Here is a 72,089-nt window from a genome sequence, read left to right as displayed (position 1 = left end):
TGGCGTCCCACTGGCTCCTGCGCTCCTCCGCAGCTTCGAGCCGCTAGCGGAGCGGCGCCGCGGGGAGCGCGCCATGGCCTCGCCGGTGACCGCCCTGCTCCTGCCGCTGGCCCTGCTGCTCCGTGAGTTGGCGACCCCTGGGGAAGACGGGGCCGGGGCTGGCGGGGGGCGCGGGGCTCCCGGCTCAGCCTCACTGCCTGTGCCCCGCAGATGCCGCCACGGCCCTCGAGTCATTCTCGTTCCGGATGTCGCCGGTGCAGGTGCAGGCTCGCCTGGGCGAGACGGTGAAGCTGCACTGCGAGGTGCTGCAGTCCAGCGTGACGTCGAGCTGCTCCTGGCTCTACCAGAAGCCCGGGGCCGCCTCCAGACCCATCTTCCTAATGTACCTCTCCAGCACGCGGTCCAAGCCGGCCGAGGGGCTGGACACCAATTACATCTCCGGCGCCAAGGCCCAGGGCGCCAACTTCCACCTCACTCTGCACCACTTCCGCGAGGAGAGCCAAGGCTACTATTTTTGCTCGTTCATGAGCAACTCGGTTATGTACTTCAGCAACTTCGTGCCTGTCTTCTTGCCAGGTCCGGGCGCCCGGGGCGTGGCACCCCTCGGTGTGGGGTTTGGGGCGCAGTCTCAGTCCATTTTTCACACGCTTCGAGCCTCTTAGCGCCCCTCGGGGCTACTTAGATACTGTTCCCATTTCACAGATGAGGAAACTGAGGCTAGGGGCTAGAGTGCGACTGGATAGGAACTGGCGACTGGATAGGAACTGAAGATGGCTTTTTAGGTCCGGTTGATCTGGGCTCGAGTTCCGGGCTTGTGTGATCCTGGGCAAGTTGTACTTAAATTCTCTGAGCCCCCCTTTGCTGGTCAGTAAAATGCGGGTATCACCTCCAAGCCCACGAGGTTTCCGGTGGGGCCCTGGAGTGAGGCCGGGCGGAGGGGAGCGGGCCCTGCATTCACGTCCGAGGCGCCGGGTGTGGTTCGCGGACCAGGAGGTCCCACCGCATCTCCCCTGCCCTGAGCGCAGAGCTCCGCGCGGGCGGCGGTCTACGGCGCCTCCAGCGGAAAATCGGGAGGAGGCGCCCACTTGGCCAAGGCGCGCGGAGCGGTGGGGAGGGTTCGCGTGCACAGCTCCAGCCCGGCCCCTAACCACTCTCTGTTGCTCCCGCAGCGAAGCCCACCACGACGCCGGCGACGCCACCATCCACGCGGGCGCCCAGCAAATCGTTGCTGACTGTGTCTCCGCGCCCAGAAGTGTGCCGGCCCTCGGCGGGCAGCGCAGGTGAGGCGGGCGCGGGGAGAGCCCTCGCCAGGGGCAGCCCTGATCCTGCAGGTGGAGCCGAGGGCAGCCCGAGTGGTGGGGAAACCGAGAGACGGAGCCGGGAGAAGGAAGCGCCCCGGCTGGCTGGGTGGGGTGAGGGATCCCGGGCCCGCTCCTAAATGTCGGCGTCTTCTGTGTCGTCAGTAGACACAAGGGGGCTGGATTTCTCCTGCGATATCTACATCTGGGCACCCCTGGCCGGGACCTGCGCCATCCTTCTCCTGTTATTGGTCATCACGGTCATCTGCCACCGTCGTAAGTCCTAGGGAATCGCGGCGGGGAGAGTCAGCCCGACTCCCGCCCTTTGCGCGGCTTCGCTCTAGGCAGCCCTTGCCGGGAGTCGGAGTTGCAATTCCTGGAACTCCGAGCTGCTCCGCAGGGCCAGGCGCAGCCTTTGTCTTTCTTGGAGAGAGAACGCGGGAAGACCCCTTCGCGCTGCTCCTTCCACTCTCCGGGAGGTTTTTAGGAAGACAGTGCCCCGGAGCGGCGGCAGCAGGGGTGGGATGTTCCATGGGCAAAGCCTGTAGCAAGCGCACAGGTCTGGGCTGATTACAAACGCCTGGGACAGGGGGCGGGGGGCGCGGGGGGGGTGCTCTGTGGCCCTGGGACCTGTGCCCGGGAGGGCTGGGTCACAACCACGACAGGCAGTGGTTTATCCTTTGTCCCCCTGCTTGCGAGCCCCCCACCCCGTCTTGGATCCCACGCAGGTGATTGTACTAACCCACGTTCACCCACATCTGTATTTGCAATGTTTTTTATTTAACATCTTTATTGGAGTATACTTGCTTTACAATGGTGTGTTACATATTCACTGCTGTATAACAAAGTGAATCAGCTATACATATACGTATATCCCCATATCTCCTTCCTCTCGCGTCTCCCTCCCACCCTCCCTATCCCACCCCTCCAGGTGGTCACAAAGCACCGAGCTGATCTCCCTGGGCTATGCGGCTGCTTCCCACTAGCTATCTATCTTACATTTGGTAGTGTATATATGTAATGTTTTTTAAATTGATACAAAGAGGGATAGGAAAGAAGCCCTCACCTGGACTCTCAAGAGTTATAATCTTACTTACTGTATAGCACAGGGAACTATGTTCAATATTTTGTAATAACCTATAATGGAAAATAATCTGAAAAAATATATACGTATTATTTGTATAACTGAATCACTTTGCCGTACAGCTGAAACTAACACAATATTGTAAACCGACTATACAATTTTTTAAAATTTTAATAATAACTATTAAAACCATAAAATATAAATATTATATCATGCTTTCTTTACAGCTTATTTCTTTATAATATAAATTAATCTTCACAATGTCAATCATCATTATGCACTAATGTCATTTTTACAAGTTTGTCTTTTTTATAATGTCAATGTATTTATTGTTTGCTTTAAATAAAATAGTCATAGCCGCACTAGAAAAAAAAAGTTATAATCCTAAATAAATAGGAAAAGTGAATGAGAAACCATATTTGGGAACTATTCGTCGTGATGGGATAGTCACTTTATCCCTTCTTTTTCCTTATCCAGGGAACCGAAGACGCGTCTGCAAATGTCCCAGGTGAGTCTCTTATAACCTCTGGGCCTGCTAACCCCAGGCAGCCCTGGACACAGGTCCTGGCTTCCCAAGCAGCAGATGGTGGGAACCTTTCCCAGAGAGAGGCCATGGCAGTGGAGTCCTGGGGGCCAGGGAGTCAGCATAGCGCCTGAACAAAGAGAGGCAGAAGAAGGCTGACACTGGGGAGAAAATGGAGGCCCAGGTTGGGCTTAGGGGGAGAGAAGTATGACTTCAGGAAATGTCTGTCTTATCTGGCCTAGTATCAAAAAGCCCATCTGAAGAATTCCTCCAATTAATCCTAGCTCCTCCAAGGACCTGAGGTCAATTTATCTGGATGATTCCAGCTGGGTCTTGTGTTTTTCTTAAGAAAACTTTTTTTTTTTTTTTTTTTTTTTTGCGGTATGCGGGCCTCTCACTGCTGTGGCCTCTCCCGTTGTGGAGCACAGGTTCCGGACGCGCAGGCTCAATGGCCATGGCTCACGGGCCCAGCCGCTCCGTGGCATGTGGGATCCTCCCGGACCGGGGCACAAGCCCGTGTCCCCTGCATCGGCAGGTGGACCCCCAACCACTGCGCCACCAAGGAAGCCCCATAACAACCTTTAAAATAGTTCCTGTGACTACCATTTTACAGACGAGGAGACTGAGGCTTAGGACATTTAGTGACTTGTCCAAGGCCATACTGCTAGCAAGTAGCAGAGCTGCAACTGCTCTTCAAAGCCCAGGCTCCTCTCTGTGGCTGGAGGCCGAGGCAGAGGGCGTTAACGATAACCAACTATATTCTTCACCAGTTCCTTTCGGTAGGTGAAAATGTTTTATACCTGGGGTTTGCATTTCACACTCCTTGCTATTTCTCTGCAGGAACCCAAGTTCACTATCTTATACATCATTATTTTTAACAGTGGAAATGTAATGAATTTCCAATGCATATACTAGAGGTGATATACCAAGGCGATAAAGACTCTTTAAAAGCAGAGAAGGATTTTTAGCAATTTCAATATTCAGGGTACAGTTGGGAGCTTTTGGAGGAGAATCGTCCCTTATCTCTATCTTTTCTGAAAATTCTCATTTTGAAATGAGCAACTGAGAATAAAACTCTGCCCTGGGCTTCCCTGGTGGCGCAGTGGTTGAGAGTCTGCCTGCCGATGCAGGGGACATGGGTTTGTGCCCTGGTCCGGGAAGATCCCACATGCCGCGGAGCGGCTGGGCCCGTGGGCCGTGGCCGCTGAGCCTACACGTCCAGAGTCTGTGCTCCGCAACGTGAGAGGCCACAACAGTGAGAGGCCCGCGTACCGCAAAAAAAAAAAAAAAAAGAAAAGAAAAAAAAAACCTCTGCCCTGAAATACAAAGCTATGCAGATTAAAAATCTGCATAAAAATGTGAGGAACTCACACATGAGTTAATAAACTCAGTGATGACCAAGGGCAGCTCAGCTTCAACGCAGAGGTTTTGGAGGATGGTGTGTGTAGACATGACACTCACGATGAATCAGCCCATTTAGAAGGTGCCAGCCCAGTACTGAATTAACACATTTTTAGTGCAGCGTCAAATTTGGGTTGTCAAAGGGACTTTCAGGTAAAGTAGCTCTGCTTGGTTGACGATGGTGGTTCTTTCACATCCTCCCCTGTCACTGTGATCCTCCTGAGGGCTGAGAATCAAGTCAGATGATGGCTTGGTTATCAGCCTGCTTCTCTCACCTCCATGGGGACCTTGACAAAGTCTCTAAGAAGCTAGGCTAACTGGCTTCAGGTCCTGGCTCCACCACCTCCTAGTTATGTGACCTTGGGCACGTTCTCTAACTTCTCATCCCCGGTGGCTACCCCTCAGGTTGCCATGAGGATTAACCAAGATGGCACAAGGAAAGCTCTTGGCAGGGTTGCTGAGGTCATTCACCCAGTGTCATGCTGGTGCCGCAGGGACAAGTCCTCAGACCCCCATGAAGGCTGGGAGGTTGGTGAGGGGTGGGTAGACACAGGTGGATGCTGCATCGCATTGCAGGGGCTCTTGCTGCAGTGATGGTCACCTGCCTCTCTTCCAGGCCTGTGGTCAGACAGGGAGGCAAGCCCAGCCCTTCAGAGAGATACACCTAACATGGCGATGGGCCCCGCGTGACAGCCACTACAAGACTTCAAACTGAGAACTCTCCGGACAGGGAGAGCAAGAGTCCTTCCCTTTCGGTTTCTCCAGCCTTCCTTCCTTCCATATGTATTCATTCTCATTATTATTGTTTTCCTGGGGGTGGGGTGGGAAGGGTTAACTTTTTCTTTACGTGTTTACTTTAATTGACACAAAACGAGACTCTACCATGTCTACGGTACACCGCAAGGGTTATAATACCGTTGTGCTCCCATATTGGGGTAAAGGGGAGGTAGGCCAGAGCTACCGCAAGCTGTGTTCTCAGAACCAGGCTGTGAGGGCTGGCGGGGGCCTCGGCACCCACTCAGCCCCAACCTCTTCCCCAGCCATTTTAAAAAAGCCCAGAGATGGGGAGCAGCTGCATCAGAGTCCCAGCAGGGCTCAGGTCTCGACCTCCACACAGTTCAGATCTCTCTTCTGGAGGCCTCTGTCTCAGAATGGGGAGCTGTGTCTCAAGCCTCAAGAGAACAAGTGATTTTTTGAGCACCTGTGATAGACCCATTACTGTGCCCAGAGCCCCGAGGAGATAATGAAATAAGACAAGAGAACTTGACAGAGTTCTATGATGTAGCTGAACAGGATCAGACTTTTTAATAATCAAGCATGAAACAATACAGATAACAGGAATTCCTCAAATAAAGTGGAAGGGGTGAACTGAATCCTGGAAAATGAACAGCTAGACCTCTGAAGAAAACCTCTGTGAAATCCCAAAGTGGAGGCAGGATGGTTCTCCCAGCCCTTGCATTGCAGAGGGACCCATGAAAGAGGAGAGGCTGCCCTTTGCAAACAAGATTTGAGCATCAGGAAAGCTGAATGGAAGTCAGCTCTCTCTAAACTTGAGATTTTGTATTTGAACATGCTCCTGGGATCATGGGTGAGTTTTTATAGTTTGTAAAGGCAGAATTCTGACAGCAGCTGGTACAGGCCCTGCCCTCCCCCGGACCAACAGATGTGGGAACGTAGCAGACAGACTCTGGTGAGGAAGCTAAGAGCCCAAACTGCAGCCCTACACACGCATTTCCTCTCTTACCGTGTTATAGAAGAAATGCATGCTCATTGGAAGAAAAGACTTAAATAGATAAGGTAATAAGAATCACCCATAATTCTTTACCTCAGGAATAATCCATTGTTAATATTATGGTGTACATTCTTCCTGATTATTTTCTATGCATATATATATAATATATACTTTTAAAAAATGGGATTGCACTATGCTTTTATAAGTGGCTTTAATAAACAAACATTTATGGCAAACTCTTTTTTTATTACTTGGCTGCGTCGGGTCTTAGTTGCAGCACGTGAGATCTTCGTTGCGGCATGCAGGATCTTTCGTTGCAGCGTGCGGGCTTCTCTCTAGTTGCAGCACGCGGGCTCTAGAGCGTGCGGGTTCAGTAGTTGTGGTGCACAGGCTTAGCTGCCCCATGGCATGCGGGATGTTAGTTCCCCGACCAGAGATAGAACCCACATCCCCTGCATTGGAAGGCGGATTCTTAACCACTGGACCACCAGGGAAGTCCTATGGCATACTTCATTCCATTTTTGGTTGTGCCATCATTTAACCATGACTTGACATTTAATTGTTTTCAATTTTCCACTACTATAATAACAAACACTACTAAAATGCTGCACACATCTTTAGGAGGAATACCTAAAATTATTGGGTCACTGCCCACTTTCACCTTGGACCCCCCCCCCCCCCATTTTCACATCAATTGAAATGGATTCATCTCTTCTTGTATCATCTTCTTTCCTTTTGTTCTTTCTTGGTAGCAGATGAGCTGATACTCCTCTCATAATAAATCACAAAATCTTCATTTCTGTTGTTCAGGTAAAATATACATACTGAAAAGTGCACAAGTCGTAAGCATACAGCTCCAAGTCGTTATTAAATGAACACTCGCATAGCCAGCACCAGGGCAGAAAGAGAACTTTCCCTGCCCCCCAGAAACTGCCTTCCACAGCCTTAATTTTTAAAAACAGTCTACATTTTTAAAATATAGAACTTTATGACAGAATTAAGGGTAATGAAATGTCAGTTTTTTTAAACAGGTTTTTAAATTTATTTATTTATTTATTTATGGCTGTGTTGGGTCTTCGTTTCCGTACGAGGGCTTTCTCTAGTTGCGGCAAGCGGGGGCCACTCCTCGTCGCGGTACGCAGGCCTCTCACTGTTGTGGCCTCTCTCGTTGCGGAGCACAGGCTCCAGATGCGCGGGCTCAGCAGTTGTGGCTCACGGGCCTAACTGCTCCGCGGCATGTGGGATCTTCCCAGACCAGGGCTCGAATCCGTGTCCCCTGCATCGGCAGGCGGACTCTCAACCACTGTGCCCCCAGGGAAGCCCCAGTCTACTTTTAGAGAACAAAATTCTAGGGGAAAAAGTATCTCGGGTGTGGGAAAGAAGAAATGAAAACTGAGAAAGTTCCTTTGAGACAAAATCTGGTGCTTGACCCCTCCTGCTGAACATATCAAGCTAACCAGACCAGGGTTGGCAGGGGGCCACCCCAGGGACTGAGGCCCAGCTTGGAGTGGGTGCCAGGCTCTGGGCTGTCTCTGGGTTCCCTGAAGGAGGTGAGGAGAGAAGCATCCCACAAAGGGCACTCCTCTCCTCATGGCAGAAACTCGTAAGGATGGCTGTCCTCATGGGACTAACTTGAGAGGATGGCCGTGGAGCACGAACGTCAGAGAATATGAGCCAGGGCGAAGGGCCAGGAAAAGAGCATTTCCTCTCCAACCTGCTGTTGGAAGCCATCCTGGAGCCATTGCACCATGACAAGTCATGAAGCAACAGAAGGCGAAACTGCAAGGCAGCGCCGTGCCAGGAAGCTGGACTACAGCTCTGTTGTTATGTTTTATGATAATAAATTTACATATAGGGGCAATTTTGGGGGGATGTTGCTCCACGTGAAAGAAAAATTCCTCTAGGACTGCCCCTCCTGAAACTACCACAGAATGGGAAGTACCCACTAAAGCCCCGGGGAAATGGGTAAAGAATTAAGAGCCTGGAACTAAGAGGATGTTTTTATGAAAAACACCCTCTAGTATGGAGTTATGGCCATGGACCGGAGTTCCTGATGACATAGGAAATTTATGGTTCTATTATAAAGGAAGATTAATTATAGAAAAGCAAATGCCTAGAGCAGAACTGGTTGTTAGGATAGGGAGAAAACACTGTCTCCGTTGAAGGAAACAACGAGAAAGAGCATGCAGGGTATATTGTAAATATTTTCGTGGAACCATTGTAAAAGTTTGCCCATGCAAGAAGAGAAATAGGATCAAGTAGCTCCAACTTTTACAATTAAAATAATCATATAACTGCTTGGCTTGATTACTAGGAGATAACCTGTGATTAATGGGAACTTGGGGAAATATTTTAATAGGATATCTAGAAACTAGGGGATATTTTTTTTTTTTTAATTTATAGAATATTTTGAGATTTGATTGTGCTAAGATTGTTTGGCCACGTACCTGGTAATGTAATCAACTATAATATATAAACCTGTGATTGTAAACAATAAAGGAGAGGATGAGAGAAACATGCAATGCTGATACTTTAAGAAGTGTAATAGATTTATTTCCTTCGCCGACGCTATCCATCCCTCAGGTATCCCTGGACTCGCTGGAGCTGGACTCCGGCAACCTGCAGCTCAGGTGTATGGGAGCCATACTAGGGAGGCTCCAGAGAGGGTTAAATATTATACTTACTGATTTTTTTTCATACCCCCTACAAAAGGGTTTCACTTACCACAAATAATACGGTAAACAACAATTTAGAGATTAAAAACATCAACATAGGAAAAAGCATTCATTAGAGTTGGCCCTCGAGACCAGGAAGAAAACAGAATGCCAGTCTGCAGACCACGAGGCCTAAAGCATGCTAGGGGTGGGCTGCGAATCTAGGCTCAGGGCTCTCCGGAGACCACAGACATGCAGCCTGCTTGTTCTACACCTGCAGTTCAAAGCCGAAGGCCTCAGGTCCAAGTCGTATTTTGTTTGCCAATCTCTAGCCTGAAGCTCTGGGTTTACAAATTCTCCTATGTGAAAGAGGCCCACAGCACATTTTTGGACCCTGAAGAACAGGAACTAGAGAAATGACTTCTGTCCTAGGCAGTACCCTTGTTTATCAGCTGGCCAGAATCCAGCCTCAGTGTGGTTCATTAAACAAACATGCGTGTTCTCTTAACAAAATGTATCCTATTTGTGGAAGAAAAAAACAGAGAAATTGGTCGTTTCTTTCTCCAGCTTTTAAACTGTTTTTAGGAGAGCCCACCATATGCTTGGAAATCCCCCACGACTCTCAACAAGTGGGTCAGGGAGAAGGATCTCTCTCTCTTTTTTTTTTTTTTAAAAACCAGCAAGAAGCTGCCCCTACCTTCTGCCCTGGGCCTGTATACAAATCCTTCCTGCACACGATTTTACAACTGGTAGGGACAGGCACCTCGGCACCTCTTAACCTGCTCCGAAAAGCAGGTTTGAGCAGTGCCCCTCCACCAAAGGGAGCTGCAGGAGGCCACGATAACCTGAGATTAGGTTACATGCAGAGGCTCTTAAAGCAGCTTCCTGGCTCTGCTACTTATTAACTGGGTGTTCTCCAGCAAATGACAACGTCTCAATACCTCAGTTTCCCCACTTGTAAAATGAAGGTAACAATAGTCCCTACCTCAAAAGGTTCTTGGCACGAATACACACGTTTATATGTATTTTCCAAGTGCCTAGAACAGGTCCTGGAACATAGTAACAAATGTATACTGCAAAAAGGAACTTGTGCTGAATTTCTCAAAACTACTGTTGTACCAATTACATTCTGAATGCAGCCACTCGTGTCTGATTCTTCCAATTTCTATTGCAAAAAGGGGTACACAATAGTCATTCCTGATGGATCCAAGGGCTAGTATACCCAGGGATCTCCACCCCTGTGTGAGGAAGACAGCCCTTCATACAAATCTCACAAGAGCTCAGTCCCAGACGGACGTGGCCTCTGCACGGTGTGATGTGAAGCTCCCTTCAGCTGGCATCCTGAGTGCCACCACCCTCCCTGTGCTGGTGGGGGCTGTGCTTGTCCACTGCACAGGAGAGTCTTACCATCCTTAGAACAGTTGGCTGAGGCCCAGCAGAGTGGGAAAAGGATGGGCCCGACCGTTGGTCATCTCAGCATCTACTGAAGGCCCCATCCCTGCAGGCCTATCTCACCTTTGCATGTCAGTTACAAATTCCCCTTTTCTGCTCTCTCTGAGCTGGCTGTGACCCGCGTATGTCATCAGTCTTATGTTTCATGGACTTAACGAAATAATAGCTACTCAGCACTCACCACGGGCCAGGTATCTCCTTTAGGCCTCATCAAAAACATGAGGTAGGAACTTTTATTCCACTTTACAGGTGAGTAAACTAAGGCATAGATAGGAAGTTTCTATCACTTGCCCGAGATTCTACAACTAGAAACTGGTGGGATCGGTATTTGAACTCACGTCTAATCCCATAGCCCAAACTCTTAACTGCTTTGCTATATTGAATATTTTACAGTCTGTTTTTAATTTTAAAATTAGGCAAATACAGGCAAACCTCAGAAATATTGCAGGTTCGGTTCTAGACCACTGCAATAAAGCAAGTATCACAATAAAGCAAATCACTCGAATTTTCTCATTTCCCAGTGCATATAAAAGTTATGTTTGTACTATACTGTAGTCTATTAAGTGTACAATAGCTTTATGTCTGAAAAAATGCACATACCTGGGGCTTCCCTGGTGGCGCAGTGGTTAAGAGTCCGCCTGCCGATGCAGGGGATACGGGTTCGTGCCCCGGTCCGGGAGGATCCCACATGCCGCGGAGCAGCTGGGCCCGTGAGCCATGGCCGCTGTGCCTGCACGTCCGGAGCCCGTGCTCCGCGACGGGAGAGGCCGCAACAGTGAGAGGCCCGCGTACCTACCGCAAAAAAAAAAAAAAAAAAAAAAAAAAAAGCACATACCTTAATTGTAAAAACTTTATTGCTAAAAAGTATTAACCATCATCTGAGCCTTCAGCAAGTCATAGCAGTAACATCAAAGATTACTGATCACAGACCACCGTAACACATAAAATAGTGAAAAAGTTTGAAACATTGCTAGCGTTACGAAAATGTGACAGAGACATGAAGTAAGCAAATGTTGTTGGAAAAATAGCTCCAATAGATTTGCTCAACGCAGAGTTGTCACAACCCTTCCATTTGTAAAAAACACAATCTCCGTGAAGCACAATAAATTGAAGTGCAATAAAACGATGTCTGCCTATAGAGCACTTAAACGTTCTCTAAAAGTCTAAAAGCATCTCAAAACCAAATGTACTTTTTTTTTTTTTTTTTACCTATGCAGCCCAAGGTAGAAAACAAAGGTCACCACCCGCTCTGAAATTCAACAAATGGGAAGAATGTTCTAGAACAAGAGTAGAACAGGGGTTCTGTCGGAAGTTAGGGCGAGGTTGCTGCTTCTGAATACCACCAGGGGCCAAGAAGTGCAGCTCAAGGAGGCGCACTGTCAGTGAATACCACTGACAGCTCACTCCTCATTTGTCCAGCGTCTCAGGGCAGGTGAAAGCATTGACTACTGGTGCTGATGACTTAATTCCATTCTGTGAATCAAATTTCACCTGTTTCCTGGCTGAAATACACGGTTAAGTGCGGCAGAGACTGCAGGTTGCTTTCCTAACAACATTCTCCCCTTCTTCCTCCCCAACAGAACTTTCATTTTAGTACAGGTGGCGATGTGCCAGGCTCAGAGACTACATTTCCCAGACTTCCTTGCAGCCAAACGTGGCTAGTAAGCCGCTGGGTAGAGCTTCCAGGAAAGGCTGCAAAGGGGCTAACTCAGCTGAAAGCTTGTTCTTTCCCCACTCCTTTCCTCCTCCTTCCTGCCTGGAACACAGATATGATCAGAGGTGACACTGAGGCCACACGTCAGGCTGTGGAGCAGAATGACGGGAGCCTGGGTCCCCTGACAGCATGAAGCCACCACACATACCCCAGACTGCCTGCAGTACACACGGTGCCAACTGATACGCACCAGCACAGACACGGACCCTCAGCCCAAATTTCCAGAACCACCTCTCAAAGCTTTCACGACACGGTAATAATTTCCTGTGAAATTCCTCTGTAGGGCTGATTAGCTCACAAGTCTAAAATAACTAAAAGCAACCGTCTCGTGTTAAGAATGAAAGGAAACCTAAAATGCATCTCTAACCTGATCGAAAGGGGAGAGCTCCCGAAACAGTCTCGAACGCTAACAAATAACTTGTTTCCTTTTAAGGTACATCTTTGCTTCAGGGGGGAACGGACACCAAAGACCTTCATCGGAAGGGTAGCACTTGCTCTGTGGCTGAACGCAGTCTTCAAACGGAGTAAAAAGCCCAGTCCCAACGGGAGACTGGCCTATCATTACACAACCCCCATAGTGTAGGGGACCAGTATAAGGAAGCAGAGCGTGGAGAAGTTAGAAACTCACCTAGAAACTGGAGACAATAGAAAGAAATGGGAATATCTTCTAGAACACCAGAGCAAGGAGTCCCATCGCTTTGAGAGACAAGAACGCCTCAATGCCTCTCTATATTACAAAAGACTTTGCAGCACTGTGTGTGACCAAAGCACCACCGAGCTGCATTTTCACTACACTTCTCTCAGGTCACCCTCACTGAGAGGAGAGACCAAGTCTGTCTTGTTCACCACCCCCCTCCCGGAACCCAGAGTGCTCGAGAAAAACTCACTCTCAGCTTCCTTACCTACTGTACTGACCTCCCAGGGTCTAAACTCCAACTCTCCCCAAACACCTTTCAGACCACTGTGGCCAGAGTGGACCTTAAAGACACACAAATCAGGAAATTTCCTGGCGGTCCAGTGGTTAGGACTTCACGCTTTCACTGCCGAGGGTGCGGGTGCGATCCCTGGTTGGGGAACTAAGATTCCTGCAAGCTGCAGGGTGCAGCCAAAAAAAAAAAACCAAAACCACACACACACCACACACACACAAATCATTACACCTCTCCTGTCTCTTCTCTCCCATCGTCCTCCGGTAGTTAGGTCACTGGTGGGAATTAACCTCACTACAGGGTCTTCGTACTTTTCTACTTTTATGCACCTACCAGCAGTCCATAAGCTCCCGGAGGCCCAGGAACTTGATTCCTCCCAGTGCCTGGCGCTTAAAAAAAAAAAAAATTCCAGGGCTTCCCTGGTGGCGCAGTGGTTGAGAGTCCGCCTGCCGATGCAGGGGACACGGGTTCGTGCCCCGGTCCGGGAAGATCCCACATGCCGCGGGGCGGCTGGGCCCGTGAGCCATGGCCGCTGAGCCTGCGCGTGCGGAGCCTGTGCTCCGCAACGGGAGAGGCCACAGCAGTGAGAGGCCCGCGTACCGCCAAAAAAAAAAAAAAAAAAAATTCCGTGTTGAATGACTGAAGGTGTCATTCCATGATAGGTTAAATACTTTCTGCATTTAACAGGCACACAACTGCTTAAGTTACTAATGGATTCTATTGCACAAGCCAGTATTTAGCTTGAAGCACTTTGCACTTTTCTAAGCTGGAAGGAAGCATAGCTAAGGAGATAGAAAATTCCCTGACACACATGAGCCCTTGCTTAGGCAGTGCTTCTAATGTTCAGGAATATTACATTTGCTAGCATGGAAGGCTCGCGGGAGCATAACACCCTGCTGCAAGGAAAAGGTTTTTTGGAAAAAGAAAAAATACTTTCTATCATACATGCTGACAGGTTTCAGTGAAGCTTTGTGAACGGATCATTACACTACTGTCCCTTAATGCAAGGCTGGCTGGCTTGCCTAACCACCCAGCCATCCATCCATCCAGCCATGCATGCGTGCATCCATTCATGCCGGGCCTCGCGGCTTCTTGGCCCTCAGCATTGAAAGCGCAGGATCCTAACCACTGGACCGCCGGGGAATTCCCAGTGCAAGGCTTTTTAAACAGTGGATCCCGACCCATTAGAGTCATGAAATCAATTGTCTTGACGAGCATTAACCAAATAATAAAAAATATCAGAGCGCACCACACATAAGCATTAAATGAGTTCTGTAAAACTTGTTTCAGAGCTATAAACCTTTATGTGTATATGGGGTTACATTAATTTCTTACTGAGTGCCAGAAAAATAGTTAGGAAAGCGTGTCCTCTGGGAAGTGACATTTGTGTTTGCTGGGATATTGTTTATCATCAAGCTTCTCTACTGGGAGTTGAGGGTGAGAAGCATCAAGCTGCTCATCTGAAGGTACATTTTCAGTCTTTACTCTGCCATGACAAAAATCTGTTATTTTACATCTTTGGTGCTCAACCTTCCCCATTTGGAGAGGGGTGGAAAATGCATTTTGCCAGGCTGTGAATACAACAAACACTCCCTCAATTACCTGGATGCCTAAAGAAATACACTGATTTCTAAAATAACCATACTAAAAGAGAGTTCAAAGCACACTCAATTTAACTTTTCTTGATGACTCTGGACTTAGTCATCGGGGTAAATTTTGTTCAGTACATGTGATCCTTACCTGCCACATTTAAGAGGAAGGATACTGCATAAAATAAGGGAGCATCCAAGAAGCTCCTCGTGAGGGAAGCCAGTCTTCTCACGAGCATGCAGATGTGGATTCATCAGGTCTGGGCTGAGGCCTGGGATTCTGCATTTCTCACAAGCTCTCAGGTGATGCCAAGGCTGCTAGAGACCGAGCACACTTTGAGTCTGGAGAGCCCCAAATGCAGGGACAGGTGGTGATGCCAGGCCGCATCTATACCCCCTGGACCACTATCTCCAAATGCGGCTGAGTGGAACCCACCCTGATTCCCCTAGGTAGAAACATTCTGAAATTTCAGATGAGAATGAGTCTTTCTCTCTGAGAAAACATACGGAAGCAGCACAAATAGATCCTCGGTCTCTGCCACCTTAGTGTGTCGCGGTGAATGACGAGACAATTTGTCCTCTGTTCCTGATTGGCAAAGCTGGGTGTTCACGCCCCACTCCAGCAGCAGCCTGGGCAGAGCTGTTTCCAGACCCCTCTTCCCAGTCACACGCTATTCACTTGGTCAGAGGGTCCCAGGCATCCACAGGATGAGTATGAGGGGCAGGAAGCTGTAAACATTAACCCAATTCCCCCCTTAGGAACTGGGGACAGTGCCCAGCCACCTCCTCTTCTCACACTGCTGGTGGCCCAGAAACAGGATGAGATGGTGACAAAGTTATTTGCTTAAATTCTTTACATGCAGACCCTCAGCAAATACAGACAGCGATGTTCTCTTACCTCCATACTCCCTCCCTCCTACCTCTGGCACCTGTCACATTTATACAGACTGGTTCCACAAAACACTTTTCAAATGTGCATTTCTTTTTAATTTTTAAAAATATACACAGGAGAAGCCATGTGTTTTACATAGGAATACACACATTAACAAAGCATTTCTTATAGTTTTCCAAAACTCTATTATATCAGTCTGAGATTTATAAATTAAATATATCAGAACCTTTTAAGTTAAAATGATATCCCTGAAACTACTGGATATGCTAGACTTGTCTCAAGATCAAATGAACAGAGAATGTGAATATGGTTTGTGTTAAATAAGGTTTATTGTTAGCTTTATTGCCTATAGTCTATAAGATGCAACTTTATTGTGCCTTTGCAAACAGGATACATTTCTTAAAAAAACTGATCAAAATTTTCCATACATATAGCTCTATATGATAGATTACAGTGCAACACTATTGTTACATAATTATAGAAATACTATAGAACCCAAGAGCACAGGGTAAGCAAAAGAAATACAATCCTGAGCCATCTGAACAAGATGATTTGATGAATCCTTTTAGTATAAGTCTAGAAAACATGGAGGAGGGCAAAAAAATACATGCACACTGCAGTCAGGAGCAAAATACATTAAATACCTGTTCCTTGCTAGACACAGGTGGGGGTAATGGTGAATTTCAGACACATGCACACTCATTCACGCTCCCATTTTCTTCTCCTAGCTTCCCTCCCGTCCCCGATACATTCACTCCCACCCCTTCCCAAAAGAAAAGATCAGGCACTAAGTCCTCGTGAGCCCCACCTCTGCCTTGCTGGAGAACATTAAAATAAGAGTGTAGGCCATCACCCATAACATGAAACAAAGCATGTGCTGTAAGCCAGTTCCAGCTGCTTCTGCCTCTTTGGAAGTAAATGAAGCATATGCTCACTACAGTTTCAAACTGTAGAGGGAGATGTCTTGAAAACTAAACTGTTTTCTCTCCCTATGTCTTGAAGTAAAATCAACAGCGGAAAAACTCGCCCTAAAACTAACTGCCTCATCTGCTATTAAAATACATGTGTCATTCCATTTTTGGTATCTATTCAATTACCGTTAAGAACAGTTCGTGAAGTTTGTACCTGCTTATGGTAAACACCAATGTACTACATAAAACCTGCCAGAGCTGGACAGGCTTATGAAGCGCCAAACCTTCTGTTGTGTTCCTTGCTAACATTCCCCCAAGACCAGAGCATTCTAGTGTTACCAAAGATAATGTATGAAAAGTAATTAAAGGTATTTGGTTTGTGTCTTCACCCTACACATCCTAGTGATGAAATTAACCAAAACATGCCTCCATGCCTTCCCTGAAAATAACCTGAGTCAGCTGACTAAGCAGACTGGCCAGCCTGACTGTCAATCCACTTAATCAGAGGTTGAGCTGGAAAACCAGAGGGCTAATGTCTACCAGCAGCTTGTCTTGTGCAGACAAACCAAGAGTTCTTGGTTTTTGCAGTATCTACTGTCCCAAAGGCTGAAACCACCGAGGTGGAAAATAACTCACAGCGTAAAATATACTGAACTTAAACTGCATAACCTGTGGGACTACCTGGAGAGAAAGAAGGATCCTCATTCCCCCACAAAATGTGGCGTGGGGTTTAGTGTCTCTGTATACATCAGCTGCTATACAAAAAGCAAAACAAAAGATTTACTTCATAATCTCCTTAGTTTCAATCAAATGCTCATACACCCACAAAATACTCACACACCCTATGAATATGAGGTGGCTCTTTTCTTCGAAATTTTAAAAATCAAGAGGCACCAATACCCGTTCATTTATATATTAGAAGTATCATATAATCACCACTAAAGCAACAGAAATGGCATTTGTGATGATCACACAAAGGAGAAAAAAAGGTCAAAAGACAACCTTAGCCACTGCACTTCAGGTCTGTCCTTGAAAGCACAGATGCTCTAAATCAGAATCTAAGAATCTGATAAGGTTTTACTGGTTTAGCAGAGTCCCATGGCCTTTGTCCATGACTGGTAAATGGAAATGGTTTCCTAAAGAAATTTAAGAAACCACTCTGAAATTCTGTTTTCAATGGACATAATTAGTCTGACTGTAAAAACCTTGGCTCTTTTTCACGACCTTTTGCAAGAGGAAGCAGAGAGCGACGAAGCGCGTCCTCCCGCACAGCTGACCCACGGCCTCGGTAATGACATGGTCCTGACACCAGCGGTGAAGGTGTTACTAGAGCAGAAAGGGCAGCACGTTTTATTTCAGCATCTTTGGTTAAGGCCTGGCCTCTTCAAATCCACCTCTCTCCTTCACATTTAGTCACCGGTGAATTTTAAGTCCATGCATTTAATTAAAGAAGGTTACAAGACATCATTTGCACGTTAAATTGTCAGGTCAATAGAGTTTCAAATTTTTGGCCCAAACCCTGCCCAGGGGGACCCCAAGGACCTTGCACAGGAAGCTGTAAAATCAAACGCTTCCATTAAAGCATATTCTGTCTAAAGTTTCATGAGCTGCACAGAAAACTGTCAACAGGATTTCCAACACGGGGACAGGGACAGAACAGAGCTCTCTCCTGATTTTCTCCTTGAAACTGGCCTGAGCCAGCTGTGTGAAGGGTCTGGCCGCCAACAGACATTGACCACCAGCCTCTGGAGCAATGTCTGTATTGTTCCAACCTTATGTAAAGCCTAAATGTTGTGCAGGTATTTGAGGTGGAAAGGTGAGAGTAAGTTGTAACTAAAACTAAAACTACATCTGGCCTAGTGAGAAAAAGGTAAAAAAAAAAAAAAAAAAAAAAAGACACTCTGGGTTTCATTCAAAGGAAAAAATAACATAATAAAGCAATTTCACATCCTCGGCCAGAGTGTCGCCTGGAGTTCTCTACCTTCTCCTGGAGTCCAAGGAGCTTCTCTCTGCTCCCTTCCCTCACTGTGTTAGCGGACAGAGGGTGCCAACAGGAAAGCCATGAGGCTGAGCCGGAGGCTGGGCACAGCGAGCGGCTCGGCAGGCCAATCGATCCCTGGCTAAGCCCCCCAGCACACAGTGACTCCTGCCATCAGCCTGATCACACACAGCAATCAAGCAGTACCCCTTTCCTTTACAGACAAATCCCCGTTCCCTCAGGTGAACATTTCAGGATAAACCATCCAGGCTAGGATACACTACAGCAAATGTTGCCCGTTTCCAATTAACTTAGCACCAAATCTGGTATCTCCCTCCCCCGCAAACGAAGTCAATCTGCAGTTTAAAATGTGAAGCGTCACATTTCTCTCTGCTTCTGTGTATTCTTCTTTCTTCATTTTCTCATGAAAGTTTTCCTCTATTGATATTCAGTTCCGTGTCAGATGACACAGAGTTGCAAAGTATTTGGTGATTTCCATATGACGTTCTTCTCAAAATGAAGTAACTTCATGGGTTTAAGTCAGAATTATGTCCACAGAAGTCTTTTCCATGTAGTTCAGCATACAGAGAAAGACTCTTACACATGGCTATTTTTGGACAGTGCATTAAATGAAGATACCTCACAAGAGAAAAGATCATAATCTGTATCCATTAGAATAATATACAGATTCACAGTCAATGAGATGATATGCTTTGCAGAAGAGAGGCATTGAACAGTATACTATTCAAATACAAAAACGGCAATAAACATATTCTGCACTACAGAAAATCTGTTAGCTTCTAAGTTTCAGGGTTGAAAGTGATGAGTCTGGTAACTGCATTTTAGGACTGGAACATGCTTCTTCCCCTCCAGATACACAATGTTTGATGCTGGTGCACATAGATATATACACACACATATATATATACATACACGCAACACTGTGCCTGCAATGATATACAAATGCAATATAAACAGCCGAGTCCTGAAAGCAGATTTTAGAGAAGAGGGCTACCAAGACCAAGAGAGCAAATATCAACTTAAGAACACTTCTAACTTCACAATTTTGTTTTATTGAACACTCTTTTAAAACAAGCACCTCTTGGCAATAAAAGCAAAGAAACAATATTACTGCTTCCACTCTGTTCTAGTGGAAGACTGCTCACACCAACCTGCTAATAAATTGGTGATGGAATTTTATAACAGGCAGCCTGCTGGGGCTACAAGCAGACCTCAGATGCAGGTCTGCTGACTTCTTGGTGAGAGCTGCAGCAGAGGACAACATCAAAAAGCAAATTTGGAATCTATCACAGCTCTCTTCCTTAAGCACAAAAACCCCTGCAAATTAGTTTCATAACCACAATTCAGGTTTTCAAACTTTTTCTGAAGAATTTTCATTTAATTATGTACATGTAACAGGAAATAAAACTTTTTCACAAACATTCTCAAGGCTTACAGTTATCAGGAGAATGACAAAAGTAAAAGCAGGAGAGATATTAAACACATGGCAGGAAGGTAAATTTCTGTTTCTGCTCTTAAAAAGTAAAAAAATCACCATATAATTAAGTACAAAAACCTGCATTGAATGACAACTGCTGGTGTATTTACTTGATCAGAAATGAAGACCAAGAATATAATAAAGCCCTATGATAATATTCATCTGGCGCACTCCCCTCAGTGTGTATACACTAAAATGTTGGCAAAGTTTCCGGAGCATTAGCTTATATAAACATGGGAGTCCTTGGTTAGCTGCATTAAATGGAACGTTCTCTCGATTCAGTTTCACTTACAAATTGCAAACTAAAGTTATTTCTTCAGAAAAATATCTGTTTGGCATCCCCTGGACTTTGTTCCATTGGACAATATGGACATTTTAATCTAAAGACAAGAAAGAAAACATTAAATCAAGGAACAGGATCAGTACTGAGCATTCAATTTTTACCTAGTTATAGAGTCTTTAACAATTACACACATACACACGTCTGTTTTTTGCTTTGAGGATTAACTGTGCTTTCCCTTAATGTAACAGCCAAGCTTTGAAGGGTCACAAAGAAACACCATCCAAGCCAGACGCTAAACTTCAAGGCTCTTCTTCAGTGGAAATCAGTGAAAACTATTTTGAAAACAAAGACAACTGTTCTGAAAATTGCTTTTGGGGTTTCAGAAGTAAATCCAATTTTTCTTCTCCAAGGTTTAGCTTATACCGATCTCAAAATGACTTTCAGAGGTACTGGTGTCACAATCCACTCACATGCAGCAAATCTGATGCCAGCTGCTAAGCCTACAAGGCATGCAGCCTACCCAGAGCAGCCTACATGCCCTGTCGTGGCACACAATACCCTGCAGTGGCACATGAAACCAGCATGGTCTGAACCAAGATCAAGCTCTGGCTTCAAGTCACCACCTACCTGCACTCCCAGGGTTTCTGGGAAGAACATGAACAGCTTCAGGGCCTTCTCTTAAAAGAAAGACTTCACCATAATGGGTCTGAAATGAACTCCAATGAGAAATTTTGTAGTTGCCTTAGCTAGAAATAGGGTTTTGAGACTGTACTTTTAAATTTGGGTTCAACATGTATAGAAATTATAAATGTATATACCTGTTGAATTACAATTCTGCAAATTTATAAATCCCATATAGATACGGTAATTCACTTCATAGTAACAAAAGTTAAATGCTCATCATCAGGGAGCTGGTTAAATAAATTATCACATTTCCATATGACAGAATAATCTACAGCTTTAAAAAAGAATGAGGGCTCTTTCTACACCATAAAAAAATCTCCAAGGTGTATCACTAAGTGAAAAAAAGCAAAGTTCAGAACAGTGTATAGTATGCCTACCATTTGTGTAAAAGGGAGGGGAACGGCCTTGATGACAATGTACCACCCACCCAAAAAGTTGAGTTAAAGATCATGCTTATAAATCTAATCAATAAATTCACGAACAAAGACTAATAAAGACTGAGAAAAGATACCACCCACTAAACTAAATAAGTAGTTAAGAAATCTATTTATTTCTAAATTCTAGCTACATTTATTTATCCTTGTTACTTATCTTCCCACTAAGTTCCAAAAGACTATTTGTTTCTTTTTTTTTACTGCCATTGAAAAAGTCAAACACTTACTTGCTACCATTAAACATTTTATTCAGGGCATCTCTTGATATAATATGACCACAGACCAATTTCATGGGTGGATTGTTATCTGTTGTTTGCTGACGAAGAATAGGACAGGCAAATATTGAGTGGTACCAGCACTTTTTACCAAGGTCCACTTCAATCTGTTTTTTAAAAAAGGTAAAAGGCTCAAGTTATATTACAGAAAACCATCCACATGTCAATACGTGCTCTGCAGCAAAGAACATTTATCAAACCTACTCATCTGAAGGTACCTTTTTACAGCACTCTTCTAAACTAACCAAAGATGGACAGTCTTTGGGATTCAAAGTATTACCTCATAATTCTAAATTATTATTATTATTTTTTTTTAATATATTTTTTTTTAAACCCACATTTGTTTATTTATTTTTTATTTTTGGCTATGTTGGTTCTTCACTTCTGTGCGAGGGATTTCTCTAGTTGTGGCAAGCGGGGGGTCACTCTTCATCGCGGTGCGCGGGCCTCTCTTGTTGCTGGAGCACAGGCTCCAGATGCGCAGGCTCAGTAGCTGTGGCTCACGGGCCCAGTTGTTCCGCGGCATGTGGGATCTTCCCAGACCAGGGCTCGAACCCGTGTCCCCTGCATTAGCAGGCAGATTCTCAACCACTGCGCCACCAGGGAAGCCCTCTAAATTATTTTTAACACTACGTATCAACCCAAACTCTGATGCCTGAGAGCAAGAGTCAAAGGCAAGGCAACGCTCTAGAAGTCAAATACTCTCGAAAATTCATCAGGATATATCGAAGAGTAAACCCACCAGCAATCCTGACTGTTTTTACAGGACCCTTAGCTAGGTGATACAATTCAGTGTGATAATCCCTTTAAAGGCAGACTAAACATTGTTTACTGCTGTGTGGGCTTCAGATCCAGATCTTTTTCATGTTTTATGTGTAATTGTCCAGAGAAACAACCTGAAACAAGGGCTTTAAACTAAAGTTCAGCAGGAGAATTCACAACCCATCCATCTGAGTTCACAGAGCTTGTATCGGCTATCTCTCTTTGCAGTGAACAAAACAAAGGCTATGAAATCACCTTAGCACAGTGGTTAGCACAGGACAGACGCTCCACAAACATCAGTTCTTTCTGTTTTCTTTCCTTTTAAATCTAAAATGGCTGTATCAACATAAAAGTCTATTGCTCAGATTCTTTCAAGAAAGGTGGCAAAGTGTAACAATAATCCTGAGAAAAAATGACCAGATCATCCCCCCCCGCCCCCCTGCAACCGTTTATTACCCTGACACACAGGCTTTGGGTGAATTCAGATTTCAGTGTGCTTCGTTCTAGTGTGCAAGTGTCAAAGATACTGACAATACACCTGGGAAACTGCCAGGTTCTTGCAGGCACCTGCCTCAGCCAAGCGAGTGAAGGCTCAAGTTCTTTTCGCTTGCTCAGATGAGCGGTAGCCCTGCAGGGTACTGCTCGTGTCCCGACCACGCTCAGGACTGGCAGTGCACCTGCGCCTTTCATCAGGACAGATCTCTGAGAAGCTGGGGCAACCAACCGACAGTTACCAGCTGGAAGAACAGGGTAATTGCAGATAAACGTGTGCACAGGGGTGGCAGAAAAAAAGCAAAAAGTCAAATGCATATTGTAGCCCTTTAGGATCTGTGACCAAGTCATGACAGGAATGATAATCCCTGTCAAAGTTGCAGTGCCTGTCAGAGGCCTGATGGAAACATACGCACACGATGACCTCTGTTATTGCTCCATGTCGTAACTACTATGGCAACAAAACCTGACTACCTACTACGTGTCCTGTATTATTCTAAGCATTCCTCTGTTACCTTCAGCCTTTAATAGCCCCATAAAGAGAAGGATGGTCCCCTTTCAGAGGTGGACAAACTACTGCTTTGAGAAGTTAGACAGTTGGCAAGTGACTGGAGCAGACGTTTAAAACCATGGCCCAGTCCATGACAACAGTGGACACACAGCACGGGAGGGCCACTGATGACCGCAGGTGTCACTGCGACGACCTTTAACAGCTATGCACTTATTTTAATTGGTATTAGAAAAATATAACCAGCACAAGCCCGTGATCTCATAAATATCAATGTTTCAGACAAAACTAAATCGAGTTGACTCACTGCTTTCATATTTTAAAAAGTTCACAGTACGAGTGGTTTAGCAACTGCACTTAGAACATACCACACGCTGCAGTATATCCACCCTCCCCACTTCTGATGCTTTCCTTCATTAGCTGTCACTGCCACGCTAAGTCAAAATGGTAAGAGAGCTCCTCCAGCGCCTCCAAAATGTACTAGCTCCCCACTTCTACTGTTTAATCATGTCTACATACACATAAAAGGACCCCTGTCAAAAGGCTACAATAATGTTCCCTGATTGAAAGGCAAGACAGGCATTGAAAATCCTTAACATCCACGTTCTTCTAATGACAGGAGAGGTAATAACTAACAGAAAATGGCACTCACAGGTAATTCATCTTTCTGGTTCCAGACTCCAGTGCACTGCCTCTGTTCGATCACAGCTTTGATATTAATTAAAGCTGGCAGCGCCACACAACCTGCTGAGAAACTGGGAAGGCAGAAGAGGAAATGTTAATGCCAGGCCAGGTGTCAGAAAGCTTGGTCCTAGGAAACGCCAACTCCTCCAGACTCCATGCTATGTGCAGAGGACCCCGGCCATTGGATTCAAAGCATTACAAAGCCCTCTATTTTGCGTGCGCGCACGCACACACGCAGTCTTACAGTTTACAAAACCACCAGGTTTAATAAGCTCTGCCTACCGGTCATTAATGGCATTCTTTTTTTTAAAAATTATTTTATTTTATTTTATTTTTGGCTGCATTGGGTCTTTGTTGCTGTGCGTGGACTCTCTCTAGTTGGGGCGAGCAGGGGCTACTCTTCATTGCAGTGGCTGGGTTTCTCACTGCAGTGGCTTCTCTTGTTGCGGAGCAGGGGCTCTAGGCACGCGGGCTTCAGTAGTTGTGGCACGTGGGCTCAGTAGTTGTGGCTCACGAGCTCTAGAGTGCGGGCTCAGTAGTTGTGACGCACGGGCTTAGTTGCTCCGCGGCATGTGGCATCTTCCTGGACCAGGGCTCGAACCCGTGTCTCCTGCATTGGCAGACGGATTCTTAACCACTGCCAGGGAAGTCCATTAATGGCATTCTTAACATTAATGACACTCTGAAACATTTTCTTGCACAGTTCCTTCCAGACCCAGATCACCCCTGTACAGGGCAGAAGCACCTTTCTCATCTAGAAGTGCTGGCAGTCAGCTCTCCACTGAGTCCCCCTTCAGGACTGTCCTCATTTGGAGAAAGCGACCTGACCAGGGACACGTTCGATGACCGCTCCACCTGAGGATACAAAAGTTGCACCAATCTGGGACAACTGCACAGGCCACTGCAGCTCCAGAGCTCCGCAGGGGTGGACCGAGGCCTCTGGTGCGACCGCATCACAGTCCAGCTTCTCCCTCTGACCCTGCTGCCTTCACTCCCCACAGGGGCTGATCCCAGTACACTTCCTGCACGTGGGTCTCCGCTCATTTCAGAGTCTGTCCCAGAGAACCAGACCTGCAGCCCCACCACACCTTACAGTTTAACTGCACGAGTCTGTCTCCTCCGTTCAGGCGCAGCCCCTATGGAACGCAGGCTGAGCCTTATTCATGTCTGTGTCCCACACAATGCCTGGCACGCAGCAGGGATTCAAAACACCGGAGGAGCCAAATAAATAGAAGAGCTAAAAAGGTTCGTTTTTTGGCTGCGCGCCGCAAGGCACATGTAGGATCTTAGCTCCCCGACCAGGGATCGAACCCGCGCCCCCTGCAGTGGAAGCAGAGTCCTAACCACTGGACCGCCAGGGAAGTCCCTCCCCAAACAGTTATTGCTTAAAACTGGTTCTTAAACCTTTTAGATCTCAGGACCCCTTTACCGGCTTAAACATTAAGGATCTCAAAGAACATTTAGTTTTGTGGGTTATTCTATCATTATTTATTGTATTAGAAATTAAAACTGAGAATTAAAATATTGATTAATCACTTAAAAACAAAAAACATGTTATAAATAACAGTCTCACAAAAAATAACTGTATTTTCCAAACCAAAAACCTGAGAAGAGCAGCACTGTTTTACCTTTTTACAAATCTTTCTAATGTCTGGCTTAACAGAAGACAGCTGGATTCTTACAACTTCCTCTGCATTCAGTCTGTTGCAATGAATTCTTCTGGTTGAAGTAAGTGAAAAAAATCTAGCCTCACACAGATATGTAGTACTTAAACCGCCTTTTCAGATAACTGTGGATATTCTTCTTTAATGCCACACCAAAACTCAACAAACAGTAGTTTTGTTTTGTTTTTAATTTAGCTGCCCTGGGTCTTTGGTTGCAGCACGCAGGATCTTCAGTTGTAGCATGTGGAATCTTTAGTTGTGGCATGCGGGATCTAGTTCCCTGACCAGGGATCGAACCCAGCCCTCCCCGCCCCCCCCCCCCCCCCCACCGCATTGGGAGCATGAAGTCTTAACCGGACCACCAGGGAAGTCCCAACAAGTACTAGTTTTTTTTAAAGGTTAGTTGGAAAGTGGAATCTGAATACTTGCCATTGTACTTTTTGTACCCTGCTCCACTAAAATCCAATGGTCTCATACTCTGAATCTTTTACTCATGTATGATTTTGTGAGATCTTACTGATCTTCCAAGTGTTAGCACATTTCATTATGTAATATCAAAAAATTCAAATTCATTATTATTACCACCAATCTCACTGGAAATGTCTTTTAAGCATTGGGGAACTGTCAAGCTTACAGTGGTCGGTTCAAGTTTTCCCAACTTTCTATTTTAGCTTACAATCTTGAATTTTACCACTGTAGCAAAAGATACCACCAGTTACTTTCCCTGATGGGACAAGCTTACTTCATTCATCTGAATAAATATCTGCCAAAAACCTGAGTGTGAGTACCTATAGTCTGTCTTCTAAGACAGTAAAAGTAAAAACTGTGTTCCAGGAAAAAAGCAAGTAGTTTTTAGCTCATAACTCAAACATTATACAGGTGCTTTTTCCTGAGACAATCATCATTCTGTCTCATGATTTGGCATGAGTTGAAGTGCTTTATCTGAGCTTCCTATTTGGGCACACAGAATGTTAAAAAGATGTATACTCAAAGGTCGAAATTTAATAAAGTGAGTGATTTTTAACGTTTCGTCAAGAACATTCTTAAGTAAAACTAAAATATCTGCAAGTGTGTGGTGGATGAGGAATACAGCAAGTCCTTGTGGGGTTTGGGACCACTGCCCCGATCTGTGCTAAGGCTGGAGCAGTTTAACCCACAACGTGAACACAGTGGAAAAGGCTCTCAGAGACCCCCCAAAGGATCACAGACCACACTTAGAACTAGGTCACTGCCAATTGTGATGATCTCTTGAAATACCAACTGTACTCTTCTTCAGAAAGACACATGTTCTCTCAGCTTTAAACGTCAAGAACTAGACAACAAATTAAGCAGAACTAACCAATGCAACGCACATTTCAATAACAGGACAATTTCCATACCTGACACTGAGCGGGGACTCCACGGAGAGCCCCAGGAGGGCACAGGCATCTCGTGTAAAGATGTCACAGATGTCAGCCCACTGGTTTGCGTCAAGCAGGTGAACATATGGTGAGTTCTCGATCCCTTGTCTCAGGTACACGAGGCTTCCCATCAAAACCTGAATGTCTAAACAAAAGCAGCAGCAATTTGGAGGTGCGAATGATCACACTCCAAACAGAGCTTGCAAGTAATACACTGAAAAAGGCAAGAATTCCCCCAGCTGACATGGCATAAAATAACTTACTGACAATGTCCTTTAAAATTCTGGTACTTAAGCTTGGTTTCTATTAAAGAAACAGCACAGAGAAAAAGAAGAAGAAAAGGGAAGCGCTAAATATTGAACTTATAATTTATACACAGCATAGTATAATTACCATTATCTAGAGAAGTAATAATCATGTCATAAACGGGGTCATCACATATCTTTGGCTGTAAAACTAGTCAGTCCCTCTACACTGACACCTGGGAGTAACTGCTGCTACCCTGTTGCACCTTCAGACACTCTGTCGTGGCCATAACAGCAGTATGGTGGGGGGATGCCGGGGGCAAGTGCATACTTTACGTTTTCTCTGTCTCCTCTTAGGTTAATGTAGAATCCCCCAAAATGCAATGTCTCTCTCTGACTTTTCAATTAAGAGGTTTAATGCTTTACTTTTGTTCTAGAGCCAGCCAAGAAGCTTTTTTCACTAAGTGATTTATCATCTACAATTGTATCAGTTTATTAGCAAATGTATATTAGATCTAGTTAAGATAAACTTAAATTCCAATGGCAGCCATGGTCCTGTTCCAACCATTAAAAACAGCTGACTCTAGACTCACCTTTTTGATGATTTAGGGCAAATGGCTGAAAATTTTTCGCATATTGTAATGCCTCTCGTTGATTTGTAGTTCCACCCATTAACAAGCTAATAAAATAGAGTCTGTGTAGCTTAAATTCCAAGGAGCTGTTCTGGGCTATGAGCATTTCTCGGTTTGATACCGCCCATCTAAAGAAAAAGCAAAAAAAGATTTTTTTTTTTTTCAAAAACGATTTTTAACAGTAATTAAGAGCACCAGCATGTGTGTTAAAAATGGTTTCAAACACCTAACACCAAAAAATGGGTTTAGTCTGCCATCCTGTGGAAGTCAGTGGTAACATCAAGCCCTAGGCCCAGAGACTTTGGTAAAGAAAGTAAACAATCTACACCTAAAGATGCTCTGCAGCCAGTGAAAGAAAGAAAAAATGTTCAGTTAGATGACAATTACATATTTAATAAGGTCTAACACCAAGACAAGACTGTCTCTGACATTTTTGGGACTGTACAAGGCCACACTATGAAGTAGGTGTCAGCCATGAGATGCACTACTGACTGCCTAGATCCACCTCTCTTTTCCTGTTAGGCCGGCATGTTTATAAATGAAACACAAGGGGCCGAAGGGGAGCATCTATGTTTAAACTTTCACTGGAGCAAGATCTGCTGCTATACGTGCTTCGAGATTAAAAACAGTCAGCATGAGAATTTACCCTCAAGATGCTTTCAGTCTAATCAGGCACATAAAGCTGTGTAAATAACAGATAGTGTCCACACACAGCACCGAAAAGATGTGTACAAACAGTGGTAATCAGGGAAAGAACAACATGCAGTTTAGAACGATCCAAAGTACAGTGACGCAGGCCTCTAGAGGACAAACAGCTGGAATAACCAATCTTGAGCTGGGACCACCAGTTAAAGGTGAGCGCTAAAGCAGAAAAGCACTATCAGCCAGCTGTTAAAATCAGATTTGCAAGCAAGTGGTAAGAAGCACTGCTTCATTTCTGTAAACATATTAACATGTAGGAGATGTTAGTATCATTCTTCTTCTTCTTTTTTTTTTTTTCTTGCGATACGCGGGCCTCTCACCGCTGCGGCCTCTCCTGTTGCGGAGCACAGGCTCCGGACGCGCAGGCTCAGCGGCCATGGCTCACGGGCCCAGCCGCTCTGCGGCATGTGGGATCTTCCCGGACCGGGGACACGAACCCGTGTCCCCTGCATCGGCAGGCGGACTCTCAACCACTGCGCCACCAGGGAAGCCCTGCTTTGATTTTTACAGAACCAACTCTGTGGGAATCAGTATGTACCAGTTAATCCCCTTCAGAATTTTTTGAAGTTGTCTTCGCTAGAAGTTCACAGTGAATATTGGACTGTTTGATTCACTGAGCAGGAATAAGGGGTAGAACAGCCTTAATTAACCTGATAAGAACAAATCCAAAACCAACAAAGCACACGACACTGCAAAAGCACAAAACTACAATCGGCAGCAAAAACGTAATCCACTTGTCTACAAAGCACTAGAAGACATATGACACAAAGACCAAAAAAAACAGTTAATAAGTGAACGGGGTGCTGTATTCTGGCTAATGGCATTTCTAGCAGAAAACTTTTGATTTTTAATTTTTATAAAAACTAACGATCACTATACTACAACCAGCAAGCTAAATGTAAACATTCAGGTAAATTATTAGCTTTACTGTGGTTTCTAAAATAAATTCTGCTCCCACATCTCCAACGTGTGCCAAGAGCCCTGCCAGCTTTGGAACCATTCCTTGTTTAGAGAAACACGGTAGACCAAAAAAATGACACCCAATAAGGTCACCTATGTCACAATTCTCTCTGTTCATTGCCAGTGCAGTGACTACTAGAGAGACCTTCTGGGCCTCTTCCATTAAAAGACCCCAAAACAATACTACTTACTTAGGTGACTAAGTCAGAAGCAACCCACATCGACGCAATTATCCCACAGAAACAGGAAGCGTTAATTGTCTTCATCGTCAGGCCTCCGAAAAGACTTGGCCCACTGTGAGCTCCATGTTTAGAATTTCCGTATTAATCCAAAAATAATTAAAACAAGATCCTACCTTCAGAGCTAGCCGCTCTTTCCCAGAAACCTAACTGACAGCACTGGTCTGTTTATCTCTCCTCTCACCATTCTGCCAGCCTGGGCTGGGATCTGTTTCTGATAATAGTGAATAAAAATGCCTCTCTCCAGTTCCTACGGCACATTCCACTACAACCTTTCACAGCGTTTTAAAAAGGCTTACAAATACCTTCTTCTTCTAGTCTATCTTGGGGCTATCTTCAGGGAAATGAGTGGCATGCGTTTACTCTCGTGCGTTTTTCTCTTTCTCCCTTACTTCTAAAGTGACTCTCTTAGAGGAGGATATTAGGGAATATCATGTGAAGCTTTCCTCGACTGACCTTTTGACTCCATATCCGTTTTTCCATGGAGCAACTTCCAGGCTCAATTCCTCCTCTGTAAACCCAGTACTTACTTCAGGGGGTTATTATGAGGATTGGATAAACTAATACAAATAAAATGCTTAGAACAATGCTAGGCATATAATAAGCACTCCAGAAGAGACAACTATAATTATGACTACATCCCCATATGCAGATACTTAACATGGCAATATTCCCAGAAAAGTGAAAGGAGAAAATTTCTACTGTACAGTTGACCCTCCGAATCCGCAGTTGCGGAACCTGCGGCTATGGAGGGCCTCCGCAGGTTCCGCAGCCGTGGATACGGAGGGGCAAGGATACCAGGCCGTTTTACATAAGGGACTTGAGCATCCATGAATTTTGGTATCCACGGGGGTCCCTAGAAGCAATCCCCCACGGATACCGAGGGACTACTGTACAGTAGTTTCCACTGTTAGTGCCAAGTGGATGGAATGAGTCCTCCCTTTGCCTGAGAGGCACTGCTTGAGGCTACAAGTAACAGAAAACACTTACAGAAATCATTGATATATATGCCATAGTTACCAGTCAGAAACTGAGATCTTACAGAAAAAGCCCAAAGTTAAAAGGGTCTTATGAATTTTCTTCATTCCAAAAGGAACAAGCCCTTGAGAATTTTGAGGGCTAAGGCAGTCCAAATACTCAGCACAGTCTCTGGTACATAATAAGCACTAATAAAAGTTTGATGACGAACCTGAGAAATTAATGGATAAATGACTATTACCTCAAATAACAACTCATATATTATTTCTAAATCACTATAAGACAACTGGGAAACCCATTACATTTTTATATTTAGGCTCCCTCACTGTCCTTTATAACTGTTTAATCATGTAGGTGGAATATAAAAGTAGACAGAAGAACGGCTGCCATATTTTGTTTAAGAGGTGTTATTAGAGGCACTTGATTAAATTTAATCTCACAGGGATGTCACAACAAAATCTAAAAAAAACCAAACTATAAAGGTAACATGCATAGTACACAGTGGTGCTGCTTAAGTGACGTTTACATCTTTAAAGAATTAAAATAAATGAGGGACTTCCCTGGTGGTGCAGTGGTTAAGAATCCGCCTGACAACACAGGGGACACGGGTTCGATCCCTGGTCCGGGAAGATCCCACATGCCGCATAGCAACTAAGCCCATGCGCCACAACTACGGAGCCTGTGCTCTAGAGCCTGCGAGCCACAACTTCTGAGTCTGCATGCCATAACTACTAAAGCCTGTGTGCCCTAGAGCCCGCGTGCCGCAGCTACTAAAGCCCACGCTCCGCAACAAGCAGCCACCACACCACAACGAAGAGTAGCCCCTGCTCGCCGCAAATAGAGAAAGTCCGCATGCAGCAACAAAAATAAAATAAATGAGTTACCTCATATTTACAATTTATACAGAAATTTGATATTTATAAATTTACACAGGACTCTATCTCTGCCTGTTCACCGAGGCTGGTTTTAGAACTCTGCAAAATTTTCTAAGAACTGAGAAATGATGAGAAACAGAAAACTAACCTATGAAAAATTAAATGGGTTAGTAGAAGGAAAAGGAAGTGTATTTTTTAAAACTCATGAAGGATCTTCCCAACTGTTTTTTTTCCTGATAACAACGATATCAAATACTTCCAGTTTTAAAATCCCAGGATTCTAAGGCTATGACCTCAAAATAATATCACTGCTTCTATCACCCAGTTTCTTCCTTTTATTTTATAACTTTCCTTCCTTCCTCCTTCCCTTTCCTCCTTTCTTTCTTTTTAAAACAAATAACCTGATAATTCTCACATTAAAAAATTCTAGGACAGGGGTCAGCAAACCACGGCCACCGGCCAAACAGGACTTGCTGCCTGTTTTGTATGCCAGATGGTCAAGATGGTTTTCTTACATTGTTAAAGGGTTGTACAATAAAATAAAGAAAAATATGCAACGGAGACCTTATGTGGCCTGCAAAGCCTAAAATATTTACTACCTGGCCCTTTATGAAAAACTCTGCTGACTCTGTACTAGGATAATATTTATCAGAGCTAACCCAGTAATTTCGTGTAATTCACAACAATGACCAGTTCACAGTGAATTATTTTATGACGGCAATTAGAGTAAAACTCCGTAACAATATTTGTTCTCTTTACGTATACCACTTGGTTCCAATAACCAATTAAATTGCTTTTTTTTTTTAGAATGCAAGCAGCGAACCCAGAACATTATGGAAGTTCAAATATCAAACTCAGACCATCTGAACAACAGTCCTTCAGTTATAAAGCTAGTCTAAAGCGGAGGTGTAGCCTAGCTAGAGGAAACCCTCTTCTCTCATGGGAATTCAGACCAACTGATAAGTGAAATAAGCCCTAACCATTTTCTCATATTGCATATCCCCCAAACTCACTTCGCTAAAAGAAATAAAATAATTCTCCCTTGATGCCTCTGAAGTCTACCCCAGGTGAGATATATATAAAATCTCAAAATCTCTAATGTGTTTTCTGACTCCATTTTCTTATAGAGTTCTCTCAAAGTACTCAAAAGAAAACAAACTCAGTAACTCACTCCAGAGCAGGTCTCAGAACTCGGACTTTTAACGCTTCTAATATTCGGTTTAACTCCACAAATGGTTCTTTCTGGCTTGGGTCTACAGAAAGACCAGATTCCTGAAAAAATTGAAAGAACTTTCATTAGCAGTAATCAGAATAAAGAGATATGGTGAAAGCATATTCTACATTATAAAATGTGAGGCAAATCACTAAAGATAATTTCTTTTTACCATGCATTTCTCTGGCAGAGACTGATGACTGAGCCCCAGTATCGTTCTTCCTCCTTTTCTATAATAGTAAACCCCCAAATTTTAGCTGGGCACATAACCATATGGAATAAAGCTGGGCATGGCTTTGCAAAATGTAAGTTCTGGCCAATGAAACATAAGTATATACTCTTTGTCCCTTCCCGTAATACAAAATATCTAGCTGGGGTTCGGGCTATCCTGGACCATGTGGACAAGGGACACCTTAGAAACAGCAGAGCTACAAGCAGCCAAGGTCCCTAAGAGCTTCACGGCACATGGCTACCATATATGCAGTGGATGGCTTACTACCTCCGATTTCTGTGTAAGAGAAATAAACTTCATTCTTGTTTAAGGCATTGGTATTTTGGGTCTCTGTTACTTGTAAACAAAACTTAATCCTAAATGACACAATTTATTTTAGGAAATTTATATGGACACACACACAAAATCCCATAACGTACAGAGAAAGACTTGAGTTATTGCTTATCTGAAGTGTTTAACAGAAAAGGCTTACATTAGAGGTCTGGTTTACAGACTGGCTTTAAATTATTTAATTCTTATAGTCCTTCATTTTTCTAAATGGAAAATACAACAGCACAGAATGTAAGCCACAGAACAGAGTCTGAAGACACACGAATTGGAACTGAATCCAAGTTCCTCCACTAAGAACCTGTATGGCCTTGGGCTGGTTACTTCTCCAGACCTCAGATTCCACATCTGTAGAATGGGAGCAGTCATTTCTTCCTCACAGGGTTGCAGTGAGGAATAAAGGCAGGTCTTGGCAGGTGGTAAATACTCAATACAGGGCAGCTGCTAATATTATGACTATGCAGTATTGGTAAACTGTTCTGAGACCCCTAACTTCATGTCTAATAGGAATAAAAGACAAATGCTGCTCACTTGAATTAAATTTTAGTTTGAAATTCATTTGATAAACAAAGTTCTTTAAGCTGGGCTAGAGGAGAAAAGCAAATATAAACCTCTTTGTCCTTTTCTTCTCTGCTATACTAACCTTCCCTCTTAAAAGAGATGTTTTATACATACTACTGTATATAGAAGATAACTAATAAGAACCTACTGTATAGCACAGGGAACTCTATTCACTGCTCCTATAAGGACCTATATGGGAACGGACTCTAGAAGAAAGTGTGTATGGCTGATTCACTTTGCTGTGCAGCAGAAACTATCATAACATTGTAAATCAACGATACTCCAATAAAAAAAATTAATTAAAAAATAAATTAAATGCCCTGGCTTATTCCAAACAAACAAACAAACAAACAAACAAAAAGAGGAGATGTTTGAAAAAGTAGCATCACTTCTTACCCTTGATTGATGACCTGGGACCAACATTCTGGGGCAGGAATAAGGAAATAATTTGAATAACAAGTTCTAGAACTATAATTTTCACCAACTTAAAAAAAAAAAAAAAAAAAACTTCCTAGTAAACTGAAGTCAGCCCAGATGATTAAAATGTAAAAATCTGCCTATGGCTTAGAAGACTTAACAACTGCAAAGACTTCCCTTGTTTCTGTTTCATCCTCTCGCAGGTGGCACAGTTACCTGGCAGAGCTCCTCGGCTACATCCAGCATTCCTTGTCGAAAGAAGTGCTCCACCATCACCTCATTGAGAAGCCTTTGGCTGTCTGCCTGCCAGCAGCCATCTATTCCCACACTGCTAATGTCAGAATCAAAATTCTGAAAAACAAGAAAGCAAATCATGAATTGACCAGGATACATCACTTGGTATGTTTTCGCCCCACCTAACTTAACAGAAACAATGGCCTTTGTTTCACTCTGAGACGCCTCAAATAAGTACCCAATTCCAATTCATCTGTCGCCTATGACAGGAAGTAGCTTTTCCATTGCTCTTTTCTAAACCTTGCCACTCTCACTCATTATCGCTGGGAGGGTAAACAAGCACAATTTTGGGGGGTATTTTGGGGAAATATATAAATTTAACAAAGACTTCTGTGAATAAATTGATTTCTAGGCATTATACAATAGCAATATTTTCAGAGGTGTGCTGTGATCCCTGTAAAAGCATGTTCAATGCAGCACTGTCTAACAGAAAAAAAAAAAGAAAACCCATTATGTCCAGCATAGGATTATTCAATAATCCATGGCACATCCCAACAACTGCCATGCCAAGGTGGAGACTGGGGATAGGAGAACGGCCAGATAGTTCAAAGAACAGGCTCTGGGGCCCATCTACCTGGGTTTGAATCCTGGTTCTATCGTACTAGCTGTGTGACCTTGGCCAAAATTACTCAAGGTCTGTGAGCCTAGGTTTCCTTATCTTAAGCAGAGAAAAATACTTTTATGGGCTGAACTGCATCCTTTCACAATTCCTCTGTTGAAGTCCTAACTCCCAATACTTCATAAAGTTAAAATGAGGTCATTAAAGAGAGCCCTAATCCAATAGGACTGGTATCCTTATAAAAGGAGGAAATCAGGACACAGACAGGCATAGAGGGAAGACCATGTGTTACAGACCGAACGTCTGTGTCCCTCCCAAATTCCTACATGGAAGCCCCTGGCAACCAGTGTGACTGTATCTGGAGACAGAGACTGGGAGAAAGCGCTCAAGGTTAAATGAAGTCCCAAGGGTGGGGCCCTAATCCGGTAGGCCTGGTGCTCTTGTAAAGACAAGGAACAAACACCAGGGCTCGCTGGCTTGCTCGCTTGCTCTCCACCACATGAGGACACAGTGAGAAGGTGGTCATCTGCAAGCCAGGAAGGAGGGTGTCTGCCTTCAACAGGCAATGAATTGGCCAGCACCTTGATCCTGGACTTCTCAGTCTCTACAACTATGAGAAAACACATTTCTGTTGTTCAAACCACCCAGTCTATGGAATTTTGTTATGGCAGCCCAAGCAGACGAAGACACCACAGGATGACACAGGAAGAAGATGGCTATCTACAAGTCAGGGAGAAAGGCCTCAGAAGAAACCAACCCTGCCACACCTTGATACGGAACTTCCAGTCTCCAGAACTGCGGGAAAATAAATGTCGGTGTGAGCCACCCCGTCTGTGGTACCTTGTTAGAGCAGCCCTCATAAATTAATATACGTCCTTATTGGTTCAGTGAAATGGTAGTCGCTATTACGGTAGTACTACTATTCATAATTAAAAAGTGGGGTTCATTGCTCTGTATCTACTAACATGGAAGAATGTCCATAACACCTTAAGTGAAAAAAACTTCTCCCAAACTACAAAATTATGACTCCATTTGTTAAAAAAAAAAAAAAAAAGAATCCTTAAAAACCCAACCTGTCTCTCCCGCTGAATGCAGTTACAAAATCAGGACTGAATGGAGTAGCTACTTGAGGAAACAAAACAGTGAACAGTAGTAAGTGGACGGAGGAGGAAGGCAAAGAACTGGCAGTGAGTTTACTACTTTTCTCCCTCCAACATCTCTTAGCCTGGATGCAATGCAGCCAAAACCCACAACTGGGCACCCAGGATGTCGACAGAGCGCTCCAAGAGAAGCCCTTCGGTTCTGGCATGGGGAACAGGAGTGTATTCTCCTACCACATACAGAGTGGGGGAGATCGCATGCTTTTTTCCCCTCCCTTTTCTTGTACTGTAGCTCAAGGCAGTCTGTAGTTAAATCAGTTTCTATTTCTACCCTTCACAGCAGTACCTAGATTATGTCTGACTGAATAACCATGGGACAAGAATCTTGGGAGACCTTTAGAACTCTGTCTACCACAGCAGGCAACCTAAAACTCTGAGGCACCTTTAGAAAGGGATCCTTCCTCTCCAGTCAGAGAAGCTATGGTCCCAAGAGTGAGGGGCAAAAACCCCTCTTGCACCTTTTCTCTCTGTCCTTACACCTTGTAGCCCCAGATGTAGGCAGAGTTATGGTAAATATACAGGAGAGCAGGGTAAGTAAAGCCCCAGATTTCTGGCTGGATAACTAAAAAGGCAGCCCCCAAGAACCATAAAGTAGGAGGGAGGGCTTCCCTGGTGGCGCAGTGGTTGAGAGTCCGCCTGCCAAGGCAGGGGACACGGGTTCGTGCCCCGGTCCGGGAAGATCCCACATGCCGCAGAGCGGCTGGGCCCGTGAGCCATGGCTCCTGAGCCTGAGCGTCCGGAGCCTGTGCTCCACAACGGGAGAGGCCACAACAGTGAGAGGCCCGCATACCAAAAAAAAAAAGTAGGAGGGAGATCACAGAGAGGAAGGAATGCAGGAAAGTGATCCCCCCAGCAAGCTGTTTATGAACTCCTGGGCTCACCCTCAAGTTATACAGGCATGGGTCTGACCCTCAGCAGCATACCACAGACTTTGAAAACTGAACTAAGACAGAGCCCTAGTTTCCAGGTCCCAGAATGGCCACTGGTTGGCACACAAACAGAACATATCTGAATAGCTTTGTAATGGCTTTGGAAACGAAGCTGACATTGAAACTATTTTAAAACTCAGAGAAGACTGAGTAGCCTGAACTCCACCAGGTCAAGTCCGCTAAAAGAAAAACATTAATATTCTCCATAGAACTTAAATAAGACCCAGAGGCTCAAAACATACTATTAAAAATGTCCAAAATACAATCCAAAATTATTTGTCATATGAAGACCCAGGAAAATCTAAATTCACATAAGATGTTCAACAGACAACAATGCAAAGATGACAGATGTTGGTATCATCAAAGACGTTAGAACAATTATAAAATTGCTTCAAGAAGGAAGAGGGCACTTTGAAATAAAAGACAGAAAGCCTCAGCAAGAAACAAGATACAGTAATCAAAATGAAAAGCTTGTTGCATGGACTCAACAGCAGAACAGAGGCGACAGCGCAAAAGTCAGTGAAGATCAATAGAAATGATCTAACCTGAATAACCAAAGATGGAAAAAAAACGAACAGAGCCGCAGGGCCCTGCATGACAATAACAAAAGATCTAACAGTCATGTCAATGGAGTGCTAGGACAACAGAAGAAAAAAATGGTTTTAATATTTCCCAAACCTGGCAAAAGACATAAATCTAGAGATTCAAGAAGCTCAGCAGACTCCTAAAAGGATGAATTCAAAGAAATCCACACTTAGACACTTCGTAATCAAACTGTTAAAAACGTAAGACAAAGAAAACATCTTGAAATAGTTATCAAGAAAAGTGATGCACTGCTTATAGGGGAACTATGATTCAAACGACTACAGATTTCTCAATAGAAACCATGGAGACCAGAAGAAAGTGGCACACTTTTCAAGTACTAGAAGAAAAGAACTGTCATCCCCAAATTTTGTACCGAGTGAAAATATCCTTCAGGAATGAAGGTGAAATAAAGACATTCTCAGATGAAGGAAAGCTGAATTTGTTGGCAGAAGACCTGCTCTAAAAGAATCGCTAAAAGTTCTCCTGATAGAAGGGAAATTATACTAGTAGAAGACAACTCGGAACATCAAGAGTGAAGAAAAAACAAAGCTACCTCTGAAAGCTTTCCCTGCCCAATTTTACTTCCACCGCCTTATCTTTCATAGGCATTACCCCCTGGTAAACCTCTTGCATTTCTTTCTTTCTTTCTTTCTTTTTTTTTTTTGAAGCACATGAATTTAATTAGACGAGATCATTTAGATTTACTGAAATTACAATCTTAGTCAATCATTGCTTAAATACAGCCCACACGACACAGGATTATTTTACAGTACATACACAAACAGGTAGTAATAGAACTGCAAACCACCTACCGTTTACGATCACTACAATGCAGGAGAGCTCTCCTCTCCAAAAGTAAGCCCATTTTTCTTTAAAGAACTATCTATTCTTAGATGTCAAGTCAGTAGCCTAAAACTAAATATGCACATTAACATTTGGAATTACTCAGACAAAAACAAAAAGCAAAATTACCCTGAGTCTTCATTTTTATTCATTTTCTTTTTATAGACCTCTTTCTTGGCCTGGTACTTAATCTAAAGAATGGAAATAATACAGGGTATCTAGATGCTACAGCAATAGTCTCCATGCCCATACTGAATAGACTCTCTAGCACTGAAGGAAAGCCAGAATTGTCTGGATAAGGCTCTCTAATTTCCCGTCTGCTTATCAGATTCCACCTGTTGAGAGATGATTTCATAACAGTTCATCAATACTTTTAAGCAAATTATTACATCTTTATGCTGTCTATGACAACTAGAACACTAGAAGTGAAGACGGTGCTATCTTGTTCCTCTTCTGGACTAAGGCACAGGCCTAGAAGGGTAACTGATGTACACTCTCCCATATTTTATTCCCCTGACAAATGGCCATTCAAATGACTAAAGGAATGGGTATCAGAAGATGACAGAATTTATTATGAACTCAGAAATCTGCCTATAACTGTATAACTGGCTGAATGCACCCTGTAAGCAAGAATCACGGAGACTAATTAAGGTTCCTCACGGATCTATCAACCTCATTCACTCCAAATACAACCTTCGGATTTCTACTTATTCATTCAATGATTATTCCCCAACCGCATCAACCCCCAACACATTTATCAGGTGTCTATTATTCTGCAGGAAAGAAAGAAAAAAAACTTTGGAAGACACAATGGTCAGCTCAAAGCACAGACCACATTAAAACAGACAATTTTTTTGGTAGTATATACTGAGTCAGGATTTTAATAGCTACCACCAGACAGTAACTGCTCCAATCAAACAAAACAATTCCCTTAAATCTTTCCTTAATATACATGCCAAAGGTAAATGTTCATCTAGAAAACTTGATGACTTTAAAATGAAAGAGTCTAACATTTAAACAAATTTAGATGGTTTTACAATGATGCTCTTCATGTAACTTTATTCCTATAATGTGTACCATGGTCACTACTACACAGGTGGTAAGAAAAATTGAATACCCTTGCCCTCAGGATACCTCTACTACGTTCAAGTTCTAGAACTTATTTGCTAGTCTTGGAAAATACAACTAAGCATGAATAAGCAATGCATTCGATGAAAATTTCTGAGCTCCCTTCTACCGTTCTGATTTTCCAGTTTAAACCACTGAGGTCGATAAGTAAATTTTTTTCATAGCTTATTTTCTGCTCACATGCAGTAAAAATTAAAGCTGAAATTATAAAAAAAAAAAAAGGTTGAGGAAATGCAATATAGTATCAGAACTCCTTTTGTTTTAACTGTACATTCTTACTGTTGCATCAGAGCAAGGATCAGTTCTAGCCCCTGTTGCTAGGTGACCAAACTCATTTGCATGGGTGCCCAGGAAATTGGCAGCACCGCAAACCAGCCAAGAAGTGGCTAGTGAAGAGAAACATCTGTCTATTACCACTTCTGTTTTACTATACTTTTTCCTTTTATATTTTTAAAGGAAAAGAAAAACAAAAGTGGAAAGATGTTCTTAAATGTGAAGGCAGGATTCAAAAAAGAATCAAAAGCAAAAAAGCATACATCCAAGGGTGTGTCCGCCTAGAAAAGATATTATGGCTTAAAAAGAGAAATCAGGACACATAAATTCGTACAACACCTCATGTACTTTTAGTATCATTCACATTTTTGATGGATTAGAAGTTTTAAAATCTGGAAGCTAGGCAGAGGAGGAGTAAATAACTTTAACAGACCATCACTATGAAACCATGAAATCTAAAACCATCCTACCTCTCTGCCGTATCATGAACATGCTTACAAATTGGTTAGATTTAAGGACTGGCTTTCATTGCTCACTATCCAAAACAAATCCATTTCTGAAATACATTTTATGAAATTGTAATTATTGAGCAGGTAGTGATAACCATACACAATAAGACTCAGCATTTGTTTTAATTCCTAAGTGCCAATTCTTTACTACTGTTCATTTTTTTTGAACTTCTCCATCTACTTTTGAAGAAAAATTGGCCTGTGAACCTAACTATGTGCTCCTGTTGCACCCACCAGGAATCAACTTCCCTTCTAAGCACCCAGTTAATCTGATTTAGCAGTGAGAGGTAAACTGCAAAGAATATTTAACAGAGAACAGAAAGACCTGGATTCTGGTTCCATGCAGGCTGGGAAAAGATACCTACTTCACTACAACCCCAAAAAGATTAGTATCCAAAAGACGTTTTTTTAAAAAAAATTCCTACCAATCAATAAAAAAGACAAATAACCCAGTAGAAAACAATGGACAAATAACCAAGAAATTCAAAAAGGAGAAAATTCACATGGTCAAACATATGAAAAGGTGCTCAACTTCAAAGATGATGAAGGAAATGCAAATTAATACAAATGGATACTATTTCACATCCATCTGATTGATTTAAATTTTTTAAAAGTCTGATAGGGCTTCCCTGGTGGCGCAGTGGTTGAGAGTCCACCTGCCGATGCAGGGGACACGGGTTCGTGCCCCGGTCCGGGAAGATCCCACATGCCGTGGAGCGGCTGGGCCCGTGAGCCATGGCCGCTGAGCCTGCGTGTCCGGAGCCTGTGCTCCGCAACGGGAGAGGCCACAGCAGTGAGAGGCCCGCGTACCTAAAAAAAAAAAAAAAAAAAAAAAAGTCTGATAATACCAAGTGTAAGTAGGAATTGAGGAAACAGAAACTGTTTTATATATGTTCAGTAGGACTATACATTGTTATAAACCCTTTAGGGGAAAATTGCTAAATTTTTACTAGTAAACTTAGTAAAGGTGATGATGAGGTATACGCCCTGTAATAAAATAATCCATATGTAGGTATATACCAGACAGCAGTGCTTTGCCAACTATGGGTTGGAAAATAAATTTAGTAGTGTCTCATAATGAGCATTTATAAATGTTGCTCCTTTTAGACATTCCAGTCTCTCCTCTGCATGATATTCATACCTCTCCTTTAGTTTTCAAAGTTAAGAGACAGGTAGATTAGCCAGATCAAGGAAGGTGGGGGGAGGTTAGGGGATGCACACTGATAAGTTATTTCTTTATAAACAAAGGGGAGTCATGTGGCATGGCCAGACATGTGCCAAACTACTCTGCTGGGCTTTTAAGATCCTTAAAATGCCCCACAATCTAACCACCTGTCACATTTACATCCCCATCCTTCACAGTTATTTTACATGTTATTTCACATACCTCTCTGCTCTGGTCAATCAACTTCCTCCTTATCTGAACCAACTACAGAAATCTGAGCGACTATTTTACTAATTCTCCCAAAGAAGGCACACACCTCTTACCACTCTAGAAGCACAGGACAGAAATGCATACATATAGTGGGTGCCCTCAGGGTACTAGGAATTAATTTTTTCAAAGAACTCCAGCTGGGAAAGGCTCTTCAAAGTCTTAAAATCTGGGCTTTTATCCCAGCTCTTCCATTTGCTTTCTAGTTCTGTGATCTCAGGCAGGTTACTTAACCAAAGTCTTAGTTTTCACATCTGTGTGTGCCGACCACAATCTCTACCTCACGAGGTATTGCTAAAGACTAAATTAAATAACGTACATGAAGATATCTACTATCAGTACCCATCCCCTGGTAAGCCTTCAATAACGCAGATGCTGAATCTGAGGGCCAGGCCTTGCCACCAAATCTTCTGATTCTCCATTTAAAAGAGCTTCATTTTAGAAAACATAAATAAAAATAAAAACACAAAAGCACTTTAACAGAGGCATTAATAATAAATGCAGTAATTTAAAATCACCTGAATACAATTACAGACTGGATTAGTTGGCACAGCTTAATAGGTATAGGGTCTGTTTCCCCTCTCAACCCAACCTAACTTGGATGCTAGACCAAGCAAGCTGTTTCATCTAGACTCAGGCAAAAGTGGGTTTGTACCCTCTCCAGATCCAGTGGGGCTCTCTGATCCTGTATCCTCATCTGAGACCTGACTGCAAAGGTCCAGGCTTTCCTCTGTGGACTAGACTGTAATTCAACAAATAATTATCATTACCAACTAAATAATGGAGTTTCATTCTGCTCAGAGCCTAAAACTAATAACGTAATGGGACACATGGCAGAGAAAGCGGAACTCAACTCCTCTCTTCTGAGAATGATCTTCAGACTGAAAAGGGCAAAACCAATATCGTTTCACAGAAACTGAAGCCCAGTACAAGTGAAGAGACCCGGAGAGCAACTAGCTGCCTAAGTCAGGACTCTGGGTTCCTACAAACAGAAATCTCTTTTGCCCAAGCAAGTTGGACTTAAAAAGAGACACAGGTAACCAGGGGTAGACAGGAGGACAAACGGGTCTCCAAAGATTTCCCCTCCCTTTTCTCGCGACATGTGGTTTTGCTTCCCACAAGAGACCAGATTCTTTCAAGGGCTACGAATCACTCCAGGGCTCACGTATTTCCAGCCCTTCTTTCCATAAGGGCTCCAATGAGAAAGATCCTCGGGAAGGACGTTGAGGTACCCACCCTGGAGCAAACGAAGGTGGCCCAGCCTGGATGGCTCAGGCCCATCCTCACACCATGCAGCACTGTGGCCGAAGTGGACACGGTATCGAGAACACGGCTGCTCCTATTCAAACCACATAACTTAAAAAGGAACATCTTCCATCCTGACCACAAAAATATGAGATTTTTATTAAATGCCTTGCTAGTAATTGGTGGCGGGGAGCAGGGGAAGGCAGTTAGTTTGACATGTTTTATTTTTAGGGAATTTGTTCCTAGCTTCTAATCACTGTTGCCTTTTTATAACTTTGTTCACCACTCCTTTTCAATAATTCTAAAAATTCCACCCAAAACATAAATCAAACTATCTGCCTGTATTTCAGAACTCAAAACTTGGCTTTTTCATCTTAGACTAAATTTTCTAGCCTTTTTAATTTCCTTCATTTCCTTCCTTAATCTCCTTCCTTCGTTAACGTCTGTCTCTCTACTACAAGGATTTATCCATTACATAGTAAGAACTTTAGAGCCAGTACTTATCTGACCTCACCCACTCAAACCAAATGACTTTTTAAGGTTAAACCCCCCAAATTTTCTCCTGCCAGTATCTTTTTCTCCTCTCATACCCCAGTCATACCTACATAAAAGGCAGTTCCAAGCGGCTCACCCAGGACTATCTTAAAATATTCTCTATTTCACTTTTTATAGCCTTACTCCATTTTTTAAACAGTCATCATGTTGCCTCACCAGTGTAGATGCTCCATCTAGTGGCAGAAGATTTTCCCCCTTAAAACATTACCAGCCCTGCAATGGCCTGATTTCCTAGCACAGCACAGTGTTTAAGAACAAACTCTTGAGTGATAGCTTTTCCCAAACATCAATTCGCCACTTCCAAGCTGTACATCTGGGGTATGTTACTTAATATTTCTGAATCTTAGTTTCCTCATACGTGAAATGGGAATAATGTACCTGCATCATGGGCTATAAATGTATGTAAAGCTCTCAGCTCAGTGTCTGGAACACGGTCAACACTCCATTAAGTGAGACCTGTATCTTCCTACTCCTGACCTCTCCTTAGTCTAATTTCATCCTATCTAACGAAGGCAAGCAAATCCTCACATGCTTTCATCGTTCCCTCCCTTTCCCCCTCATCTCCTTGGAACAAATCCCTGAGGCCTTCCATCACCGGCCTGTCCCCAGCCTGATCTTGTCCTAGTCCTGACAAGGGCAGCCGCTCCAATCCAGTCAGTCCCTGAGAGCCTTTAACAGGAGTCAAGCATTTTCTCAGCTGTTCAGCTCCTTTCTGGGTGCCACAGAAGAACCACACCTCACTGCTCTGCTGCTCTAAACCTTACCCATTCTTCCAAATCAAATTTAAAATATCAACTCCAGAAACCTTTGATTAATCAAGAGCATAATGATCTTCCCTTTCCTTTTTATAGTAAGCAGAGTCCATCCTATGCAAACTTACTTTATCTTGCCTCGGAATCTTTCCAGTTCTTTTATGTGTACAAAAAGCACCCTTACATGAACAAACTAGACCACAATCTTCTAAAGAACTGTATGTTTCACTTTCCACTGTCCCACAGCAAATTTTAGACTCTTTAAAATCTTAGCACTATTTCACACACACACACACACACACACACACACACAAGTCTAAAGCAATAATTGCTTTTATTGACTTTTCTTAGGAATTAAACTTTAAAAAAGTCAAAGGACTAAGTAACACACTAAATAAAATACACTAAACAGGAGAGAATTCTAGATTTTCTAAAAATAGAGAAGGAATTTAAAAATTATAAAATAAATAATAAAAACACATTTTAAAGAAATTTTACCACAAAACCCAATGGTTGTTGCTATTATATATTATAAACTATGATTATACTACAAGCATCTGGAAATAGTCAACACGTTGAAGCAGAAATCTTCAATAACTTTTTATGTTGGCAATAATTAAAAGCCAGAAGGTCTTGGTTAACATCATAAACTTCTTTTCTGTGTACATTTTCAGTGAAGTGATGACTAAAGAACTTTAAAAGGAGCACTGAAACATTAAAGGAAAAAATAAATCATTTAAGCATGTCAAAAATTTACTGAAGTTCCTCACTCAACAACCAACCTGCTCATAAAGGAGTCACCGGCTTCTTTACTGTCCTCCTCTCAGCAGGGTGGGAACATGTGTCCATAACATGGTACTCACAGGCCGCTGGATGACATTCCAGTTTATTACTCAAGGCTGTTTGTTGTGTAAAGGCTTGAGCCTTTAAAGGCTTCAGCCACAATGGCTTCAGCTTCATCCTGTTTGTTTACCAGTCCACACAAGTCCACCCAGCCTTTATAGCAGGCGGCCCCAGAAGCTTGCACACATTTACCAGGTGCAAACTAGAAGAGCAGGAAGACTTTACAAGGCAATGGAGTCTTAGACAACAACAGCCAACACAGAGTTCCTCATATGCATGGAAAGCTCATGTACAAGGTCTAGGTAGTTCTAACAGGGTAACAGCTTCGTTTACAGCTGAGGCTAAGTAGATGCCCCCCCACCCCAAAAAAGGGGAGAGAATGCACTGGAAAATGTTAGCGAACTGGGCCAAGAGATCCAAGCTTTCTGCTGTGCCCCAGGACTATAATTCAACAAATATCACCAGTATCAACTTAATGATCTTATTCATATGACAGATCAGAAGAATCGAGAATCCGGGTCACCTAGAACCTAAACTACTTTCACAGGAACATAAAACCTACCAAAAAAAAGAGAAAGTACTTGAAAAAGCCCTTATAACTTCCAAGTACCTGAAAAATATATTCAAAAGAGAAATGAGTAAATTAAAATATTTAATTAGCAACATTCACCTCAAACACATCCCCCCTAAAACAGTCAGAATATAGATTACTCACTATGTGTTCCCTTGTTATCCAATCTCAAAAAGATACATCCATTTCTAGCACCAACTACATTTAAATGCTTTGTCTCAAAGATTAGCCAAACTATGATAACCCTTATGAATATCTATAAAGACTTGCCAGATCAGGAGGAAGACATGTCTAGCAAGTCACCAGTAGCTGGGGGACAAGAGTAAAAGAGGGTTCTGATGATAATTATGACAGGACAAGACATAAGCTAGGAAATGAGGACGTCTGGTCACCCTACCAGTGGCAGAATGCAAAGCTCCTGAATTATTTGCCCAAATGTTCCAAGTCCTGGTGGCCAGTAGTCCGCACACTTGAGGTACGACTGCTGAGGCCGTCCCTACCTACTCCCAGAATCTGGGATCTTTTCTCAGACGCTTTCTCTGATTGGCTGCTTTGGAAGCGTCAGTTACCCTCACTGTCACGGCATGTTCTGGTCCTGCTGTCCCCCGACACTGGCATAACTGCAGGCAGCCTGGTGGTCAACGCCTCCAGGAACCTCCTGGGGTCTGAACCATCATTAGAACGCCTTGGTCACTGTCGGCCACCAAAATCCGAAGCTTCCCAAACACCACCAGTAGTTACCTCACCCTAAAGAAACAGAGGGTTCCTCACCCACAGTGATTTAAGACCCCTCTAAAGTGCCCCCATCACCATTCCAGGAGGTCTTTAAGCAGTACATGCCAACGATCACTTCACGTACCAGCTGACCGCATCCAGCGCCACAGCCCCCAGAAGTCTGAGGCTGAAGCCACTTCCAAAGCTGTGTGCACTCCCCTGCAATTAACAAACAGGCATCACAACCTCAAAGCTATTTCAGAGAACACTTGCTGCCTTCCCAGCCTCTGCTGGCAACGGCCATCACTGACCCCAAAAGGAGGTTGCTGCCGCCAACACCACTCCTCTGCCTCTTGGGCTGAGGCGAAGCCCACGGTGCCGTGGGAGTGGTGAGAGCTCTCCAAAAGGTCACTAACACTTCTGAAGGCACAGCTACCCCAACAGTCCCCAGAGCCCCACCACGCACAGTCCTGTCACACCGTACCTACCGGTTAACCACGTCTCCTTACGAGCATCTAGTGCTCACTGAGGCTGCCTCGAGCCTAGCTTTTCAATACGACTGCTCTGTAGGATTCTTTCTAACAGACTTGCCCACGAGTTAGAGCCGCTCTCTGGATTCCACGAGTTTCTACGTTACAGCTGCTGTTCTCATGTATACACATGGAGCAGCTCATAAGACTGGTTTTACGACAAACAGCTCTCCCCAAAAGTTCTTCCTACCCTCCCGGAAGTTTACAATGTGTGAACAAAAATGTCCATAACCAGTCACAAACTCCCCAGTGTTTGACTATTTCAAACTCCTCTGAAAGAGTCAGAGGTATCACACAGTAACCTTGGGCCACTTCTCTCAGTCGCCACTAGGACTATGAACGCCAAGGGCAAAACTGGCCCAGGGCTAAAAGTGAAAACTGCTTACAAGTAAACCACCAAGTTAAAGATTTAAGAGATGTCACAAGAGCAACTACATTCCAATGAAAATTAAAAAAGAAAAATCACCCAATACAAGTGACAGGCCTTGCTAGCTAGCAACCAACCCACTCACACAGAAAGCAACACTGGAGAAAAGTGACGAGCATGCTCACAGGAAGACAACAAGAGTTACGATGCTGCAGGGGAGACAGATGCAAGCGTGTCATCCTCATCATCCCACAACAGAGGCAGAGTCCTGGCCTGGGAATTACTCAGGAAGTAGGAAAAGTTACTGCTATAAACAAACTCCCTCATAGTGAGTTAAAATTTCTTGGAAATTTACTCATCATGACACTAGGAGCGGTAATCATTTAAGCAAATGGGTAAAAAAACAAGGTTGTAAAAAGAGGTTTTTGGTTTGTTTTCTTTTTGTTTTTTAAATAACAGCAACAGGGAACTTTAAGAATAACATAGTAAAACCAGATCTGCAGAAGTTTATTAAAAGCAAGGATAAAAGAAACAACATAAAATCATCTGAGAAAGCTAATGTTATTGAAGCAGTGACAGGAGATGAAGGATGATGCTAAAGCACACCAGACACTCCCCTCAACACCATACCTTATCAATGGCTTTTCCAACCCGAGAAACACTGCTGTGGATGTCTTTGTGGTCTGAGGCCAATTTTTGAACAGTATCCTTTATTCTCTTACAGCACTGTGTCAAAACAAGTGAAAGCGTCCCTGATAATTCAGCATCTTGACCTATAAAAAAGAAAGAAAGGAAGAAGATTGGTTATTCCCAAAAGCAAATCCAAAGATGCCAAGTTACAAATTGGCCCTTTGGAACATGAAAGATGGAAGTAAAGTGAAGAAAAATCAGTGTCTGCTTTGAACAGATGGTCACATTCATAGATAATATTTTTCAAGTGAATTCTAAGAAAGCTATTTTAATTTTTTATCGTTTGGAATAAATTTTAAAATTTTACTATGAAATAAACCACTTTTGTAATTACTAAAATCAGGAGACAATAATACTTGAAGGCATTTTCCAGAAACTATGCCTCCATGAATAAACTCACTTATTCAATCCACTTAAACTGTCCAAGTCATTCTCACATTTTGATTATTACTAAATGTCCTAAAGAGAGATAAATCTAAATGCTTTATGTTCTACATAAAGAAGAAAAAACAAACTTCTTTGGATACCATGATGAAAACAGTGAAAAGAGAAACACGGCAGAAAAGAGTTAACATATCCCCACCTGTAAGCACTAGTGAGCCATTCTTAACCAGTTAGGGGGTAGGAACCCTCCTGAAATCCAAGTTCCCAGATGCCAGTCAAGGGTCAACCTTGCAAGCAGGCCTGGAACGGGAGGGTTCCTACCACCCTAACTGGTTAAGAATGGCTCACTGTGCCTCAATTGTTTGTATAATGTGGTTTGTGCTGAACTACTTTTCTTCTTGGCATCCCTGCAATTTCGGTATCTGCTAGACAGAGGGTGCCTGTATGACAAGTACCCAGTAAACACCTGAATACTGTGTCTCTAAAGGAGTTTCCCTGGTAGGTAACACTTCACACTTGTTAGGATTTGATGTTAGAGGAATTAAGCATGCCCTGTGTGACTCCGCTGGGAGAGGACTCTTGGAAGCTTTCTCCTGGTTTCCTCTGGACTCTGCCCCATGTGACTTTTCCCTTGGCTGATTTTTGCCTTGTATCTTTTTGCTGTAATAAATGTTAGCCGTAAGTATGGGTATGACTACCTGCTGAGTCCAGTGCATCCTCCTGGTAATCACTAGAACCTAAAGGTAGTCTTGGGGACCCTGACACGTGCAATTAATCAACTGGAAGTCACTACAGTTTATATCCTCTTTCCCTGTGTTACTTCCTCAGGAAATAGGGAGGAGGAAGAGAAAGAGAAGAACCAAGAGAGAACAAATTCAGTTATACTTGTCAATTACCTCATAGATCTACACATCCATACCTGTAAGCAACAGACCTGGCTCCTGAAATCCTGCTCATACTGGTGGTTCTTAAACTTTAATTTATATCAGAAATTTGGCTGCGCTAAGACCCAGCGCAGCCAAGTTAAAAAAAAAAAAAAAAAAGCCTGAAAGTACAGTAGCCTTAGGATGTTTATTCATTCAACAGCTATTTATTGAGCACTCAATTATGTGACAGGTATAGAAGTGTACAGGCAAAAATCTCCGCCCTAAAACTTACTTTCTGGTGAGGAAGCTAAACACAAAGTTAGTCAATTATACAGTATGACAAAAAAGGATCCGTGCCACTGGCAGGGGTGGGGGGAAGGCGAGTAAAACAAATGGGGAGTGTATGTGGCTTGAGCAATTGTAATCTTAAACAGGTGGACATCGTAGGCCTCACTGAGAAAGTGACATCTGGGCAAAGACTTGAAAGAAGCGAGGGAATTAGCCACGTGGATACCTCGGGGGGTGAAGGGTAGGAGAACATGCCACCCCAAAACAGCTTCTTTGGCGTAAGAATGATTTTGAGCTGATTATTCTGAGAAACAGCAGACACAGAAGCTCTGAGAACAGAGTACAAGTTACCCTTTGGTAAAGGAAATTTAAACTTATAAAATAAATCTCCATTCGTAAGGGTATCTCCCTCTCTGTACCAGGCAGAGAAGAATGACTCTAAACCTCTAAAGAAATTTTTTTTTATCATGATGACAGCTCAGACTTAGATCTGTATAACAAACCTTATTCTTGTTTATTGTGCTTTTCCTGGTAACCTCTCCATTACTGGCCTCCCCATACCAACCTTTCTTTTGACTTTAGCTGAAGATGGTATTTAAGCCTGAATTCTAAGCCACCTCTTTGAGTTACTCATTTTTCCCTGAGAATCTCCCACATACACATGAGGTATACGTGTTAACAAACTGTCTGTTTTTCACTGGTTAATCTGTCTTTTAATATAGTATTCTCAGCCAAGAACTTGCAAGGGTAGAAAGAAAATTATTTTTCCTCCCCTACAGAGGAAAGCATTCCAGACTGAGGGGGACAAAGCCCTATTGCAGAAATATACCTAGATTATTCAAGAAATAGCAAAGAGGCCAGTGTGGCTAAAGTAGATTTCTGGCAAAGGAAATCAGTAGGAGAGGAAGCCCAGGAGACCAGGGCGGGGGTCCTGATCTTGTAGGGCCTTTCTGGTACTGTAAAGTCTTTGCCTTTTACTTTCTTTGAGGGATAGGAATGCCCATTGCAAAGTTCTGAGCCGAACAGCTACATAAACTGACCTAACATTTTAATACAGTCATTCTGGCTGATGATAGGAGTACAAGACAGAAGCCGGGCGATGAGTCAGGAGGCTGTGGCCGCAATCCAGATGAGAACAGTGGCTCAGCCGAGGGTGTTAGGTGTGGAGGTGGTGAGAAGTGGTCGGATTCCGGACATATTCTGAGGGCAAAGCCAACAGGATTTTGCCTGGGTATGAGGGAAGGAAAGGACTCACAGATGACTCCAAGGTTTTCACCCCAAGTCAACCAGAAAGACAAAGCTGTCTTCAATTCAGATGAAAAAGATTAAAGGCTGAGCAGTTATGAGGGGGAGGGAGACATAAAAGAGTTCAGTTTGGGGCTTATGAAAGCTGAGATGTTGAGTAGTCACCCCAGTGCATATGTGTAAAAGTGAGTCGGATATATAAACCTGGAGTTCAAGAATAAGGTCAAGGTTGGATACAAATTTGTGAGTTACTGGCATACATACACATAAGATACTAAATGAAATCAACAAGAGAGAGCCGGGGCAGACACACAGAAGTGATAAAAGGAGGGAGAGTCCTGGGAACTCCAAGTTTATGAGACCAAGACAAAGTAGAACTGGAAGAGGGGACTAACAAAGACTACTGAAATACTAACTCTGATGTGGGAGGAAAATCAGGAAATATGGTGTTCAGAAAGCCAAGTGAAGAAAATGTGCCAAGGAGGAGGGAGTAACCAACTGCGTTAAATGTGCTGCTATGTATCAAGTAAGATGTGGACTGAGAGCTGACCACTGACCTACAGTACAGAAGTAATCAGTGACCAGGACAAGAATAGTTTTTCCAGAGTTTTAAGAAAAGAAATCTCAAAGACTGTAGGGACTGTGAAGAGGGAATATAATAAGTCTGGCTCAATGACAACCACTGAGAGAAGTAAAAAGATAAGTAAACTGGAGATAGTGCCCGTAAGGTACCCAATCCAATGTGGGGTGGCCAAAATAGAAACTACCCTTACTTCTAAATACAACTGCACAAAGTATATATCAGGTGCTTCCAATTTCTAATAACACAGTTTAGGCTAAGAGAATACTTGGTAATCCAGGAAAATTTTAAAATCTGTCTAAAAGGTGTCCCATACATACTTGGGGCCAAAAGAATCTAACTGCTTCAGTAAGCTCTGCTCTGACCATTTCTGGTCTTTCTGTATCTAAACCTTATCTAAGGTCAATGGCTTTATCTTCTCTATGAACTTCTCTGCCCACACAGACTCACTCAGTCTTCTCAGTTCCTAATGAATTCTGTTCTCTCCACCACTCCTCTGGCACGGAATTATACACTATTTAACGATTTCATGTATATATGCCACCATCAATCTCAACTAGATGTAAGACCCAAAGGGAAGACAAGTTCTTATTGTAAACTGTATACTCCACAGTCTTATATGCCTTGCACATCTGCAGGCACTATTAATATAAGTATTTGGATTGATGGTAAGTAAAGGGGGGAAAAGTTAAAAAGAAAGTCATATTGAACAAATGGTGCTGGGATAACGAGCTACCCATATGCAAAAGAATCATACCATAGAGAAAAATTAAATCAAAATGGAATGAAGACTGAAATGTAAGAGCTGAAACTGTCGAATTCTTGGAAGAAAGTGGGTGTATTCTTGATCCTGGATTGGGCAATGGTTTCTGAGATATGACACCAAAAGCAAAAGCAACCAAAGAAAAAATAATTAAATTAGACTTCATCAAAACTAAATTTTTGTGCTTCACACAATACCAAGAAAATGAAAAGAGAACCCACAGAATGGGTGAAAATACCTGCAAATCATATACCAGATAAGGATCTAGTATCTAGAATACACAAAGAACTCTTACAACTTATCAATATTAAGATGAATAACCCAATTAAAAAATGGGCAAAGAATCTGAATAGACATTTTTTCCAAATAAGATGTACTGGGAATTCCCTGCTGGTCCAGCGGCTAGAACTCGGTGCTTTCACTGCCGCGGCCCGGGTTCAATCCCTGGTCAGGGAACTAACATCCCACAAGCTGTGTAGTGCAGTCAAAAAAAAAAAAAAGATATACAAATAAGCACAGGAAAAGGTCCTCAACATCTTTCATCAACAGGGAAATGCAAACCAAAACTACAGTGAAAGGGACTTCCCTGGTGGCACAGTGGTTAAGAATCCGCCTGCCAATGCAGGGGACGCAGGTTCGATCCCTGGTCCAGGAAGATCCCACATGCTGCGGAGCCACTAAGCCCGTGAGCCACAACTGAGCCCAAGTGCCACAAATACTGAAGACTGCGTGCCTAGAACCCATGCTCCTCAACAAGAGAAGCCACTGCAATGAGAAGCTGGCACCCCAAGGAAGAGTAGTCTCCACTCGCCACAACTGGAGAAAGCCTGTGCGCAGCAATGAAGACCCAACACAGCCAAAAATAAATAAATAAATAAATAAAATTTATTAAAAAAAAAAAACTACAGTGAGAAGCTAGTTCACATCTACTGGGATAGCTCTAACAAAAAAGATGGGCAACGACAAGTGTTGGCAAGAATATAGAGACTCAGACCCACATCCACTGCTGATGGAATGTAAAATGGTGCAAAAGCGGTAGAAAACATTCCTCAGAAAGTTAAACAAAGTCACCACGTGACCCAAGAATTCCACTCCGAGGTATACACCCAAGAGAAATGAAAACGTATGTCCGTACACGAACTTATACATGTTCATAGCAGCATTTAATGGCTCCAAAATGGAAGCAATCCAAATGTCCAAATGATGAATGGATAAACAAACTGTGGCAAATCCATATGACAGAGTATTATTCAGCTATAAAAAGGAATGCTGATATATGCTACAACATGGAGGAACCTTGAAAACATTAAGTGAAATAAGCCAGACACAAAAGGCCACAAATTCTTTAATTCTACTTCTGTGAAATGTCCAGATAGGCAAGGAGGTTCGTGGTTGCCAGGGGGTGGGGGAAGGGTGGAAGAGAGAGTGACTGTTAGTGATATGAGGTTTCTTCTGGGAGTGATGAAAATGTTCTGGAATTAGATAACGGTTATGGCTGCACAACACTGAATGTACTAAAAGCTAGTGAAATACACACTTTAAAAGGGTGATTTTTATGGTATGAGAACTTTAACTCAATTTTTTAAAAAAACTAAAAAATGCAAACCATAACTCCTATCCATCCAGACATGTTTGTTTCTACAGTCAGTAGACAACAAAGTAAGCAGAAGGTTAAGGAACAGAAAAGCAGAGCCCAAGCTGGAGAGAGGGCATTTGGAATTTACCAGCTGAACTTCTATGCCCCATCCTTGAAATCAATCGATATTTTCGAATCGTAGCAACTTAGTTTGCTAAGTTTATAAATGATAGATACTAGTAATATAAGGTCAATTAATTAACACTGAGAGAGTCTTCAGTATGCCCCAAGGAAAAATAATTTCTACAAACTATTTGGAAGCACAAGAAACGTATAATGGAATAATCTGAAAGAGAACCCTGGGAAAGCCCTGTTAAGAGAAAAGGATTCCACTAATGCATTTTCAAATGGATTCAGTGGAAAGCAGCCAAAGGTAAAAACAGGTTTGAAAATCACTCTAATAACAAACTCACTGAGACCAAACTTCTAAGTCCTAAAGGGAATGTCCTAATGTTCTTTTGATTTATTTGTCTGAAAACAAAACCTGCTTCAAGGAGAACAATTCTGTGAAAGAAATCTAACTGGCTTCAGTTCCTAGGAGGAAAGCTGGGCAATTATTGTGACAGCCATCTTTACCAGAACTAAACCAGATATGAAGGTGAACGCTGGATTCCAGGTTTGCCACTGGAGTGGCCACTTTTTACCCAGGATGGAGTCCCGTGCCAACTGTGTCTGGCAATGCGATAAACCTCCCTGTACTCAGAACCCATACACAAACATGAAAGAAATCGTTCTGAGACGGTGCGCACCACTTAGTCACCATGAGTACTTTTTTTTCTAATACTTTATTTTTTGAGAGCAGTTTTATGTTTACAACAAATTGCGAGGAGGCACTGAGATTTCCATATATACGTTGCCCCTCTACATGTACAGCTTAATGGCTCATTGCTTTTTATTTAGTCCACTGTCTGGATATAAGCACACTTTCCCTATCCATACATCTACTGAAGGACATCTTGGTTGTTTCCAAGTTCTGGCAATTATGAATAAAGCTGCTATAAACATCCATGTGCAGGTTTCTGTGTGGACCTAAGTTTCAACTCCTTTGGGTAAACACCAAGGAGCCCTGATTGCCGCATCTTATGGTAAGAGTAATGTTTAGTTTTGTAAGAAACCACCAAACTGTCCTCCAAAGTGGCTGTACCAGAAAAGTACTTCTTTTTTTTTCAGGTCACTTTTCTTATTAGACTTGATTCAACAGGCAAAATAATTAGCATGTCAGTAAGAGATTTTAAATCCAAACAAAGAACCAACACACATGGTTGGTCTAAGTTAAAGATAATTTTTCTTTTAGTGCAATAGAATAGTACCTTTTATAAACAACTTTTAAGCATGATATTCTCAGAAATTGGAATAGGCATGGTCTCCTCCAAAATCAGACATCTGCCAAACTAAATTGAACATATTTGAGTTAACTCCTAAATTGTTTTTATAGAGCCCAGCGAAGACTTCAAGCTCTGCCCTCAGCTTCACTGCCTAGCCATTTCAGGATTTACGTCCATTAGTTTCACGGAAACTGTAAATTAGAAAACTATGTGTTTGCATAGCTTCCTGTACTTCTCTATCAGGGTTTCACACTACATTGTAAATATTTATTTGTCTGTCACCCCCACGAAGTTACTTGAAGGTAGAAAATATGAGTGTTTCATCTCCAGCGTTTAGCATGGCAACCAGCACATATCAGGCATTCAATAACTATTTACTGAATGAACAGAAAAATAACAGATCGTGTATTACACAGTCTCAATTTCAAGCCCAGCCCTGGAGACTCCGGCACTCTACCAACACTGTGAACCGACGCCCTCTCACTGCCAACCGTCCACGTTTCGCTGCTCGCTGCTCTCCTGCTCCCTCCCAGGATGCTGAGGCTGGACTACTCCCCAGAGCACTGCACCCTGAATGTTCCAGACACCAGATAAATACACCAATCAATACACACCCCAATTTTCAAATAAAACACATTCACAAAGCAGAGCCCCCCCAGTTATAAGTTCCTTCTCTTTTCCAAAAAACGACACTCCCCCCAAAAAAACCCTTACACACGTAGGTGAAGACTTGGAATAAGAACTCACAGGCTTGTGTTTTGAGCCACAGTTTCCTTGTTTGTAAAAGAAAATCATCCCAAAGCTTGCCAAAGAAACGAAATACTTCTCAACTTTAGTACATAATGTGTTCCTATAAAAGTGTACCCAAAGTCAGGATGTAGGAAGGTAGAACAAATTGCACATTAAAAAGGGTATTTGGTTCCCACAAAGCAAAAAATTATAAAATTCCGGGCTTCCCTGGTGGCGCAGTGGTTGAGAGTCCGCCTGCCGATGCAGGGGACACGGGTTTGTGCCCCGGTCCGGGAAGAGCCCACGTGCCGTGGAGCGGCTGGGCCCGTGAGCCATGGCCACTGAGCCTGTGCGTCCAGAGCCTGTGCTCCACAACGGGAGAGGCCACAACAGTGAGAGGCCCGCGTACCACCCTCCAAAATATATATATATATATATATATATATATATATATATAAAATTCCTAATTTAACTTGGTTTTACAAATAACTTTTAATACAGTTTGATCATTTTGCTCATATATTTGTTCCATTATTTTCCTGTATTACTAGTCACATGGCTTAAAACAGCCATGTGAACAACTTTGTGACATGATTTACTCATCATTTTGGGCCACCTAATACAAGCAAGACAATGATATCATTAAGACTGAAAACTAAGCTTGCATCCCTACTCAGTGTTTGCATTTTCAATTTTGTTTGCCACTTATTTTTATGGTAGCCCAGGGAAAAAAACACAAAAAATTACACCCACACAGTTAAGAAAGTGTTGTTGAAACTGAACAGCTGGTTGGTAGGTAGCTCTACAAATGCCATCTGTAGATATGTCTGCTCATCAGTAGATAATGAAAAGTTCTAATTTGGTCCATAAAAGGCAGTTTAGAGGTATCAACTACACCACAAAGTACATGCTGCCTAAGAGTCAAACACATGAGAGATGAGACTCATGATAATTGAGACCACGCTATAAAAGATGGTGAGGCACAACATAGAAAGGTATTGCTATGATGACAATTATTAACATTTCCCAAAAAGCTGAAAACCGGGGCCTCCCTGGTGGCGCAGTGGTTGAGAGTCCGCCTGCCGATGCAGGGGATACGGGTTCGTGCCCCGGTCTGGGAGGATCCCACATGCCGCGGAGCGGCTGGGCCCGTGAGCCATGGCCGCTGGGCCCGCGCGTCCGGAGCCTGTGCTCCGCAACGGGGGAGGCCACAACAGTGAGAGGCCCGCATACCGCAAAAAAAAAAAAAAAAAAAAAAAAAAAAGCTGAAAACCTCACCACCTAGGATTAGGACATTTTGGTAGAAATAAATAAGACTCCCCAGAAATCACTAAGACTTGACTTAACGTTCTTATGAATATTGTGGAGGCAGGAAAAAATTTAAATATCCAAGTTTATAAATAATACATATACGGCATTTGAGCTCTTCTGAGTTATTAAAAGTTAACTCCGCTTTCATAAAATGGACAGAGATTTTAAATTTGGAATTAAGGGGAAAGCAAAATGGCACACAAGTTTTAATGCAGATAAACAGAAAGAGATCCATTTACTAAACATAATCCTAACTGTGCCTAAATGAAAACTCAGACCTCACAGAACTATACTCCAGAATTCATTCTAGATTAGTTCCTTTAAAAAATAATTAAAGAGGGGCACTTCCCTGCCGGTGCAGTGGTTAAGAATCCTCCTGCCAATGCAGGGGACACAAGTTCGAGCCCTAGTTGGGAAGATCCCACATGCCGAGGAGCAATTAAGCCCGTGCTCCACAACTACTGAGCCTGTGCTCTAGAGCCCGTGAGCCACAACTACTGAGCCCGCGTTCCACAACTACTGAAGCCCGCACACCTAGGGCCCGTGCTCCACAACAAGAGAAGCCACCGCAATGAGAAGCACGTGCACCACAATGAAGAGTAGCCCCTGCTTGCCGCAACTAGAGAAAGCCTGCGCACAGCAACGAAGACCCAACACGGCCAAAAACAAATAAATAAAACAAATTTATTTTAAAAAAAAAGGGGGAGGGAGAAATCACAACATTAAGAGTCAATGAACATTTGAGTGCTGAATGCCTTGTCAGCAGCGTTGAGGGTACGGATTAAGTGTTCTATACAAATTAAGAAATTTAGGATGGGGAGGAATTCCCTGGTGGTCCAGTGGTTAGGACTCGGCACTTTCACTGCCGGGGCCCGGGTTCGATCCCTGGTCAGGGAACTAAGATCCCAAAAGCCCAAACCGAACCAAACCAAATTAAAATAAAATGAAATATTATCTCAGTAAGCATGACTAAAAACAAAAAAGCTTAAAAAGAGAAAAAGAAATTTAGGATGGGAATAAAAGGGAATGAAGGATAAGAGTCCAAGACTGATTCTAAAGAAGTTGTTGACAAGGTGAACATGGATGTGCTTACAAAATGTTAAAATAGAAAAACTTGAAACTCTAAAAGGTAAAGCTGGTATTAAAAATAATAAGAAAAGGGCTACTTCATACTGTGAGTAGCAAACTACACTGTGGCCTATTGACGTTCTGAGCTTCTTATGAGCTACCTCAGCACCTAGAACACAGCAGCTGCTCAACAGAGATTTACTCAGAGGAAAAGGAAAAGGCACAAAGAGAAAACACTCATTTTTTTTTCTAGAGGCAGTACATCCTGAAAACAAAACAAACTTTTTGGTATATTAATAGCTGGCAAATGTACAAAGTAAAGGATAGTATTTGTTGGTCAACCTCTGACCTTTCTGAACAGAAAGGTAGATTCACAGATAGGTGTTCTGATCCACTGCACCAAATCACAGCCTAGTGGGCTGCAAAACCAACCACAAGCGAAAACAAAAACACAAAAATTTATCTTTAAGAGCTAAGTGACATGGTACAGACTAACAGCGCTCCTGGAGCAGAGAGCAAGACCAACATGATGGGCACAAGTTTGAACGGTGACGCTCTACAGTAGCCTGTGAGGCAAGAACTACCCAGAGAAGAAGAGGAGGAGGATGCAGGCACAAGTTTTTAAATGTCTGCTAGATATATATATACATATATATATATATATTTTTTGTTTGTTTGTTTGTTTGCGGTACGCGGGCCTCTCACTGCTGTGGCCTCTCCCGTTGCGGAGCACAGGCTCCGGACGCGCAGGCTCAGCGGCCATGGCTCATGGGCCCAGCCACTCCGCGGCATGTGGTATCTTCCCGGACTGGGGCACGAACCCGCGTCCCCTGCATTGGCAGGCGGACTCTCAACCACTGCGCCACCAGGGAAGCCCCTCTGCTAGATATTTTTAGAGAGCCTGTTCGCTCCGTTCAAATTAGAAATTTGAGAATTAGAAATTAGAGAATTAACCTCTAGACATCTATTTATCTCTGAAATGAATAGGTGAACCAGATAGGGCTTCTTTTAGCATTTGGATGTGGGTTTCACATTTAAAAATCAAACCCAAATTTCTACCTTCCCCTCTCCTAAACCTCCCATTTTCCTCCTGGTTCTATAATTGTCTACTTGTCATTCATGCTCAGACCTTAGATTAACCTTTGATTTTTCCAGCCCTTCTCTCCTACTCTGCACCAAGTCCTGGTAACTCCTTCCCTCAGGAGAGCCCGCGCATGGGTCTCCATGTCTACCACTACTACCCCAAAACAGGTGCCTATTTCATCAGATCGAGGTTGACAATAAACCTTAACTAGGCTTCTTGCCTCTAGTCAAACCTCACTCCCAACTCCGATCAACTTAAATGCTAACTGGTCTCAGATCATGTCCCTGTCCCTTCCCTGATCAAAATGCACCCCCCTCCCCTGCCCCAAGTCACTCAGTATCTTTCCAGGCTACCGCCCTCCCTGAGAGCCATGACTCTATAAAACCTGATTCCAATTTAATTTTCATTCTTTTTACTCGTATCTCCCCACTCTGGTCCTTCACTGTTCCCAGGACGCCTCTTGTACTCTCACTCCTCCGCATCTTTGTTCTCGCCAACCTCTCTCCTGGCCCCCCGCCCTATATTCCCACTCTCCACATTCAGTCTGTTACTGAAACTTCCCACGGGTTAGAAGAGTCTGTCCCTGTCTCAAACCCTACCCTACTGTTGGTACCATTCAATCAGCGTGTGGCCTATCCTCTACACACGGCCTTGCGTTGTAAAAACATACCGGGCTCATCTCCCCAACTTCTCAGGAAGTTCTTACAGCGTGATGAGGACGACTGCTTGTCCTCTGTAACTCCCACAAGATTTAGCCTAGTTCCACATATACTTGGTGATCAATAACTACTGATCAAGGGCTCTACAGTTCAACTGAAATAGCCCACCTCCAAGCAGCTCCTTCTAAGGGGTCCGCTCTTCCCATTTCTCTGAATTGCTGGTATTTATACCAAGCAGAAACACTGTTATCTATTATAGTGTACTGTGCTATGGCCATGGTTTTTTCCCCTCTCAAATGTAAAAGTCTGGCCTCCTTATCCAAATAAAGCTCCTTGAAGACTCTGTTTTGTATACCTTTTGAATATTCCTTATAGCAGCAGTCCCCAAACCTTTTCGGCACCAGGGACCAGTTTCGTGGAAGACAATTTTTCCACAGACCGGGGGGTGGGGTTGGTTTTGGGATGATTCAAGCGCATTAGATTTACCGTGCACTACATTTATTGTGCGCTTTATGTCTGTTATTATTACTTTGTAATATATAATGAAATAATTGTACGACTCACCATAATGCAGAATCAGTGGGAGCCCTGAGCTTGTTTTCCTGCAAGGAGATGGTCCCCTCTGGGGGTGATGGAGACAGTGACACCTGAAGTGTGGTGCTTATGTCCAGTCTACTGCGTAAGATGCACCTTAATTGTCACTTGCCACTCACTGATAGGGTTTTGATATGAGTCTGCAAGCCATTGATTTATTATGGTCTCTGTGCAGTCAAACCTCTCTGCTAAGGATAATCTGTATTTGCAGCCACTCCCCAGCGCGAGCATCACCGCCTCAGCTCCACGTCAGATCACCAGGCATTAGATTCTCATAAGGAGCGCGCAGCCTAGATCCCTCACGTGCGCAGTTCACAGTAGGGGTTGAGCTCCTACAAGAATCTAATGCCTGATGATTGGACGTGGAGCTGAGGCGGTGATGTTAGTGATGGGGAGCGGCTGTAAATACAGATGAAGCTTCGATCGCTGGCCCGCCACTTACCTCCTGCTCTGCGGCCCGGTTCCTAACCGGCTACGTCCTGGCCCAGGGGTTGGGGACCCCTGCCTTACAGTGTTAAGCAGACCACTGGACACAGAATGGTAGTTAACAAACACCAGTAATAAAGATAACTAAATAGTCAGAGTGTCTCAATTAAAACACTGCTTAACACTGCTTAAAGGTACAGACTTTAAAAATAACAAGTAAACCTTGTTTTACAGATTTCAAAGCCAGTTCATATCATCGATTTAATTCCCATAACTCCGTCATATAACTTACCAGTCTACTGAAGAGGAAAGAGGCTAAGCAGGATTGTAGAACCAGTGAAGTGGGTGAACAAGGACTCAAATCCAGACCTCCTGAGCTCAAGGACAGACAAAGCTTTATGTTCTTCTCCACAAGCGCAGACTTATCCTCTTATCTCCTGAACTAGCCTCCACCTTCCTGGAGGACTGAGGCCATGAATACAATGTTTCTTTTTAAAGAAGTCTCTCTTTATCTCCTCCCAAATGTCTTCATATACCAATACTAAGATACTAAATCTATATGGATTCCATAGATACAACAAACTCATCAAAGATAACACACTGTGCCCAGGCCTCTTAAGTGGAGAAAGACTTGGCAACATAAGCCTTATGGACTCCGTGAACAATGTTCCCAAATAAGGTGAAAGCTTATTTCTAAAAGCCTCAAGTTCTGCCAGAGATTCTAGTCTCTGTTCTTTGAGGCGTTAGACTGCACGTAATCTAAGAGGAAGGCCAGACGAAATGCCCTGTTAAGAGCATCACCTCCCTGGTATCTATCAACTTCTGCGAGTTACATGGAGCACCACAGGACTCCAAGTACACAGCTCAGGGCCAGGCCCCCCCCCCCCACAGTTCTCCCCTCAACTGCATTTTGGGGTCATTTTCAAAGATTTTACAGATCAAGAAGCAGGGCCCCAAATAAAAACAAGACAGTTTTAATATCCCAAGTGAACAGTAGTTTGCCTAAAACACCACTCTCACTATTCTAACTACTAAGATTAAGACATGAAAACAATGGAGATTTCTCTACGAACTCTAGTAGGACAGTATCACAGAAGTGTTGGCAAGTTTCCCCCTTACCGATGTGATTATCCAGAGTTAGAAACTACTTAAGAGATAAGAGAACCCTAGGAAAATTATTTTATTATACCAAGCATTAAAGCAATTTCAAATAAGTTCCCAAAGGTAACATGAATTGAGTTGTATTCTCTAGTCTACAGATTAAGTCATACCAGTACCTCAGTATTTGAATTATATGAACATTACAGGTAGGAGCCAAGGCAAAAGCTGAGAAATAAAGAAACCACCTCAAAGAGCACTGTTATCAAATGTAACGTGTAGCTGCTCAACTATCACAGACATCTATCACTTCTGTCTGGGTGCAAGTCTTCCTTTCTAGAACTCTCTCCTCTGAGCAACGGTGGATCACATGGCCATACATCTGACATTTGCTAAGCACAGCCCAAGGTGGCTAATGGACTCCACCCACCGGGCCCAGTTACTGATTCAGGAAAAGCTTATGACCTGAACCAAGACAATAAAGATATTCCCCGGTAATTTTGTTGGAAATACAGAAAACAGGCAAGTTCCTGTATCTGGGAACACAAGCAGTACAAGGGTGACATGAGTCCACTGGCCGTCTTTACTTCCATGTGGAAAAAGCTCTGCTGAGAATGAAGCCAACCATGGAAAGCACAGCTGAGAGAGGAAGAGAACAAAACCAGTCCTCACGACACCCTCTGTGCCCCTGGAGCCGCTGACCTAACCTCAGCCTTTTTAGTTATGAGTCAACAAATTCCATCTTAATTAAAACTATCCGGCCACCTGCAACCAAAAGGGTCCTGAGTAATATACTAGTCTGAATGAGTAAGGTGCCAAAGGACAAAGGATTATCTCCTAAGTGAGCTTGAAAAGGAACGGCGGACAGTTACAACTGCTTCTAAACGCAACTGGAAACACCAACACTAACCTATTATTATTATTCTCACCATCTATAAAATAGGCCCAAGTAGCTTGGTGACTGGTCTATTCTCTTCCTTGAGTTTTTGAACAATGGCTACTGTTAATCCACGCAAACTTCTCTGACTTACTTATCTGCTACCTTCCAGACTAGATGTTCAACGTGGATGTCAAATTTTATTCAATTCAGAACTTTAAAGGCATTATTCTCTCAAGAGTGTCTTGTCGGGGCTTCCCTGGTGGCGCAGTGGTTGAGAGTCCGCCTGCCGACGCAGGGGACACGGGTTCGTGCCCCGGTCTGGGAGGATCCCACGTGCCGCGGAGCGGCTGGGCCCGTGAGCCATGGCCACTGAGCCTGCGTGTCCGGAGCCTGTGCTCCGCAACGGGAGAGGCCACAACAGTGAGAGGCTGCGTACCGTAAAAAAAAAAAAAAAAAAAAAAAAAATGTTAAGAGTGTCTTGTCTAGCAAAAAGTTTGATTAACAAAAGGAAGACCAAGCTATGAGTCTACTTGAAGTACACCAAAGAATAAGGGTGAATAAATAGACAAAGCACCAGTCCACCAAACCCTGATCCTTTTACAATTCATTCAACACAGTACACTCAACACTGGTAGGCTCTGAAAAGCAGAGAATTTACATATATAAATAAACATACTTTTCAATATGTATGCAGTATATACAAACCAAATTCTAGAATGCCAAGTTATGCCTAACGTGCGACCATGGACCTCTGGTTTTTGTCTACTGACACAATACCACAAAAATTAGCTTGAAACATGACCATCTATTTTGTTTTTTCTTTCATGTTTAACTGCCTACTTCTCATTTGTCATCCTCAAATTTAAAAAAAAAAGGAAGCAATTCTGCAGGTAGTAACTAAATTCTCTTTGATTCACCAAAGAGATAAATAAAGATAGAGGATCATACTTTAAAAGCGTTTTATTACTAAGCGTCAGGCCACACACACACACACACACAAAAGGAGTTTTAGATGATAATATGTATTGATCACACCCACAAATGAAATTGTCTTTACCAACTTGCAAATTGAGATAATACTAAGCCTAAATCACAGTAAGTAGAACCACATGTCCAATGCCTCAAAGAAAAAATAAACAGTGATAAATTATCATTTCCCTGAACCCTCTTAAAATTTTTTCTGGAAACTAGCATCTCTGGCTGTGAAGTGGTCCAAGAATAAGAAAGACTGAGATGGAGATTTTTTTACTGGGTATCCTTTTTTATCATTTGAATTTATACCATTTACATGTAATATCTACTCAAAATAAATACAATTTTAAATTTAGAAAATTCCTTGAGAATCACTTTCAGAAACTATATTAGAACTCCCTTTAATAACAGCCTAAAAATAATAATTTTAAAAGATACTGTACATCCTTTACACTTACAAGGATTATGATTTTTTTTCAAATATACCACATACATGTCATAAAACTGTTACCCAATTGTTTCAGCCTAATTTTCTATCACGAAATATGAATTTAGAGTATCAGCAGTACATGATATATAGTTCTTTTATGTTCTCCCTTTCACCATAGAAGTACAATGAGAAACAAAATACAAATATACCTGCCAAAAAAAGATAATAAATAATCACAAGTCAAATCACCAAAATGTATCTATACCATTTATCTGTTAATCAAGGGCTGTCCAAAGTGTGGTTCCAATACCAGTGATGTGAATGGTGATTTCAGTTGTATGTGAAATAATATTTTAATAGTTACCAATTTATTTTCAATACGTAGTTGATTATCCCTAACACACCAAGTCTATGATTTCACAAATATCATTGCCTAAAACGGGGATAAATCTACTTAAGTGAAATTGTGAATCCATTTGAAAAATAAGAGTGCACATGTGTGAGGGAAGTTGGAGAAGAACCAGCACATCACCCAAATTAGATCAAGGGCACTCTGTGAACAATCGCCAAACAGCATCAATGGTATCAACTATACTGAATCTTAAATGAGTCCAAACTTCACACTCACAGGGAAACTCTCATTGAAAGGCTGATACAACTAAATGACAGCAGAGCTCTCCTCTTCCCTCAGAGTTGGGGAAATGCCACATGGGGCAATTTAGAGCAAATGAGAGATCTTAGGGCAGGCCAGGCAAGCACCCTTTGGGCAGTGTTTTCGATCTGGAATCAGAGTGGTGAGAGTGGACCTGGGTTGTCAATGGGCTTACAAATTAAACTCCACTGATGTTTGATCAGTTTCTACCACAAACCATCCTAACTGTCCTCACTTGGTATAGCTGTCCGCTCACAACTTTAGAGAAAAGAAATTTAAACATAAGAAAGTGTAATTCAGCCTCCAAAACTGACCTGATCCCCTGACCCTCGCTAATGGACACTTCTAAATCAGGCAGTCACTCACCAACAGTATGATGCAAACTAGGGGATCTATGAAGTCCCCAAGATTCTACTTTATTCATACCACATTCTTACAAGAATATCACCACAAATGAGCCCAGAGAATGAGATCCAAAGCCCTAATGGAGGGTCCCAATTGGAGCCCCTCCCTCAGGTCACCAGAGGCCACCAGATCACTTGCCCAGACAGGTACATTCAGAGCCTTGAAAACTTCCCTTTAAACTTGAAAATGGAGTTCCAAATTCAGATTTCAGTTGATATAACTTTGAGAAGGGTATAGCTAAGATTCAATGTAATACCCTGCAGAGAACTTTAGAAATTATCTGCTTTGAAAAATACCATAACCCAGATAACAAAGCATGATGTTTGTTGTGTTTATACATAAGAACACCATAAGAAAGTAGACTTTATTTTGAAAACTAGACCTGGCGCTTGTGGTACTTATTTTTCTTTCATGTTTTATAGCTGCCTTTAGTCACTTAATCCTATTACTAAAGAATTTGTTTAAAAGTCAAAGAGATTATTAATTTAAGACTGCAATTTTGTAGACAAGAAGGTAAAAAATAGGAGACTGAAGAGGGAACACACACAATTCACCACATCAGACTGTTTGAATAGCACAGCAAACTCTGTGGCTAATACCCCGCTGACCGTAAGTTCCTTGAAAAGTTCCCAAGCAAAGAGGTCTAAAGCTTCAGCAAGTTCTCAAAATTATTTTATCCATCTGGGATGGGCCCCAAATCCCCTAAAATGAGGCTCACAATCACATTCCCCTTCAATTAATATGCCCTCTCTCTTCTCATGGAAGAAAGGGATTTTACTTTCCATCTTCTGCCTCTCAAGCTCTGCCTATCCAAGCCCTCAATCTCTGACCTGGTCCCTAAAAATTAAATGTTCCTTCCACCGCTCCAAGTCTGCACCCTGCACCCACTCCTTCCCTTTCAGTCTTTAACAAAACAAAGATCTCCTCTCCAGTTGAAGGCAGAGGGGGCACACCTTCAGCCCCATTACTTAAGCAGCCCCTCACCCCTCAATCTGCATTATTTTTCTTAACTCCCAGTCACCTAGTTTATTTTAACAATTCTATGAAACTTCAAGCAAAGAGGGTCACTGACTCCCAATAGCCAAATACCAGTTGACCAACCTCTTTTTCTAAGCCTGTCCTTTCTGCTTCTGGGGGCACCTCCCGGCCCTCCGCTCTTCAAGAGGGGTTCAAGGCTGTGGTTAGATCCTAGAGTCTTTCTTCCCTGCAGCCTAAGTCATCTCCTTCACTCTCCTCTGTAGGAATGACACCAGGAAACCATCTTAAACCTTACTTTCCTCCCAAACTCCATCTATACATCTTCAGCCACCAGTAGACATTACGCCCTTGGCTATCTTCATCGGCCTTTCAAGGCCAACTTTGTCCAAAATCAAGTTCACCAGAGCCTTGCCAGGAGTCCCACCCCGCTCCACCTCTCCTTCCCCATCACAGGCAGCCGTCTAGGTCTGCTCATTTTTCCATATTCATATCCCAAGTCCTACCCCCACTATGGTCTCTGGTTTGCTTCTTCCCCGGAGTTCAAACGTGACTGCCAGTGTCCACGATGAGATGCTGCTGTTAAGACTCCCTCACCATGGATGAGCACTAACTCTCAACTGAAAGCAGTCGGGGAAAGGAAGATGTACAAGAAGGAAGGAGAGGTGGAGAGAAGCTCGGCTATTGCCACTGTCCTCAATCGCACCTGCCACAGTATCGCCATCACCCCAGCTACCAAACCTCCCTCGTCAGAAACTTCTGTTCAGCCTCTGAGTTGAGAAGGCCCCCCAACCTCTTCAATAAATCCATTAAATAAAGTCCCTTACTTCTTGCTCAGAAGGAATCAACACTATGGATATTTTAATCTAAGGATACCAGACCTTTAATGTTCTTTAACAAAACCAAAACCCAAAACCCTTCCCAACCAGCTTCCACAAGTTAACTCTGGCAACGTATCTGCCCCCAGGGCCCAGGGCAATAATAATATAGGGGAAACACCTTCTAGAGAAAATCTGTTTTCTGAAAGCAAATCAAGCAAACACTTGACCAGGTAACGCAAGTAACTAACAACTTATGTCACAATGTGTTTCCCGAGAGTTGCCTCTTGTCTCTTCGCAGGCTACGTTAGGAGAGCTGAACAGTTTGATTTAGCCAGTTTCCTAGGAATCGTGTCGGTGCCGCTGCGGAACTGAAGAAAAGCTACTTCTACACAGAGTCAAATTATGGACTTGCAGGAGCGGCTGTTCCGTTAATCCACAGCTAAGAATAACACTCGAGTTTCTAATTTAAGAAAAAGAAGAAACAAACAGAGAGGAAGAAAGGCGAGGAAAGTAAGTCCCCAGGCTAAGTGTTCGGAGCAGGGGAGGACGAGGGGGCTCGCTGCACTGACCCTCTCATGGCCCAGATCCTTGGGCCCAAGGCAATTGACGAGGAGCGCCCACCCCGGGAGGGTAGCAGTTTGCAGGTGCGAAGGACCGGCCCCTATCCCCGTTTAACGCGGGCTGGAGCCCGTGGCTCCGGAATGGGTTTCCGGGTGGGTTCGCGCTGACTCGTAATTAACAACGAGGACGGGGAAGGTTCGAGACAAATCGGGCGAGAGAAGGAGAAAAAGTCACAGGGGCCTGGTGGGTCTCCGCGCCCCGGGGAAGGCGGGACCGGGCCCCCCTGAGGGCACCCTCCTAGCCCGCCGGGGCCTGAGGGACGCGGGCGGGTGGGCCCGGCCCCGCGCGCCCACCTGGGCCGCCCTACCGTGGCTCTGCAGGATCTCGTGCTTGAGGCCGCCCGTGTAGTCGATGAGCTCCTCCAGGCCGCGCTCGCACAGCTGCCCGTAGCCTGAGAACTTGTGCAGCACCTTCTCCAGCTCGCGCTCCACCGTCACGCACTGATCCATCCCGGAGGCGGCAGCGGCGGCGTTCGGCTCCCCGGAGCCCGGGTGTCCGCAGCCGTTCGGCCCGGGCCCGGCCGAGGCCGCGTCCTGCTCCTCGTCCCCCAGGCGGGCGGCGCGGGCGGCCGAGGCGGCGGACGCGCTAGCCCCGGCGCCGGGGGACCCCGGCGAAGCCCGTGCCCGCCTGCCCCATGGCGCCCCGACCCCGGCGCGTCGCCGCTGCTCCCGCTCGCTGGTCCCACCCGACCCCGCGCCCCCTCTCCCCGCGTTCGGATGCCAGCCGAGGCGCCGCCGATTGTTTTTGTTTTCACGGGAACCGACCGATGACCTGGTTCTCCCGGGCGGCACCAAGCGCCGCCGACCCGAGGGGGAAGCAACCACCCCAGCTAGAGAAGGAGGAGGCGCGGGCCGTACCAAGCGCACCCTCGAGGGGAGGGCAATCCGGCGAGCGCGGGCGGAGGAACGCGACGAGCGTCCGTTTGCGCCGCCGCTCTAAAGCTGTGGGCCGTACCACGCGGGAGGCGTGCAAGGGAGCGGGAAAGGGTGGAGCAAGGACCCAATTGGTCCGAAGAGCTAAATAGGGAACTTTGGAGACAGCCCCAGCGATCCGAGAGCGCTACAACTACGCGCTCCGTAAACAAGAGGGTGGAAACCGTCCCGAACCACTCCGCCCAGAAACGGGGAAAACGAACCAATGGGCGCCGGGAATACGTAAGGAACAAACATCCTCCAATCCCTGGCCGAGGAGTAACCCTTCAGCCAATCCGAGACTAGGGGCCAAACCAATAGACTCGCTGTTGGAGGGGGTGACTTGGAGGGCATCCCGGGAAGCAAGTCGTTTCTAGAAAGCTAAGAGGGAAAACAAGGCAGAAATAAAAAGGTCTGTTTCCCGTAGGACTTCGCTCGAGCCCTGAGTTATTTCATCTCCCCATCACTCCTGGGGGTACTGTCGTTCCGAAGTTTTGGAAGACGGACTTTCCGCCCCGGAGGAAAAATCAAGCCTGGCCAGGAGTGGTGGGTGGTGCTTCAGGCGAGGGTCGCTAACGAGAATGAAAGGCGGGGTGATTCTGGGGCGGGAGAGGGGGGCTGCCTGCTGGCCGGGCGCGGTCCGCAGTGCTGGCTCGACTCTTGCGACACCGGAAGGTCACATGCCTCACACCTCCACCCCCGCAGGCCTCGGCCCTTTGGCCCCTAGGCCTGGAGCCTCTCCTGACCGGTTGCCTCACCCCGCGTCTAATGCGGGCAGCTTCGCGGAATGCAAACTCGCGTCGGAGATCCTGACGGCCTGGCCCCTGCCTCTTCGGCGCCTTTCTCCTTTGAATCGGATGGAGTTACCCCCTTTGCGTAAATCCTTTCCTTGACTTGCCATGGCGCCTCCAACCTTGGCCTATACCTGCTTGCTCACTAAGCTGCAGCCGCACGAGGAGCCAAGCTGGTTCTTGCTTCAGGGCCTCTGTACTTAGCTTTTCTTTGGCCTTGGAAAGCTCTTCCACCTTGTCATCCACCTTGTCATTAGCTCACTTGTCCCACAGAGGGTCCTCCCCGACCACACTAATGTATCTTCTACCCTCCCGCACTCCCTCCTCCATTGGATATAATAAACTATATCATTTATTATAATACCTATTATACTACCAGTTTTATTCTTTTTGCTCTACTTATTAAAATCCGAAATGATCGGATTAAATTACTCATTTACTTTTCTGTCTGCACCTCTTCAATAAAGTTCCACGAAGGCAGCCCCCTTGCCTGTCTTTTCTGTGCCTGGAACAGTGCCCGGCAACATAGTATGAAATATATATTTTTTTTAATTAAGGTAAAACCTCTTTGAGCCTCAATTTCCTTTTTTTATAATTTGGAAATAATCCGCATTAATAATACTTCATGTCACTGTTAGGAAAATTAAGTGAGATAATTTATGTAAACACCCAGAAGCACCTGATAACCACATGATAAATAGTGATGGTGGTTGTTACTATTGTTGTCAGTTCCCAGGAGTAAGTCTGAGATGGCAGTTTAAAGTCATGGAATCATGTTGGTCTAGCACCCAATCCTTTAATTTATTTCTTGGTAATTCTCAAGGGCAGCCCCAACTGTTGCTGTTAACATATCTTCTTTCTCTTCCCCACCTAACCCGATTTCCTTTCTCCTTTCTTGGCAGGTGGCCCTGATTCCGGCTTCACTGAGAAAGTGAAAAACATCCAACTCCAGCACCCTCTGCCACTCTTCTCAAAGTATGTCTACCTATAGCATCCATTTTGTTAACTGTTGTCAAATACCTAAAGGAAGAAGAGTCCCTTCTCCCTTCCTAAGCTGCCAGCTGACCTGGGGACATGGGGGAAACCTTCATGTAACCCTCCTCAAGCTGTTTCCCTTTTCCTCTCAGTCCTTTCATGGCCAAACTGCCCAAACAAATCCTCTGCACTTGTTCCTCCTGTTTCTCCAAGGATTTCCTTGATAAGCTCAGTCACCCTTTTCTCACTCTTTTTTCCCTTGACCTCACTGTAACACATGAAAATTGTGACTTACCATCACTTTTAAAATTCTTCCTTCACCTTCAGGGTATTGCCATGGTATGGTTCAGTCACCCTTCTCCCTTGCTGGCTCTTCTTTCTCCTTTAGTCACCTATGTGGATGAGCATTCATCCCAGGTTCTATCCTCAACCTTCTCTTTTCCCTTTACCTGCTATACTGCGAGAACACATTAAAATTGCCCTTCTCCAGCCTTGATCTGTCTCATAAACCAGCTTCACATTCCCCCCAACTAGCAAGACATCATCATCCAGAGGACTCATTACCTCCAGTCAACATGTCAGAAACAGAATCCGTATTCCCTTCTACAACAGACTTTCCTCCTCTTGACTCCTCAGTTTTTGTCAGCATTACCTTAACTCTCCCATGGTCCTCTGTCACTTCACCATCCTCATCATTAACTTACCTCTAGGATTCTTGAAAACCTTTTCCCCATCAGACTTCTGGACTCCACTAACCTGTTTCCATTGCCAACTACATCCTTCTCAAGATCCGTTTACTAAGTCAGCTGCTTTCAGTCACCCCAGAATTATTGGTGCTTCCCAGGATTTTGTCCTCATCAGTATCCCTAAGGATAAAGATTGTCTCACTCCCTTTTCCATTCACCCTCCACATGTTCTGTTGAGTCTAACTTCCTAATGTCTTAAATGAGCCTTTTTAGTTTCTACATCCTTCACCTTCCTTAGTACTTCTGACATGTTTCCAAGGTTATAATTGCTTCTCTTACCTGCCTTTATCTCTTACCTCTGCAGTCCCACCAGGTGAATCTTCATTCCCCTTAAAAGGTTATAAGAATTAAATCAGACCAAAAAACAAAAGAATTAAATCAGACAATCCATGTAAGGCACTCAATATAATAATGCCTGGCATATGATAAGAGCTATTATTATCCACTGATCAGAAGTAATCACGACTCCCCATGACTTATAGCTTCAGATCCTAATTCTCAGCTGCATGGTCTGCCCAGCATAGTGACACATCACAATCCCCCTTCCAAACACTGGGCACTCTCACACGTTCAAGGTGAATTGAGTACAGCTTCTTCATGCTTTTTCTTCTTCTAGAATGCTTTTCTTTATTCTCAGCTACTCAGATCCTCCC

General features: G+C 43.7%; 2 protein-coding genes across 2 annotated transcripts; one reads left to right on the top strand and one right to left on the bottom strand.

Moving 5' to 3' along the window:
• Positions 1 to 3: 3 nt before the first annotated feature.
• Positions 4 to 5,113, top strand: CD8A (CD8 subunit alpha). The gene is made up of 6 exons (XM_082642627.1): positions 4 to 122; positions 211 to 576; positions 1,170 to 1,280; positions 1,464 to 1,574; positions 2,860 to 2,890; positions 4,923 to 5,113. Exons 1-6 carry the CDS (start codon positions 74 to 76, stop codon positions 4,972 to 4,974), a joined length of 720 nt encoding a protein of 239 aa, XP_082498753.1. The 5' UTR covers positions 4 to 73; the 3' UTR covers positions 4,975 to 5,113.
• Positions 5,114 to 15,346: 10,233 nt separating this feature from the next.
• RMND5A (required for meiotic nuclear division 5 homolog A) lies at positions 15,347 to 68,591 on the bottom strand. Its single transcript, XM_082642550.1, has 9 exons — positions 68,321 to 68,591; positions 48,142 to 48,284; positions 34,439 to 34,573; positions 32,644 to 32,744; positions 27,680 to 27,846; positions 26,821 to 26,986; positions 23,746 to 23,848; positions 21,284 to 21,438; positions 15,347 to 20,035 (listed from the first exon to the last, which is right to left on the bottom strand). Exons 1-9 carry the CDS (start codon positions 68,460 to 68,462, stop codon positions 19,972 to 19,974), a joined length of 1,176 nt encoding a protein of 391 aa, XP_082498676.1. The 5' UTR covers positions 68,463 to 68,591; the 3' UTR covers positions 15,347 to 19,971.
• Positions 68,592 to 72,089: the final 3,498 nt, after the last annotated feature.

This window comes from Mesoplodon mirus, assembly GCF_964341445.2.
Source record: "Mesoplodon mirus genome assembly, chromosome: 14".
Taxonomy (NCBI): Eukaryota; Metazoa; Chordata; class Mammalia; order Artiodactyla; family Ziphiidae; genus Mesoplodon; species Mesoplodon mirus.
The sequence above is the reverse complement of the archived record's forward strand: the minus strand, read 5'-3'. Positions and strand labels throughout refer to the sequence as shown.

What these genes read in the sequence shown, in the direction of transcription:
- CD8A (XM_082642627.1), top strand. Translation starts at nt 74, where the DNA reads ATGGCCTCGCCGGTGACCGCCCTGCTCCTGCCGCTGGCCCTGCTGCTC. An exon ending in GCCGCTGGCCCTGCTGCTCC is followed by an intron (nt 123 to 210) that starts GTGAGTTGGCGA and finishes TGTGCCCCGCAG; the next exon opens with ATGCCGCCACGGCCCTCGAG. An exon ending in CGTGCCTGTCTTCTTGCCAG is followed by an intron (nt 577 to 1,169) that starts GTCCGGGCGCCC and finishes TTGCTCCCGCAG; the next exon opens with CGAAGCCCACCACGACGCCG.
- RMND5A (XM_082642550.1), bottom strand. Translation starts at nt 68,462, where the DNA reads ATGGATCAGTGCGTGACGGTGGAGCGCGAGCTGGAGAAGGTGCTGCAC. An exon ending in CGAGATCCTGCAGAGCCACG is followed by an intron (nt 48,285 to 68,320) that starts GTAGGGCGGCCC and finishes TCTTTTTTATAG; the next exon opens with GTCAAGATGCTGAATTATCA. An exon ending in AAAATGTTTAATGGTAGCAA is followed by an intron (nt 20,036 to 21,283) that starts GTAAGTGTTTGA and finishes TCTTGTCTTTAG; the next exon opens with ATTAAAATGTCCATATTGTC.